The 72,089-nt window shown below is 35.8% G+C and overlaps 2 protein-coding genes across 2 annotated transcripts; both read left to right on the forward strand.

The window, feature by feature from the left end:
* The first annotated feature begins 15,895 nt into the window (after nt 1-15,895).
* Nucleotides 15,896-16,426, forward strand: LOC123327458. Its single transcript, XM_044923878.1, has one exon. The coding sequence runs from the start codon at nt 15,896-15,898 to the stop codon at nt 16,424-16,426; it is 531 nt and encodes a 176-aa protein (XP_044779813.1).
* Nucleotides 16,426-29,461, forward strand: LOC123327459. The gene is made up of 2 exons (XM_044923879.1): nt 16,426-17,323; nt 29,283-29,461. The coding sequence occupies exons 1-2, from the start codon at nt 16,426-16,428 to the stop codon at nt 29,459-29,461; spliced, it is 1,077 nt and encodes a 358-aa protein (XP_044779814.1).
* The last annotated feature ends 42,628 nt before the right edge of the window (nt 29,462-72,089 follow it).

Raw genomic sequence — 72,089 nt, forward strand, 5'->3', positions numbered from 1 at the left:
TATTCGCAAAATAAAAACTGTCGTTATAAAAGCAAACTTTCTTCGGTTTTATTATTCGCAACAGCTATTGAAAAAGCTCAATAGCTAAACATTTGGTGACCCCGACGTGATTTTGTTAATTTGCATGCATTAATTAATGCACTTATCCCGTTAATAAATAAATATAAATATATTAAATCGCAATCGGTTGGACAAGTGAGTGGAGATTTCGGTGATAGTGGCTGTGTTTAAGCGAGCTAGAATTGCATATATAGTGACGTATTTGGGTGGTCCAAACCAGCCACTTCCATTATTTCAAAGAAATCAGTAATGCACTCTAGTAATTTTCCATAACGTATCCCAGCTGCGCAGCATTCGTTTATCTTTGGCAGCGCAGCCGTTCTTGTAAACATCCTAAAGCCTGACCTAAGCAGATTTGACTGCCCTCTTTCAACGCTACCTAATCTTAAGAACCCAAGAGCGAGGCTCTCCCGAAATACAAATATTGTTCAAATACTGAGGCTTCTCCTCAATCCAATTTGCATTTGATTTTTAGTCTTAAGCTGAGATCCAAAGAATAAAGTCGTGAAACTATTTCTCCTAAAAACTATTTTTTATTTCTTGGCGTTGTCCTTAGTCAACTGACGGGACATTAGTTCGACTCAAAAAAATAAAACAACAATTTTACTGGCGCAGTCGGTAGGATACAAAAGTATCCGAAAAAAGAACCTTCGAGTGGAAAATAAGTTAAATTTTATAGTCCAGTGCTCGAAACATCTCCCAAAATAAATTCGTGAAAACTCTTCAACTTGGATTATAATTCCAATTCGGTTATCCAATAATAAGTGGAAGTGAAATACGAAACAAAAATATTAAGTCCAAAGGCAACTAAGTTTTAAAACCAACATATAAAAATAAAAAAATAAAAACAATATAGAATTTTAATAATACAACACAAAAATTTACAAAAAAATAAAACAAGTGAAACTAGAAAGCTTAAAAATAATAATAACATTGAATCCGAAACAAAACAAAAAAATAAAACTCAAAATTTAAAAATTTTACAATAAAAATGTCACAACCAATTATTGCCGCACCCCAAATTGTTGCGCTGAGCGACATCAACCTTGCCGAAGCCCGTCGGCAGCTTAAAGACATTATGCCATTCAAGGGTGATCCAGAAACCCTTCACACCTTTATCAGCAGAGTGGATTACGTAATTTCGCTCTACCAAACAAATGATGTCCGACAACAGAGGATTCTACTGGGAGCCATCGAAAGGAACTTGGACGGACAGATTACACGATCTTTGGGACTTCCGAACATCGAAGATTGGCCTACCCTTAAAGCAAGACTCATCGCGGAATTTAAAATTCAAACACCAAACTACAAACTTCTGGAGAACTTCAGGGAGACACCATACAGAGGAAGCCTAAGAGCATTCTGCGAAGAAGCGGAGAGACGACGTCAATTACTAATTTCGAAACTACACCTGGAAGGTAACCAATCGGATTTTCTTATTTATATTCAGGGTATTAAAGAATCTATTAAGATACTGATAAGGAAACTACCAATACAATTATTCACTATTTTAGCCCATCACGATATTACAGACTTAAGATCCTTAATTACCATTGCACAAAATGAGGGAATTTATGAAGAACACATTAATTTTGAATTTTATGAAAAACCAGAATATCGTAACAAAAATTCAAATTCTAACCAGAATTCGAAAGCACAAAAATTCAATACAAATGTTCAAACTCAAAATCGACCAAGTTACTCACAATATTCCCAACCCTTCCAACCTAATTTTAATCAATACATTCAACCATTTAGACCTAGCTATACACAGCAGATGACTAACAACCCACCTATGTGGCACGCACCTAATTATTTCAGACCCAACCAATACATAAACCCACAACCCATTATTCAAAAAAATCATTTCCAACAATATCCCAACAAAGCCCAAAATCCCCAAACAACGTATTTTAGAGGAAATACATACCCTCGACTACAACAACCCTCTACATATAAAAATACTAACTTCCCGATTACTAAACGACTAAGACCATCGGACAGTGAACAAACTAAAATGTCTATTGACGAAATTAGATTCCAAGACGCGCATGAATTCGAACAAGTCCAACCTAATTATTACGAGCAACAGTATTTTAACCAAAATCAATACAATCCGTATCAAAATCATAGCTTCATTAATGAAGGGCAACAACAAGTCCAATCTGTACAAATTAATAACAAACAAAACCAAAATAATTCTGAACTAAACGAAAATTTTCGGTTAACAGCCCCGGAAAATACGAATACATAAAAATAGTATACAAAGGGCGCTCATACAAATGCCTTCTAGACACAGGATCAACAATTAATATGATCAATGAAAATATATTTTGTCTTCCCATTCAAAATAGTAGATGTGAAGTTTTAACATCAAATGGCCCTATTACCTTGAACGACTTGATTATGTTACCCAGAAATAGTATTTTCAAAAAAACCGAACCATTTTATGTGCACAGATTTTCTAATAATTACGATATGCTAATTGGCAGAAAATTGTTGAAAAATGCTCAATCAGTTATTAATTACAAAAATGATACAGTTACCCTTTTTGATCAAACATACAAATTAATTACTTCAGAATCCGAAAGAAACCAAAATTTGTATATCCAAAGGACACCAGAATCAATTGCAAGCTCAGATCAGGAATCAATAAAAAAATTAGATTTTTCACAGTTTCGATTAGATCACCTAAATCAGGAGGAAACTTTTAAGTTAAAAGGCTTATTAAATAAATTTAGAAATCTTGAATATAAGGAGGGAGAGAAATTAACATTTACAAATACAATTAAACACGTACTAAATACAACACATAACTCCCCAATTTATTCGAAACAATACCCACTTGCGCAAACACACGAAATCGAAGTAGAAAACCAAGTACAGGAAATGCTGAATCAGGGATTAATTAGGGAAAGTAATTCTCCATACAATAGTCCTACTTGGGTCGTACCTAAGAAACCGGATGCTTCTGGCGTAAATAAGTACAGGGTAGTAATTGATTATAGAAAGCTAAATGAAATAACCATACCTGACAGATATCCAATTCCAAATATGGACGAAATTCTTGGCAAACTGGGTAAATGCCAATATTTTACAACGATCGATCTGGCAAAGGGATTTCATCAAATAGAAATGGACGAAGAATCAATTTCTAAAACTGCATTCTCCACAAAAAGCGGTCATTACGAATACCTTCGAATGCCATTTGGCCTTAGGAATGCACCCGCTACTTTTCAAAGGTGCATGAATAATATCCTTCGACCGTTGCTTAACAAACACTGTTTGGTGTATCTGGATGATATTATAATTTTTTCAACATCCCTTACAGAACATTTAAATTCAATACAATTAGTTTTTACAAAGCTTGCAGATGCAAATTTAAAATTGCAACTAGACAAATGTGAGTTCTTAAAAAAGGAAGCTAACTTCCTTGGTCACATAGTTACCCCTGATGGTATTAAACCAAATCCTATTAAAGTTAAAGCCATAGTTTCATACCCAATTCCGACAAAAGTAAAGGAGATAAGAGCTTTCCTTGGATTAACAGGTTATTATCGCAAATTTATTCCAAATTACGCAGACATAGCAAAACCCATGACCAGCTGCTTAAAAAAAGGAGCAAAGATAGATACACAAAAACTTGAGTACATAGAGGCATTCGAAAAACTTAAGGCTTTGATAATTCGTGACCCAATTTTACAATTACCTGATTTTGAAAAGAACTTTGTTTTAACCACAGATGCAAGTAACTTGGCCCTCGGGGCTGTCCTTTCTCAAAACGGTCATCCTATATCTTTTATTAGTAGAACACTTAACGATCACGAATTAAATTACAGTGCTATCGAAAAAGAATTACTTGCCATAGTTTGGGCCACAAAAACTTTTCGACATTATTTACTAGGACGACAATTTCTCATTGCCAGTGACCATCAACCTCTTAGATGGCTTCATAACTTAAAGGAACCGAATGCTAAGTTAGAAAGATGGAGAGTTAGATTAAGCGAATACCAATTTAAAATAGATTATATTAAAGGGAAAGAAAATTCAGTTGCCGATGCATTATCAAGAATTAAAATTGAAGAAAATCATCATAGTGAAGCTACTCAACATAGTGCAGAAGAGGACAATAGCAACCTTATTCATTTAACAGAAAAACCAATAAATTATTTCAAAAAACAAATAATCTTTATTAAATCCGATAAAAATAAAGTAGAGCATTCAAAAATATTCGGTAACTCCATTACCACAATTCAATATGATGTAATGACACTTGAAAAGGCCAAACAAATTTTACTCGATCACTTTATCCATAGAAACATTACCATTTATATTGAGAGCGATGTAGATTTTGAAATTATTCAAAGAGCACACATAGAAATTGTTAATACCACCTACACAAAAGTAATTCGCAGTCTTTTCCTATTAAAGAACGTTGGTTCATACGCCGAATTCAAAGAAATCATACTTCAATCACATGAAAAACTTTTACACCCTGGTATACAGAAAATGACAAAATTATTTAAAGAAAATCACTTCTTTCCAAATAGCCAACTATTAATTCAGAATATAATAATCGAATGCAACATATGCAATTTGGCCAAAACAGAACATAGAAACACAAAAATGCCTTTAAAAATCACACCCAACCCGGAACATTGCCGAGAAAAATTTGTAGTAGATATTTATTCATCTGAGGGAAAACATTACATCAGTTGCATTGATATTTATTCTAAATTCGCTACACTTGAGCAAATTAAAACTAAGGATTGGATAGAATGCAGAAACGCATTAATGCGCATTTTTAATCAACTAGGTAAACCCAAATTACTAAAGGCAGACAGAGACGGCGCTTTCTCCAGTTTAGCTTTGAAGCGATGGCTTGAAGAAGAAGAAGTCGAATTACAGCTCAATACAGCAAAAAACGGGGTAGCAGACGTCGAAAGATTACACAAAACAATAAATGAAAAAATTCGTATAATCAATTCATCTGATGATGAAGAAGTAAAATTAAGCAAGATAGAAACAATCCTCTACACATACAACCATAAAATTAAACATGACACTACTGGACAGACACCTGCTCAAATTTTCTTATACGCTGGGCATCCCATATTAGACACTCAAAAAATTAAAGAGAAGAAAATAGACAAAATAAATGAAGACAGACAGGAATTTAATATTGACACTAATTACAGAAAAGGTCCACTACAGAAAGGCAAATTAGAAAACCCATTTAAACCAACCAAAAATGTAGAACAGACAGACCCTGACCATTACAAAATCACTAATAGAAATAGAGTTACGCACTACTACAAAACACAATTCAAAAAACAAAAGAAAATTAATAAACTCTCAATTTCACAGGCACCTGGTACCCGATAACCAAGTATTAATCATATCCCACATACCCATTTACCATTCACTAATAAGCACAGTTAAAATAATTCCTTACCCAGACTCCAACGGCTATCAGCTAGATTACACAGACACACAATCATATTTTGAAAAAGAAAATAAAGTTTATAATACCGAAAATAAAGAAGTAAAAAATGAATGTGTCACCAATATGATTGTAATTTTAAGCCAGTACACACGAACGAAATAATAAAATACATAGAACCAAACACAATTGTAACCTGGAACTTAACCCAAACAATTCTTAACCAAAATTGCCAAAATTCAATTAATAAAATAAAAATAGAAGGAAACAAAATGATAAGAGCAACGCAATGCAAAATAGAAATCAATAGTATAGTTTTAAGTGAAAATCTGTTAGAACCAGAAATAGATTTGACACCACTATACACACCACTTAATATAACAAAAATAAAAATTGTAAAACACAACGACATTGTTGAGATGATTTCAGAGAACAATATTACACTTTACATACAAATGATCATTGTAATAATCGCACTAATTTTGTTGTACTCATATTTAAGATATGTATCATTTAAACCATTTATGATGCTGTATGCAAAACTTAAAATAAGAAAAAATCAAAATCAAAACACACCACAACAAACAGAAATAGAAGAAACTCCATTTCCCACACTATATCCATCAATCCCAGCCTAAGTATAGGCTTCTCTTTAAGGGAAGGGGAGTGACGTATTTGGGTGGTCCAAACCAGCCACTTCCATTATTTCAAAGAAATCAGTAATGCACTCTAGTAATTTTCCATAACGTATCCCAGCTGCGCAGCATTCGTTTATCTTTGGCAGCGCAGCCGTTCTAGTAAACATCCTAAAGCCTGACCTAAGCAGATTTGACTGCCCTCTTTCAACGCTACCTAATCTTAAGAACCCAAGAGCGAGGCTCTCCCGAAAAACAAATATTGTTCAAATACTGAGGCTTCTCCTCAATCCAATTTGCATTTGATTTTTAGTCTTAAGCTGAGATCCAAAGAATAAAGTCGTGAAACTATTTCTCCTAAAAACTATTTTTTATTTCTTGGCGTTGTCCTTAGTCAACTGACGGGACATTAGTTCGACTCAAAAAAATAAAACAACAATTTTACTATATACATACATTGCTACATATATCGTTGCGTGCATTGACCCCGCTTGCATTTTCGGCATCTATTTTGTGCTCATCTTCCCGCTGAACCGAATCAAAGGCGATTTGTTGCTATGCAAATGTATGCTATGCACTATGCTATGGTGAAAAAAACAGGGTGACCTTTTTAAAGCGCAAAGCCAATGCGCTGTTCAGCAGGTTGCAGAGGCTACAAACGTCGCTGTCTAATGAGACGCTTAGCGGATACGACGAACCCACTCTCACGGTGAGGCTGGAGCAGATTGATGAGCTGCAAAGTGCCTTCAATGTTCTGCATACAGAACTGGAGGAATTGGATTTCGACGAAATTGGCAGTGAAATGAGCGAGTCTTTTGATGAATTCATCGTTGAATTCAAGGCTAGTGTGCGCGCGGAAATAGCCAAACGCAATGTGCATTTCGCGCCGCACTCAACGCTTGCGGAAGGTGTTGTGCCCCACCAGTGTAGTGGTCCTCAAACGCAGCCGCGGCCGAGGCCGATGCCGTTGCCGCCTGTGCAGCTGCCAACGTTTGGCGGAGGCTACGCAAACTGGGCGGATTTTTACTCCGTGTTCACGAGCATAATCGACAGCCATCCGGACCTCTCCAACATTGAGAAATTTCAACATCTGCGGTCATGTTTGAGGGATTCAGCGCTGGAAACTATCCGATCGTTGGAGATTTCAAACAGCAATTACGAAGCGGATTTAGAGTTGCTTCAAAAAAGGTTTGATAATCGGCGTCTCGTTTTTCAGGCGCACATCACCGAGATTCTGGGTTTAAGGGTAGTACGGAATGGTTCAGTGGCATCGCTTCGGGAATTGTCGGACAAATTTAACGCTCACATTCGCGCGTTGAAGGGTTTGGGCACCACTGAGCAAATCGCTGGCTGCATCATAGTTCAAGTGCTGCTGCAAAAGCTGGATGCGGCGAGCCAAGCTAAGTGGGAGGAGCGCTTGGAGGATCCGGTCATTGCCAACCTTATTCCGTCGTGGGAATCGATGGCTGCATTCCTGGAACAGCGATGTAGGACTTTGGAGGCCGTGGATTGCGCCATGGCAACCTATGCGCCAGGCGTTCAGGTGGACAGAAATCGTTCGACGCTAGTTGCTACCACCCAAAATTCTCTTGGTTGCATGCTGTGCCATAGTGCAGAGCATGCCATATATCATTGCCAGCAATTTAGAGACTTAGCGCCAGTAGATCGTCTGCGCGAGGCAAAGAGACTAGCACTATGCCTAAATTGCCTAAAGGCTGGTCATCAGCTACGGCAATGCAGCTCGAGCCGCTGCCGCACCTGTGGAATCAGGCATCATACGCTGCTCCATCTGGATGGTCGGCCTTCCTCGCAGCCACGTGTTCCGGTGTCTTCAAGCTACCACACTGAGCCTTCTGCCCCGCTTTCGAATTCGTCTACTCTAATTGCCCAGGATCTCGGTAGTGACCTTGTGCTGCTAGCCACTGCAACCGTTCTAGTGCAGAATCGATCGGGACTGTTCGTTCCCTGCAGGGCCTTGTTAGATTCTGGCTCTCAACTGCACTTGGTCACCTCTCGGTTTGCAAATCAATTGCAACTTAAGAGGTCGAGGTCGTCCGGCTCCGTCACTGGAATCGGGCATTCCAATTTCGCGACTGATGGATTCTCGGTAGAAATTGCGGTTCGGTCTGTCACTTCGGACTTCTCAACGAGCATAACAGCAGTTATCGCTCCCAATATCACGGATCGCCAGCCAAGTGCTAATGTGGACATTGGGGACTGGAAGATTCCAGAAAACCTGCAGCTCGCCGACCCGGAATTTCATAAAGCTCAGCGTGTTGACATGTTAATAGGAGCTAGCCTGTTTTATGAGCTGCTGTGCGTGGGTCAGATAAAGTTGTTGCCAGGACTGCCCCTGCTTCAAAAAACTCGTCTGGGCTGGGTTGTGTCTGGAGGCTGCGCGCGCCCTTGCGGTAGCGCCTTAATAGCTTCACGCGTTCCTTCTTCAGCCAGCAAGGAAAACATATTTGTGGAAAATAGGGTTGCTGCCATTCAGGAGCTGACAGATGTCACGGCTTGGCGTTACGTTCCAACAGCTTTAAATCCTTTAAATCGGCTGACATCTTATCCAGAGGATCCCTGCCGTCTGAGCCTAGCGAATCGTCATTCTGGGCGCATGGACCCGCCTATCTTACGGAGCCTGCAAGAGATTGGCCAACAGCTGTTTGTCCTGACAAAACAATTATTTCGCATTACCATGAAAGCGATCTTCATGCCGAACCTCGAGCGCTTCTGGATGCAAGTCGATCCCAATATTGGCCTATTGGGGGGAGGAAGACGGTTACCAAGGCAGTGAACTAGCTGTGTCTGCTTCCCCTTGAGGACTCTGTTGGAAGCCAAGCTTCCAATGGGGGGAGGATGTTGGGTCATGCAGCCGCCAAAACTGTGCAGTAGACTAATCACATTCTTTAATATTATAAGTCAAATTAATCAGTGGTAGCAGTTGCGATGCCCATAGTGCAAACCGCTGCTCTCGCACGCATTTATCTGTACGGCGCTCATTCCTTGTTTGTTGTTGTTAGCCACCTACGTTAAGCTTGGGCGCTGCATTTCGACTGCCTGCCCGCCAGTTGCCAATTCTTCGTGTTTCGGAAAAGACTAAACTTACGCATTCGATTATCGCTCTCGTAAAATAATAACTATTCGCAAAATAAAAACTGTCGTTATAAAAGCAAACTTTCTTCGGTTTTATTATTCGCAACAGCTATTGAAAAAGCTCAATAGCTAAACAATCGAATTTAATATAAAATTCCAATTCGTAGGAAATCTACGTCCTAGAGACGGTATTCATATATTGATGACGTGGTCCTTTTGATATTAAGTCAGTTCTATTTTATTTGTTTTAATTTCATGTACCCTCTGGGAGCCAATAAGCTAGATGACTTGCGATGTAGTTTCAGGAGCTGCGCGGATGTAAAATTGGCACAAAGGATGTCGTAAATCAAGGACCAAAGAATAAGAGGTTCGTATCTAAATAATTCGTTATATTTTTAAAATAAGTTCTTATATGGTTTTGATAATCGACAATCAAAATTAAAAATGTTTCATATTAATTAGCGGTAATTAACTAGCAACATAAAATTTAAAATAATAACTAATAGATATACATGACTAAATATGCTAAGGTGAACACAAAATTTACTTCATAAAAATATTGACAATATCGTATTTAATAAAAAATTCCAATTCGTAGGAAATCTACGTCCCAGAGACGGTATTCATGAATTGATGACGTGGTCCATTTGATATTAAGTCAGTTCCATTCTTGGCCACGTCATCGTTAATGCTAATTAAAACTTATGCCCATTGTGTTTACAAATAACATGTTGTTTTGATAATCGACGATCAAAATCAAAAAATATTTAATATTAATTAGGGGTAATTAACTAGCAACATGAAATTTAAAACACTTGCTAATACATGATAAACGATGCTGAGGTGAACACAAAATGTACTTCATAAAAATATTAGCAATATCGAATTTTTTAAATAAAATTCCAATTCATAGGAAATCTACGTACCAGAGATGGTATTAATAATTGATGTTTGATATTAAGTCAGTTCTATTCTGGGCCACGTCATCGTTAATGCTAATTAAAACTTATGCCCATTGTGTTTACAAATAAAACTAAACTTGTAATGGTTTTGTTTTAATTACATGTACCCTCTGGGAGCCAATAAGCTAGATGACCTGCGATGTAGTTTCAGGAGCTGCGCGGATGTAAAATTGGCACAAAGGATGTCGTAAATCAAGGACCAAAGAATAAGAGGTTCGTATCTAAATAATTCGTTATATTTTTAAAATAAGTTCTTATATGGTTTTGATAATCGACAATCAAAAGCAAAAATGTTTCATATTAATTAGCGGTAATTACCTAGCAACATGAAATTTAAAATAATTACTAATAGATATACATGACTAAATATGCTAAGGTGAACACAAAATTTACTTCATAAAAATATTGACAATATCGAACTCGCGAACTCGATGTGGCATAAAATAAATAAATGACAAGCTACACTCACACACATGCAAACAGCAGACTCCACACACACACATACAGACACACACTTCAGGGAGACAAAAGATTATCCCAAAGGCTGCAAACTGGAGATGGCACACACACACACAATGAGAGAATAAGTAATTAAATTAGAAATTAAACTAAGCAAATGGAAAATTTTGCAAGTACAAATTTTGAGCCCTCCTCCTCGCTTCTCATTAGTGGCACGTAAGCTACACGGCACAGTGCAAATTTAGTTTTTGTTTCTAGTGTTTGTCAACTTAATATTTTTAAAATATATTTACCGAATATTTTTAGAATATTTTTTTTGCGCCGTCCTCCTTGATTCTCATTAGTGGCACGTAAGCTACACGGCTCAGTGCAAATATAGTTTTTGTTTATGGTATATATTTCTAGTGTTTGTCAACTTAGTATTTTTCAAATATATATACCGAATATTTTTAGAATATTTTTTAAATATTACTAATTTAAATTAAACTAAGCAAATGGAAAATTTTGCAAATAAAAATTTTGCGCCCTTCGCTTCGATTCTCATTAGTGGCTAGTGGCTAGTGGCTAAGCTACACGGCACAGTGCAAATAGAGTTTTTGTTTCTAGTATATATTTCTAGTGTTTGTCAACTTAATATTTTTAACATATATTTACCGAATATTTTTAGAATATTTTTAAGTAAACTTAATCTTTCTAGTATATTTTTAATTTATAATATTTGATAATTTTATATATAATGTTTTTTGAAATTAAGTCAGTTCTAATCTGCGATGTAGTTTCAGGAGCTGCGCGCATGTAAAATTAGAACAAAGGATGTCGTAAATCAAGGACCAAAGAATAAGAGGTTCGTATCTAAATAATTCGTTATATTTTTAAAATAAGTTCTTATATGGTTTTGATAATCGACAATCAAAATTAAAAATGTTTCATATTAATTAGCGGTAATTAACTAGCAACATAAAATTTAAAATAATAACTAATAGATATACATGACTAAATATGCTAAGGTGAACAAAAAATTTACTTCATAAAAATATTGACAATATCGTATTTAACACAAAATTCCAATTCGTAGGAAATCTACGTCCCAGAGACGATATTCATGAATTGATGACGTGGTCCATTTTATATTAAGTCAGTTCCATTCTTGGCCACGTCATCGTTAATGCTAATTAAAACTTATGCCCATTGTGTTAACAAATAACATGTTGTTTTGATAATCGACGATCAAAATCAAAAAATATTTAATATTAATTAGGGGTAATTAACTAGCAACATGAAATTTAAAACACTTGCTAATACATGACTAACGATGCTGAGGTGAACACAAAATTTACTTCATAAAAATATTAACAATATCGAATTTTTTAAATAAAATTCCAATTCATAGGAAATCTACGTACCAGAGATGGTATTAATAATTGATGTTTGATATTAAGTCAGTTCTATTCTGGGCCACGTCATCGTTAATGCTAATTAAAACTTATGCCCATTGTGTTTACAAATAAAACTAAACTTGTAATGGTTTTGTTTTAATTACATGTACCCTCTGGGAGCCAATAAGCTAGATGACCTGCGATGTAGTTTCAGGAGCTGCGCGGATGTAAAATTGGCACAAAGGATGTCGTAAATCAAGGACCAAAGAATAAGAGGTTCGTATCTAAATAATTCGTTATAATTTTAAAATAAGTTCTTATATGGTTTTGATAATCGACAATCAAAATCAAAAATATTTAATATTAATTAGCGGTAATTAACTAGCAACATGAAATTTAAAACACTTGCTAATACATGACTAACGATTCTGAGGTGAATACAAAATTTACTTCATAAAATATTGACAATGTCGAATTTAATATAAAATTCCAATTCGTAGGAAATCTACGTCCTAGAGACGGTATTCATATATTGATGACGTGGTCCTTTTGATATTATGTCAGTTCTATTTTATTTGTTTTAATTTCATGTACCCTCTGGGAGCCAATAAGCTAGATGACTTGCGATGTAGTTTCAGGAGCTGCGCGGATGTAAAATTAGAACAAAGGATGTCGTAAATCAAGGACCAAAGAATAAGAGGTTCGTATCTAAATAATTCGTTATATTTTTAAAATAAGTTCTTATATGGTTTTGATAATCGACAATCAAAAGCAAAAATGTTTCATATTAATGAGCGGTAATTAACTAGCAACATGAAATTTAAAATAATTACTAATAGATATACATGACTAAATATGCTAAGGTGAACACAAAATTTACTTCATAAAAATATTAACAATATCGAATTTTTTAAATAAAATTCCAATTCATAGGAAATCTACGTACCAGAGATGGTATTAATAATTGATGTTTGATATTAAGTCAGTTCTATTCTTGGCCACGTCATCGTTAATGCTAATTAAAACTTATGCCCATTGTGTTTACAAATAACACTAAACTTGTAATGGGTTTGTTTTAATTTCATGTACCCTCTGGGAGCCAATAAGCTAGATGACCTGCGATGTAGTTTCAGGAGCTGCGCGGATGTAAAAGTAGAACAAAGGATGTCGTAAATCAAGGACCAAAGAATAAGAGGTTCGTATCTAAATAATTCGTTATATTTTTAAAATAAGTTCTTATATGGTTTTGATAATCGACAATCAAAAGCAAAAATGTTTCATATTAATTAGCGGTAATTACCTAGCAACATGAAATTTAAAATAATTACTAATAGATATACATGACTTAATATGCTAAGGTGAACACAAAATTTACTTCATAAAAATATTGACAATATCGAACTCGCGAACTCGATGTGGCATAAAATAAATAAATGACAAGCTACACTCACACACATGCAAACAGCAGACTCCACACACACACATACAGACACACACTTCAGGGAGACAAAAGATTATCCCAAAGGCTGCAAACTGGAGATGGCACACACACACACAATGAGAGAATAAGTAATTAAATTAGAAATTAAACTAAGCAAATGGAAAATTTTGCAAGTACAAATTTTGAGCCCTCCTCCTCGCTTCTCATTAGTGGCACGTAAGCTACAAGGCACAGTGCAAATTTAGTTTTTGTTTCTAGTGTTTGTCAACTTAATATTTTTAAAATATATTTACCGAATATTTTTAGAATATTTTTTTTGCGCCGTCCTCCTCGATTCTCATTAGTGGCACGTAAGCTACACGGCTCAGTGCAAATATAGTTTTTGTTTATGGTATATATTTCTAGTGTTTGTCAACTTAGTATTTTTCAAATATATATACCGAATATTTTTAGAATATTTTTTAAATATTACTAATTTAAATTAAACTAAGCAAATGGAAAATTTTGCAAATAAAAATTTTGCGCCCTTCGCTTCGATTCTCATTAGTGGCTAGTGGCTAATGGCTAAGCTACACGGCACAGTGCAAATAAAGTTTTTGTTTCTAGTATATATTTCTAGTGTTTGTCAACTTAATATTTTTAACATATATTTTCCGAATATTTTTAGAATATTTTTAAGTAAACTTAATCTTTCTAGTATATTTTTAATTTATAATATTTGATAATTTTATATATAATGTTTTTTGAAATTAAGTCAGTTCTAATCTGCGATGTAGTTTCAGGAGCTGCGCGGATGTAAAATTGGCACAAAGGATGTCGTAAATCAAGGACCAAAGAATAAGAGGTCCGTATCTAAATAATTCGTTATATTTTTGAAATAAGTTCTTATGTTGTTTTGATAATCGAGCTGCGCGGATGTAAAATTAGAACAAAGGATGTCGTAAATCAAGGACCAAAGAATAAGAGGTTCGTATCTAAATAATTCGTTATATTTTTAAAATAAGTTCTTATATGGTTTTGATAATCGACAATCAAAATTAAAAATGTTTCATATTAATTAGCGGTAATTAACTAGCAACATAAAATTTAAAATAATAACTAATAGATATACATGACTAAATATGCTAAGGTGAACACAAAATTTACTTCATAAAAATATTGACAATATCGTATTTAATATAAAATTCCAATTCGTAGGAAATCTACGTCCCAGAGACGGTATTCATGAATTGATGACGTGGTCCATTTGATATTAAGTCAGTTCCATTCTTGGCCACGTCATCGTTAATGCTAATTAAAACTTATGCCCATTGTGTTTACAAATAACATGTTGTTTTGATAATCGAGCTGCGCGGATGTAAAATTAGAACAAAGGATGTCGTAAATCAAGGACCAAAGAATAAGAGGTTCGTATCTAAATAATTCGTTATATTTTTGAAATAAGGTCTTATGTTGTTTTGATAATCGACAATCAAAATCAAAAATGTTTCATATTAATTAGCGGTAACTAACTAGCAACGTGAAATTTAAAATAATTACTAATAGATATACATGACTAAATATGCTAAGGTGAACACAAAATTTACTTCATAAAAATATTGACAATATCGTATTTAATATAAAATTCCAATTCGTAGGAAATCTACGTCCCACAGACGGTATTCATGAATTGATGACGTGGTCCATTTGATATTAGGTCAGTTCCATTCTTGGCCACGTCATCGTTAATGCTAATTTAAACTTATGCCCATTGTGTTTACAAATAACACTAAACTTGTAATGGTTTTGTTTTAATTACATGTACCCTCTGGGAGCCAATAAGCTGGATGACCTGCGATATAGTTTCAGGAGCTGCTTGGATGTAAAATTAGCACAAATGATGTCGTTAATCAAGGACCAAAGAATAGGAGGTTCGTATCTAAATAATTCGTTATATTTTTAAAATAAGTTCTTATTTTGTTTTGATAATCGACAATCAAAATCAAAAATATTTTATATTAATTAGCGGTTATTAACTATCAACATGAAATTTAAAATAATTGCTAATAGATATATGATGATGATATGATATAAATGATAATAAATATAAATATGCTAAGGTGAACACAAAATTTACTTCATAAAAATATTGACAATATCGAACTCGCGAACTCGATGTGGCATAAAATAAATAAATGACAAGCTACACTCACACACATGCAAACAGCAGACTCCACACACACACATACAGACACACACTTCAGGCGCTGGTTATCACCCCCACAGCTGGCTTACCTTACAGCGAAGTGCTGTCCCTGGTCACAAGAGGGCAGGACGCTAGGCTCAGGGCCATCGGGGAAAACGTAGCAAGGGTGAAGAGGACGGCCAAAGGCGAACTACTCCTCGAACTACGTGCCTCAGCCCAAGACCTGACGCAGAAGCTCAAGATGGACATGGGAGCGGTGCTAGGTGACCGCGCCAGCCTTCGCGCGTTAACACAAACTAAGGTATTTGTGATTCGCGACCTCGACGAGCTCACCACGGAAGACGAGCTGAAGAGTGCCTTGGAGGCCCAGGCAGAGATCCCTCCAGCAGTCGTGGCTATCAAAAGCCTTCGGCAATCGCAGTACGGAGGGAAGACTGCGGTGATAGCAGTCCCAGCCAATCTGACGGACCCGCTGATCAAACGTGGCAAGCTGAGGGTAGGATGGTCCCAATGCTTGATCAAGGAGCTGGAGCCACGCCAAAGATGCTTCAGATGCCTGGAAGAAGGCCACATAGCGGCCCACTGTAGAAGCACCGTGGACAGAAGCCAGTGCTGCTTCAGATGCGGGACCGCGGGACACAAAGCCGCCGAGTGCCCTAACGAAGCTAAGTGCTTCTTGTGCGCAAACAGAGGTAGCCAAGCGACCAACCACCAAATGGGCACCCGGAAGTGCCCATTGGCGGGTAAAGGAGCACCAAAGGCACTGCAATGATGCGGCTGATTCAGCTAAACCTGAATCACTGCACGGCAGCCCAAGACCTGCTAGTGCAGACGGTGCGTGAACGCAGAGTGGAGCTCGCGCTACTTAGCGAGCCCTACCGAACGCCGGCTAGCCCAGACTGGGCCTTCGACCGCACCAAGAAAGCAGCGATCTGGAGGTGCAGCAGAGAAACCCAGCAAATAACCGATGTTCTTTCGGACATCGGATTTGTTAGGGCCAGGGTAGGCAGATGGTGGGTGTACAGCGTATACCTAGCCCCCAGCCTGACCCTAATCGCATTCAGCCGGGCACTGGACAGACTGGCAGCGGATGCTAGAGGCCGCACCCAGGTCCTAATAGCGGGCGACTTCAACGCATGGTCAGAGAGCTGGGGCAGCTCAACCACCAATGCGAGAGGCAGGATGGTGCTGGAGGCTTTCGCGACGTTGGACCTGGCTCTTCTTAACCATGGAAACCGGCACACGTTCAGGCGCGCCGGACTGGGCTCTGTGGTGGACCTCACCTTCACTAGCGGCTCGTCGTACAGGCTAGCGAGGTGGAGACTCAGCGAGGACTACACTGGCAGCGACCATCTGGCCATCATCTGCGACCTGGGAAGCCCACCCTCGTCCCAAGCCCAGACACCAGCCCAGGCCAGGATTAAATACAAGACGGACTCTCTGGACACGCAGGTGTTTCGAGAGCAGTTCCTACCCATGGCGAGCAGACAAGGAGCCGAGCTGACGGCAGTGGAGCTGATGAGACGGCTGAAGGCCGCGTGCGACGCCAGCATGCAATCGAGCAGGCCGCACAGCCGACAAAGAGCCCCTGTCTACTGGTGGAACCAGGAGATAGCGACGGCTCGTCGTGAGTGCCTCTCCGCCAGACGTCGCTACCAACGCGCGAGAGGTGCGGAGTCCTTTGCCGAACGCCAATCCGAATACAGAGCCCGCAGAAAAACGCTTAAGTTAGCCATAAGGGAGAGCAAGTGCAAATGCTTCCTCGACCTATGCGACTCTGCCGACAGCGACCCATGGGGAAGTGCCTACAAGGTGGTGGTTAAGAAGGCGTACACCAGGACTCCTAAGCTACTGGACCTAGCGATGCTCCGCAGTGTAGCGGAACACCTGTTCCCTGTGATGGATGGGTTACGCCCAGCCGACCCAGCCACAGGGGACCACGTCGATTCCGACGCCACGGTCAGCAGTGACGAGATCCTGGAGCTGGCAAAACTGCTGAAGGACGGCAAGGCCCCCGGACCCGACGGCATTCCGAACAGGGCGCTTCGGCTTGCTCTCCACCTCCAGCCAGACTCGTTTGCGAAGGCATTCACCAAATGCCTGGAGGAAGGAGTTTTCCCGAGTTGCTGGAAAATCCAAAAGCTGCTTCTCCTCCCAAAACCAGGGAAACCACCCGAGGAGCCTTCATCGTTCCGGCCAATATGCCTCATCGATGGAACTGGCAAGCTCCTGGAGAAACTGGTGTGTATTCGGCTTGAGAGGGCTATCGCCGACGCGGGTGACCTCTCACGGTCTCAGTTCGGATTCAGGAAAGCGCGGTCCACCGTCGACGCTGTCAACAGAGTGGTCGAAGTAGCGGCCCAAGCAATCGACGGCACCAGATGGAAGGGTGGCAGCAAAGAGTACTGCCTCATGGTCACTCTAGACATCAGGAACGCCTTCAACACAGCGAGATGGGACCGGATCCTAGAAGCACTAATTGGCTTCAGCGTCCCAGCCTACCTAGTCAGGATCATACGCAGCTATTTTTCTGATCGGGTCTTACTGTGCGAGTCGTCGGAAGGCGTCTTCAGGCACCAGGTCACCGGTGGAGTCCCACAAGGCTCGGTCCTCGGCCCGCTTCTGTGGAACACCATGTACGACGGGATACTTCGTCTACCGCTGGTCGGGAGGAGCGAGATCGTAGGCTTCGCGGACGACGTGGCCTTGCTCGTTGTTGACAAGTATCCCGGCAAGGCCGAAGAAAGCTGCAACCAAAACATCAGGGCCATCGAACATTGGCTCAGTTCAATGGGGCTAGAGCTGGCGCCGGAGAAGACTGAGGCTGTCCTGATTAGCTCAAGGAAAGCGGTGGAGACGGCCACCGTCGAAGTAGGCTGTACCAAGGTGTCCTCCTCTCGGGCAATCAAGTATCTGGGAGTCATGATAGACACCAGGCTTTCGTTCCGGGAACACCTTGCCTACGCTAACTCTAAAGCAGCAGGAGTAAATCGGGCGCTTTCAAACATAATGTTGAACTCCCGAGGCCCAAAACAGGCGAGCAGAAGGCTACTGACGAGCGTCACCCGAGCGACCATGCTATATGCCGCCCCGGTGTGGGCAAAAGCGCTTGGTACCGAAAGCTACGCCCAGGGCCTAAATGCTACCCACAGACTTTCGGCCTTACGAGTCTGCTGCGCCTTCAGAACAGTGTCCAACGCGGCGGCCTTGGTGATCGCAGGCATACCGCCTCTGGACCTGTTAGCGAAGGAAAACGAAGTGGTCTTCAACCAAACCCACGGTCGAAGACTCCCCCCCGGCGTCAAGAAGGCAATTCGAGCTGAAGCAAGGCAGCACACCCTGGAGTCATGGCAGCACAGGTGGACCAACGAGCCCAAGGGTCGCTGGACGCAGCAGCTGATACCCAACCTCAAGCCGTGGCTAGAGCGGAAGCACGGCGACATTACGTTCCACCTAACGCAGCTGATCAGCGGGCACGGTTGCTTTCGCAGCTACCTGATGCGCTTTGGACACGAGGATGCGGATGACTGTCCATGGTGTGGAGGTGGTCGGAGCGAAACAGCTGAGCACGTTCTCTTCTCGTGCGTTAAATACACTAGGGAACGGAGCTCCCTGGAAACCGTACTTGGCGGCAGACTGAATGCGGACAACCTAGTCCCATTCATGCTGCAGGGGGAGGCGGAATGGCAAGCGGTCAACAGCTTCGCCGCAGCGATAACCACCGAGCTCAGAAGAGCCGAGAGAGCCAGGAGGGTCCACGAGTGAGCAAATCCTGATCGTCCTCGCGAAGCAATGCTTCACGGCCATACCGCGGGGAGTCCTGGATTTGCCCTCATAAATGTTATTATGTTGTATAGTATATAGTTTAGAATAAGGATTCAATAAACGAATTAAAAAAAAAAAAAAAAAAACACTTCAGGGAGACAAAAGATTATCCCAAAGGCTGCAAACTGGAGATGGCACACACACACACAATGAGAGAATAAGTAATTAAATTAGAAATTAAACTAAGCAAATGGAAAATTTTGCAAGTACAAATTTTGAGCCCTCCTCCTCGCTTCTCATTAGTGGCACGTAAGCTACAAGGCACAGTGCAAATTTAGTTTTTGTTTCTAGTGTTTGTCAACTTAATATTTTTAAAATATATTTACCGAATATTTTTAGAATATTTTTTTTGCGCCGTCCTCCTCGATTCTCATTAGTGGCACGTAAGCTACACGGCTCAGTGCAAATATAGTTTTTGTTTATGGTATATATTTCTAGTGTTTGTCAACTTAGTATTTTTCAAATATATATACCGAATATTTTTAGAATATTTTTTAAATATTACTAATTTAAATTAAACTAAGCAAATGGAAAATTTTGCAAATAAAAATTTTGCGCCCTTCGCTTCGATTCTCATTAGTGGCTAGTGGCTAATGGCTAAGCTACACGGCACAGTGCAAATAAAGTTTTTGTTTCTAGTATATATTTCTAGTGTTTGTCAACTTAATATTTTTAACATATATTTTCCGAATATTTTTAGAATATTTTTAAGTAAACTTAATCTTTCTAGTATATTTTTAATTTATAATATTTGATAATTTTATATATAATGTTTTTTGAAATTAAGTCAGTTCTAATCTGCGATGTAGTTTCAGGAGCTGCGCGGATGTAAAATTGGCACAAAGGATGTCGTAAATCAAGGACCAAAGAATAAGAGGTCCGTATCTAAATAATTCGTTATATTTTTGAAATAAGTTCTTATGTTGTTTTGATAATCGAGCTGCGCGGATGTAAAATTAGAACAAAGGATGTCGTAAATCAAGGACCAAAGAATAAGAGGTTCGTATCTAAATAATTCGTTGTATTTTTAAAATAAGTTCTTATATGGTTTTGATAATCGACAATCAAATTTAAAAATGTTTCATATTAATTAGCGGTAATTAACTAGCAACATAAAATTTAAAATAATAACTAATAGATATACATGACTAAATATGCTAAGGTGAACACAAAATTTACTTCATAAAAATATTGACAATATCGTATTTAATATAAAATTCCAATTCGTAGGAAATCTACGTCCCAGAGACGGTATTCATGAATTGATGACGTGGTCCATTTGATATTAAGTCAGTTCCATTCTTGGCCACGTCATCGTTAATGCTAATTAAAACTTATGCCCATTGTGTTTACAAATAACACTAAACTTGTAATGGTTTTGTTTTAATTACATGTACCCTCTGGGAGCCAATAAGCTGGATGACCTGCGATATAGTTTCAGGAGCTGCTTGGATGTAAAATTAGCACAAATGATGTCGTTAATCAAGGACCAAAGAATAGGAGGTTCGTATCTAAATAATTCGTTATATTTTTAAAATAAGTTCTTATTTTGTTTTGATAATCGACAATCAAAATCAAAAATATTTTATATTAATTAGCGGTTATTAACTATCAACATGAAATTTAAAATAATTGCTAATAGATATATGATGATGATATGATATAAATGATAATATATATAAATATGCTAAGGTGAACACAAAATTTACTTCATAAAAATATTGACAATATCGAACTCGCGAACTCGATGTGGCATAAAATAAATAAATGACAAGCTTCACTCACACACATGCAAACAGCAGACTCCACAAACACACATACAGACACACACTTCAAGGAGACAAAAGATTATCCCAAAGGCTGCAAACTGGAGATGGCACACACACACACACAATGAGAGAATAAGTAATTAAATTAGAAATTAAACTAAGCAAATGGAAAATTTTGCAAGTACAAATTTTGAGCCCTCCTCCTCGCTTCTCATTAGTGGCACGTAAGCTACACGGCACAGTGAAAATTTAGTTTTTGTTTCTAGTGTTATATATATTTACCGAATATTTTTAGAATATGTTTTTTGCGCCGTCCTCCTCGATTCTCATTAGTGGCACGTAAGCTACACGGCTCAGTGCAAATATAGTTTTTGTTTATGGTATATATTCTAGTGTTTGTCAACTTAGTATTTTTCAAATATATATACCGAATATTTTTAGAATATTTTTTAAATATTACTAATTTAAATTAAACTAAGCAAATGGAAAATTTTGCAAATAAAAATTTGGCGCCATTCGCTTCGATTCTCATTAGTAGCTACTAGTGGGTAGTGGCTAAGCTACACGTCACAGTGCAAATATAGTTTTTGTTTCTAGTATATATTTCTAGTGTTTGTCAACTTAATATTTTTAACATATATTTACCGAATATTTTTAAGTAAACTTAATCCTTCTAGTATATTTTTAATTTATAATATTTGATAATTTTATATATAATGTTTTTTGAAATTAAGTCAGTTCTAATCTGCGATGTAGTTTCAGGAGCTGCGTGGATGTAAAATTGGCACAAAGGATGTCGTAAATCAAGGACCAAAGAATAAGAGGTTCGTATCTAAATAATTCGTTATATTTTTGAAATAAGTTCTTATGTTGTTTTGATAATTGAGCTGCGCGGATGTAAAATTAGAACAAAGGATGTCGTAAATCAAGGACCAAAGAATAAGAGGTTCGTATCTAAATAATTCGTTATATTTTTAAAATAAGTTCTTATATGGTTTTGATAATCGACAATCAAAATTAAAAATGTTTCATATTAATTAGCGGTAATTAACTAGCAACATGAAATTTAAAATAATTACTAATAGATATACATGACTAAATATGCTAAGGTGAACACAAAATTTACTTCATAAAAATATTGACAATATCGTATTTAACACAAAATTCCAATTCGTAGGAAATCTACGTCCCAGAGACGGTATTCATGAATTGATGACGTGGTCCATTTTATATTAAGTCAGTTCCATTCTTGGCCGCGTCATGCTAATTAAAACTTATGCCCATTGTGTTTACAAATAACACTAAACTTGTAATGGTTTTGTTTTATTTACATGTACCCTCTGGGAGCCAATAAGCTAGATGACCTGCGATGTAGTTTCAGGAGCTGCGCGGATGTAAAATTAGAACAAAGGATGTCGTAAATCAAGGACCAAAGAATAAGAGGTTCGTATCTAAATAATTCGTTATATTTTTAAAATAAGTTCTTATATTGTTTTGATAATCGACAATCAAAATCAAAAATATTTCATATTAATTAGCCGTAATTAACTATCAACATGAAATTTAAAATAATTGCTAATAGATATACATGACTAAATATGCTAAGGTGAACACAAAATTTACTTCATAAAAATATTGATAATATCGAACTCGCGAACTCGATGTGGCATAAAATAAATAAATGACAAGCTACACTCACACACATGCAAACAGCAGACTCCACACACACACATACAGACACACACTTCAGGGAGACAAAAGATTATCCCAAAGGTTGCAAACTTGAGATGGCACACACACACACAATGAGAGAATAAGTAATTAAATTAGAAATTAAACTAAGCAAATGGAAAATTTTGCAAGTACAAATTTTGAGCCCTCCTCCTCGCTTCTCATTAGTGGCACGTAAGCTACACGGCACAGTGCAAATTTAGTTTTTGTTTCTAGTGTTTGTCAACTTAATATTTTTAAAATATATTTACCGAATATTTTTTTTGCGCCGTCCTCCTCGATTCTCATTAGTGGCACGTAAGCTACACGGCTCAGTGCAAATATAGTTTTTGTTTATGGTATATATTTCTAGTGTTTGTCAACTTAGTATTTTTCAAATATATATACCGAATATTTTTAGAATATTTTTTAAATATTACTAATTTAAATTAAATTAAGCAAATGGAAAATTTTGCAAATAAAAATTTTGCACCCTTCGCTTCGATTCTCATTAGTGGCTAGTGGCTAAGCTACACGGCACAGTGCAAATAGAGTTTTTGTTTCTAGTATATATTTCTAGTGTTTGTCAACTTAATATTTTTAACATATATTTACCGAATATTTTTAGAATATTTTTAAGTAAACTTAATCTTTCTAGTATATTTTTAATTTATAATATTTGATAATTTTATATATAATGTTTTTTGAAATTAAGTCAGTTCTAATCTGCGATGTAGTTTCAGGAGCTTCGCGGATGTAAAATTTGCACAAAGGATGTCGTAAATCAAGGACCAAAGAATAAGAGGTTCGAATCTAAATAATTCTTTATATTTTTGAAATAAGTTCTTATGTTGTTTTGATAATCGACAATCAAAAGCAAAAATGTTTCATATTAATTAGCGGTAATTAACTAGCAACATGAAATTTAAAATAATTACTAATAGATATACATGACTAAATATGCTAAGGTGAACACAAAATATACTTCATAAAAATATTAACAATATCGAATTTTTTAAATAAAATTCCAATTCATAGGAAATCTACGTACCAGAGATGGTATTAATAATTGATGTTTGATATTAAGTCAGTTCTATTCTTGGCCACGTCATCGTTAATGCTAATTAAAACTTATGCCCATTGTGTTTAAAAATAACACTAAACTTGTAATGGGTTTGTTTTAATTTCATGTACCCTCTGGGAGCCAATAAGCTAGATGACCTGCGATGTAGTTTCAGGAGCTGCGCGGATGTAAAATTAGAACAAAGGATGTCGTAAATCAAGGACCAAAGAATAAGAGGTTCGTATCTAAATAATTCGTTATATTTTTAAAATAAGTTCTTATATGGTTTTGATAATCGACAATCAAAAGCAAAAATGTTTCATATTAATTAGCGGTAATTAACTAGCAACATGAAATTTAAAATAATTACTAATAGATATACATGACTAAATATGCTAAGGTGAACACAAAATTTACTTCATAAAAATATTGACAATATCGTATTTAATATAAAATTCCAATTCGTAGGAAATCTACGTACCAGAGATGGTATTCATAATTGATGTTTATATTAAGTCAGTTCTATTTTTGGCCACGTCATCGTTAATGCTAATTAAAACTTATGCCCATTGTGTTTACAAATAACACTAAACTTGTAATGGTTTTATTTAAATTTCATGTACCCTCTGGGAGCCAATAAGCTAGATGACCTGCGATATAGTTTCAGGAGCTGCTTGGATGTAAAATTAGCACAAATGATGTCGTTAATCAAGGACCAAGGAATAAGAGGTTCGTATCTAAATAATTCGTTATATTTTTAAAATAAGTAAGTACTTATGCTTTTTTGATAATAGACATCAAATCAAAAAATATTTAAGATTAATTAGCGGTTATTAAATACAACATGGAATTTATAACAATTGCTAATAGATATACATAACAAAATATGCTATTGTGAAAGTTATAATGGTTTAGTTTCAATTAAAAGTTCCCTCTGAAAGCCAATACGCTAGATAACCTACGATGTAATTTTAGGAGCTGTACGAATGTACAATCAGCGAATAGGATATCATAAATTAAGGACAATAGTATAAGAGGTTTGTATCTAAATAATTCGATATATTTTTAAAATAAGTTCTTATGTTGTTTTGATAATCGACGATCAAAATCAAAAAATATTTAATATTAATAAGCGGTAATTAACTAGCAACATGAAATTTAAAACACTTGCTAATACATGACTAACGATTCTGAGGTGAACACAAAATTTACTTCATAAAAATATTAACAATATCGAATTTTTTAAATAAAATTCCAATTCATAGGAAATCTACGTACCAGAGATGGTATTAATAATTGATGTTTGATATTAAGTCAGTTCCATTCTTGGCCACGTCATCGTTAATGCTAATTAAAACTTATGCCCATTGTGTTTACAAATAACACTAAACTTGTAATAGTTTTGTTTTAATTACATGTACCCTCTGGGAGCCAATAAGCTAGATGACCTGCGGTGTAGTTTCAGGTGCTGCGCGGATGTAAAATTAGCACAAAGGATGTCGTAAATCAAGGACCATAGAATAAGAGGTTCGTATCTAGATAATTCGTTATATTTTTAAAAAAAATTCTTATATTGTTTTGATAATCGACAATCAAAATCAAAAATATTTCATATTAATTTGCGGTAATTAACTATCAACATGAAATTTAAAATAATTGCTAATAGATATACATGACTAAATATGCTAAGGTGAACACAAAATTTACTTCATAAAAATATTGACAATATCGAATTTAACACAAAAATCCAATTCGTAGGAAATCTACGTACCAGAGATGGTTTTCATATACTGATGACGTGGTCCATTTGATATTAAGTCAGTTCCATTCTTGGCCACGTCATCGTTAATGCTAAATAAAACATATGCCCAATGTGTTTACAAATAACACTAAACTTGTAATGGTTTTGTTTTAATTACATGTACCCTCTGGGAGCCAATAAGCTAGATGACCTGCGATGAAGTTTCAGGAGCTGCTTGGATGTAAAATTAGAACAAAGGATGTCGTAAATCAAGGACCAAAGAATAAGAGGTTCGTATCTAAATAATTCGTTATATTTCTAAAATAAGTTCTTATATTGTTTTGATAATCGACAATCAAAATCAAAAATATTTCATATTAATTAGCGGTAATTAACTAGCAACATGAAATTTAAAATAATTGCTAATAGATATACATGACTAAATATGCTAAGGTGAACACAAAATTTACTTCATAAAAATATTGACAATATCGAACTCGCGAACTCGATGTGGCATAAAATAAATAAATGACAAGCTACACTCACACACATGCAAACAGCAGACTCCACACACACACATACAGACACACACTTCAGGGAGACAAAAGATTATCCCAAAGGCTGCAAACTGGAGATGGCACACACACACACACAATGAGAGAATAAGTAATTAAATTAGAAATTAAACTAAGCAAATAGAAAATTGTGCAAGTACAAATTTTGAGCCCTCCTCCTCGCTTCTCATTAGTGGCACGTAAGCTACACGGCTCAGTGCAAATATAGTTTTTGTTTATGGTATATATTTCTAGTGTTTGTCAACTTAGTATTTTTCAAATATATATACCGAATATTTTTAGAATATTTTTTAAATATTACTAATTTAAATTAAACTAAGCAAATGGAAAATTTTGCAAATAAAAATTTGGCGCCCTTCGCTTCGATTCTCATTAGTGGCTACTAGTGGGTAGTGGCTAAGCTACACGTCACAGTGCAAATATAGTTTTTGTTTCTAGTATATATTTCTAGTGTTTGTCAACTTAATATTTTTAACATATATTTACCGAATATTTTTAGAATATTTTTAAGTAAACTTAATCTTTCTAGTATATTTTTAATTTATAATATTTGATAATTTTATATATAATGTTTTTTGAAATTAAGTCAGTTCTAATCTGCGATGTAGTTTCAGGAGCTGCGCGGATGTAAAATTGGCACAAAGGATGTCGTAAATCAAGGACCAAAGAATAAGAGGTTCGTATCTAAATAATTCGTTATATTTTTGAAATAAGTTCTTATGTTGTTGTGATAATCGAGCTGCGCGGATGTAAAATTAGAACAAAGGATGTCGTAAATCAAGGACCAAAGAATAAAGGTTCGTATCTAAATAATTCGTTATATTTTTAAAATAAGTTCTTATATGGTTTTGATAATCGACAATCAAAATCAAAGATGTTTCATATTAATTAGCGGTAATTAACTAGCAACATGAAATTTAAAATAATTACTAATAGATATACATGACTAAATATGCTAAGGTGAACACAAAATTTACTTCATAAAAATATTGACAATATCGTATTTAATATAAAATTCCAATTCGTAGGAAATCTACGTCCCAGAGACGGTATTCATGAATTGATGACGTGGTCCATTTGATATTAAGTCAGTTCCATTCTTGGCCACGTCATCGTTAATGCTAATTAAAACTTATGCCCATTGTGTTTACAAATAACACTAAACTTGTAATAGTTTTGTTTTAATTACATGTACCCTCTGGGAGCCAATAAGCTAGATGACCTGCGGTGTAGTTTCAGGTGCTGCGCGGATGTAAAATTAGCACAAAGGATGTCGTAAATCAAAGACCATAGAATAAGAGGTTCGTATCTAGATAATTCGTTATATTTTTAAAATAAATTCTTTTTTTTTTTTTTAATTAATTTATTTATTAAGGCATACGGGGAAGTCTTGAAGCCCCATTGTGTCCTTCTTATATATTAATTCAGCCCATTTGGGCTCGCCCGCTAACTATAGTTAGCTTTTTCAAATTTACAGTAATTTAACTACAATTACATAACAATCACATATAACAAATAGGATTTAAGATAAGCGTCAGCTTCTGCGGACCCTTGTCAAAGGTCGGGTAATGAGATCCCTCGGTTGCCTTCTATTGAGCCTCCTTGGTGGGCGAGATCTGTTTAAAGCGCTGGCCAGCCGATTTCTGTGGCGCTCCAGCCTGTCATGGTATCTGCTCGAGTGCTTGTTTATTTCGTCAAATACCGTTGCGAGTTTCAGGTCTCTGTGCAGGGTGGTGTTTCGAACAATCCACTCGCAGCCGGTGATGAGTCTTGCTACCTTATTTTGAATAGCCTGGATCCTTTTGATGTGGCTGTCGCAGGCTAAGCCCCAGATTTGGCACCCATACTTCCAGTTTGGTGCTAGGATCTGTTTGTAAATTGTCAGCTTGTTGGATAGCGACAATTTACTGCGCGAAGAAAGTAGCCAGTAGTGCTTCGCCACCTTAGCACGTGGGCGCGTTCTGATGTCGGTCACATGCTTGGAAAATGTGAGTCTGCGATCCAGAAGCACTCCAAGGTACTTTGCTGCGTTCGGCTGTGGTACGGGGACTTCCTCGATGTAGACGGGCGGTGGCGTTCTCCGCTTTAAAGTGAAGCAGACGTTGTTGGATTTACTGCTATTGATGCCAATATTCCATCGTCTTGCCCATTCCGAGAACCGGTATGCAAAGTCCTGGATACCATCGGCTGCGTCGTGCTCGCATCGGGACCTGTAGGTGACGCACACGTCATCGGCAAATGTGGCCAACATAGATTTCCCGTAAAGGCTTACATCTGGCTGCGGCATGTCGTGGCTATACAGGCAGTAGATCAGGGGGCCGAGGACACTACCTTGTGGAACACCAGCTGCCACGTTGTGCTCGGTGGAAATTGCTGAATGAAAGCGCACAGCGAACCTCCTTCCTTCCAGGTACGATTTCAGCAACCCAAAATATGGAGCAGGCAGCGTCTGCTTGATTTTCAGTTGGAGTCCAATGTGCCACACTCGATCAAACGCTTCTCGAATGTCCAAGAAGAGGCTGTTACAATATTCCTTACTGTCGTAGGCAGTCAGAATTTGCTCGACGACTCGATGGAGCTGCTCGACAGTACAGTGGCCAGCACGGAAACCGAACTGGTGCTGAGGGGTAATCCCCTGGGCTTCCATAATCCTTACAATCCGGACAGCAATCAGTCTCTCAAACACCTTCGAAATTGAAGGGAGGAGACTGATCGGCCGGTAGGAGGCGGGCTCCCTTTCCGGCTTGCCAGGTTTGTGGATCATGGAGATTATCCCGAGCTTCCACTGATAAGGGAAGTATTGCAACCTCACAATAGCGTTGAAAACCAACGTTATGTAGAGGATCGCTTGTCTGGGCAGGGCCTTCAATGTGGCGTTGCAGATGACGTCATGTCCAGGTGCTTTGTTGTTACTCTGGCGCACAATGACTTCGGCTACCTCGCAGGGTTCAAACGGCGTGATTGGCATATCCATTTGAAGCGCTTGGTTCAGCTGGTCCTGAGTTTCTTCAACCTGTTGCAGGCTGGCAAGCTTGAATGGTTGAAATCGCTCGGCGAGGTGCGCAGCGAATACCTCCGCTTGTCCCAAGTCGGTCCGACACCATGTCCCGTTGCTATCGACTAGAGGCGCCTTCCTCGTGCAACGCCTTTTGATTGCACGCGTGGCCTTCCACAGCGAATGCGTCGCTTCGCTTTCGACTCCGGTATTGGCAAGCCTTTCGTCGAACCATGCGGCTTTGTGCAGCACCAACGCGCGTCGGAGCCTACTCAGAGCTCGATTCCATTCCGTTTTGTCCAACGGGTGCCGAGACCTCATCCACCTAGTGCGTAAGCGCCTCTTCTCAGCTATAAGCAGCAGGATCTCCCTGGGTATTGGGATTCGATCTGCCGCGGGCTGCCGAGATATTCTGCGAGTTGCCAATCTAGCTGCTGACTTGATATTGTTGGTGAGCAGTTCGATAGCATCATCAACGTCCTGTCCAGAGTTTATGGCAGTGTTGAGGGGCAGTGTGGACTCCAGTTGCGATTGGAATACCTCCAGGTTAGTACGCCTAGTGATAAGCCGCTCCATCTTAGGGTAGGATAGTGCCCCCGCATCCAGCGTAATTACCAGAGGCAGGTGGTCGGAGCTAAGCTCAACAACCGCACTTATGTTAGCGTGGATGCCCAGCACACCCTTTGTCAGTGCAAAATCGATGTACCCTGGTGAGCCTCTACTGCCGTACGGGTATCTTGTTGGTCCTCCTGTTGCTAGCGAGTCCACCTCCGAATTTAGGACGAGATTCGCTAATGCAATGCCTCTTTGGTTGCTCCTTCCCGCACCCCAGAGCCAGTGGGACGCGTTCCAATCGCCTGCAACAATGAACTTCGTCTGGAACTCTTCCAAAATGTCCTTAAACTCGTCCGTAGTCCATGCAAATCTCGGTGGGCAGTAGACCGCTCCAAAGCTTATAGGACCAAGTGCCGTTTCAATAACCGTCGGCGCAAGTTGCACCTTGGCAGTGGCTATTGGTGTTAGCGGAAAGTGGGCAAGGCTATTTTTGATTAAGATAGCTGCTCCGCCTTTGGCGTTGCCACCACTCGGATCATTGGCAGTGTAGGCTACAAATCCGAATAGCTTAGGCGTCTCTGCCCCCTTGCAGTGTGTCTCGCTGAGCAGTAATACATCGATTTCGTGACGTCGCACGAAGCACTCTACTTCAGGCAACTTCGTGGATACGCCGTCGGCGTTCCACACTAGGATGCGCAGCGGCATCATTATGGCGCTTGACGCGCTTGGAGAGCAGTGAGCAGATTGATAATCTGCCCCTGCTGATGTGACTGTTGTTGCTGTTGCTTCATCATCATCATCATTAATTCCATTTGCTTCTCTTGAATCGAGCGCAAAGAATTAATGTTCTCATTAAGCGTCTGCAGGATGGCTTCAATGCTGCTGCTAGCATCCGTCAAGCGCTGGAGTGTACCCCTAGACGCCCTTGTCCGGCTGCGGCTCCTATGACGACTGGGGCTTCCATCATAGGGCTGTTGCTGTTGCTTCTGTTGCTGGTGCGTCAGGCTCATTGGTTGCTTGTGGTGAATGGACCCTCTAGCCACATCTGCATAAGATATTCCGCCTCGAGAAGAGGGGATCTCCTTACCTCCAGCTAAGCCCCGTGGAGTTGGTCGCTCGCTTACTTCTGTTCTTCCAGTCACTCCACTTCTGGGTCTGGATCGCCGCAGGAACGCTTGTAGCTTGCTGCAACCTTTATAGTTTGCAGGATGCTGACCGCCACAGTTGTAGCAAGTGCACAGCTCGATGCGTGGCCTGGTACAGTCCTTGGCTGGGTGTTCGCCTGCACATTTCACACAAATGTGGGCCTTACGGCAGTATTTGGCTGTGTGGCCAAACTGCTGACAACGATGGCACTGGACAATAGCGTTACGCTTGCGGAGAGGCTCAATAACTACTCTCATATGGCATAGTGCCTTTACCGCCAGGATCTCCTTATTGTTTGCCGCAGCAGCAATATTTAGGAAGAACATATTGACTGGCGACGCTTTTGAGGTACCCGGTTCGTTTCGCCTAAGCGGTGTGTGAATATCGAGAACCTTGTGCCCGATCTTTTCCAGCTCATCCTTGATTTGGTGATGTAGCGTACTGTGGTGCAGGCCTTTCACGCATACCCTGTAAGGCCTGTCCTCTTTAAGCTGGTAGCAGTGGAACTCATACTCTTCGATCTCGAGCCAGTTCACTATGGTGCGAAATGTATTAGCGTCAGCCGCGTAAAGCCTTAGGACACCGCTCATTGACGCCCTAGCCTCAACCTTTTCTAGGTCCACTATATTTTCGATGCTCTGCATCATCAGGCATACGTCGTCCACTCCCTCCATTACTATAGGAGGTGGTTTGGACTGCGCCTTTTTGGCTGAGCTAGTGGTACCAGCGGAGGCTGCATCCCGCTTAGCGGCAGCAATTGCAGCTTGATGACTGGTACTGGGCTGGTCATACAGATCGCCAATTTCATTGCCTACTTGTTTGTCAGCTGTGAGATGCGCAAGTAAACCAAATCGGTTTGAATTGCCGCCATATCTAGGCTCTGTAGCCGAAGGGTTTTCCCCTTGTTTGCCGATAGTTGATTTGGGTTTTTTCCTTTCAGTCTCCGGAGAAGCACGAGACTTTCGCTTTATTTTTTGAAAGCGCTGCGGGGCAGCACATTGGGGGCTCGAGAGAAACGCAGTATCCAACGATTCATCAGCCGCAGCGGTTTCATTTAAAGTGTTCATATTGAAGTGTGCACCAAATCACCAGGGTTCTAGCCAAAACTTGAACCCTGGGATAGAAAGCTTTAAGCTCGCAAACAGCTGTTTGTGCGATCGCGTGGCAGCTGGGCAGCGGAGCCCCAGTTCGAGAAACTTAACTTTGTATTTTTGAATGAAAATGTTTTCGTTTCACTATTATTTCACTGTTAGTGACTTGGGGGGTCACTATTTGCTATGTGTGCCAGTATTCTGGTCTTGTCCATAAGTTTATTACCGCGAAAACTAATTTCACTTAATCCACTTTGTCAGGTGCGTATTGTTAGACACGAACCTTTTTCACCGCTTTAATAAATTCTTATATTGTTTTGATAATCGACAATCAAAATCAAAAATATTTCATATTAATTAGCGGTAATTAACTAGCAACATGAAATTTAAAATAATTGCTAATAGATATACATGACTAAATATGCTAAGGTGAACACAAAATTTACTTCATAAAAATATTGACAATATCGAATTTAACACAAAAATCCAATTCGTAGGAAATCTACGTACCAGAGATGGTTTTCATATACTGATGACGTGGTCCATTTGATATTAAGTCAGTTCCATTCTTGGCCACGTCATCGTTAATGTTAAATAAAACATATGCCCAATGTGTTTACAAATAACACTAAACTTGTAATGGTTTTGTTTTAATTACATGTACCCTCTGGGAGCCAATAAGCTAGATGACCTGCGATGTAGTTTCAGGAGCTGCGCGGATGTAAAATTAGAACAACGGATGTCGTAAATCAAGGACCAAAGAATAAGAGGTTCGTATCTAAATAATTCGTTATATTTCTAAAATAAGTTCTTATATTGTTTTGATAATCGACAATCAAAATCAAAAATATTTCATATTAATTAGCGGTAATTAACTAGCAACATGAAATTTAAAATAATTGCTAATAGATATACATGACTAAATATGCTAAGGTGAACACAAAATTTACTTCATAAAAATATTGACAATATCGAACTCGCGAACTCGATGTGGCATAAAATAAATAAATGACAAGCTACACTCACACACATGCAAACAGCAGACTCCACACACACACATACAGACACACACTTCAGGGAGACAAAAGATTATCCCAAAGGCTGCAAACTGGAGATGGCACACACACACACAATGAGAGAATAAGTAATTAAATTAGAAATTAAACTAAGCAAATGGAAAATTGTGCAAGTACAAATTTTGAGCCCTCCTCCTCGCTTCTCATTAGTGGCACGTAAGCTACACGGCACAGTGAAAATTTAGTTTTTGTTTCTAGTGTTTGTCAACTTAATATTTTTAAAATATATTTACCGAATATTTTTAGAATATTTTTAAGTAAACTTAATCTTTCTAGTATATTTTTAATTTATAATATTTGATAATTTTATATATAATGTTTTTGAAATTAAGTCAGTTCTAATCTGCGATGTAGTTTCAGGAGCTGCGCGGATGTAAAATTGGCACAAAGGATGTCGTAAATCAAGGACCAAAGAATAAGAGGTTCGTATCTAAATAATTCGTTATATTTTTGAAATAAGTTCTTATGTTGTTTTGATAATCGAGCTGCGCGGATGTAAAATTAGAACAAAGGATGTCGTAAATCAAGGACCAAAGAATAAAGGTTCGTATCTAAATAATTGGTTATATTTTTAAAATAAGTTCTTATATGGTTTTGATAATCGACAATCAAAATCAAAAATGTTTCATATTAATTAGCGGTAATTAACTAGCAACATGAAATTTAAAATAATTACTAATAGATATACATGACTAAATATGCTAAGGTGAACACAAAATTTACTTCATAAAAATATTGACAATATCGTATTTAATATAAAATTCCAATTCGTAGGAAATCTACGTCCCAGAGACGGTATTCATGAATTGATGACGTGGTCCATTTGATATTAAGTCAGTTCCATTCTTGGCCACGTCATCGTTAATGCTAATTAAAACTTATGCCCATTGTGTTTACAAATAACACTAAACTTGTAATAGTTTTGTTTTAATTACATGTACCCTCTGGGAGCCAATAAGCTAGATGACCTGCGGTGTAGTTTCAGGTGCTGCGCGGATGTAAAATTAGCACAAAGGATGTCGTAAATCAAGGACCATAGAATAAGAGGTTCGTATCTAGATAATTCGTTATATTTTTAAAATAAATTCTTATATTGTTTTGATAATCGACAATCAAAATCAGAAATATTTCATATTAATTTGCGGTAATTAACTATCAACATGAAATTTAAAATAATTGCTAATAGATATACATGACTAAATATGCTAAGGTGAACACAAAATTTACTTCATAAAAATATTGACAATATCGAATTTAACACAAAAATCCAATTCGTAGGAAATCTACGTACCAGAGATGGTTTTCATATACTGATGACGTGGTCCATTTGATATTAAGTCAGTTCCATTCTTGGCCACGTCATCGTTAATGCTAAATAAAACATATGCCCAATGTGTTTACAAATAACACTAAACTTGTAATGGTTTTGTTTTAATTACATGTACCCTCTGGGAGCCAATAAGCTAGATGACCTGCGATGTAGTTTCAGGAGCTGCGCGGATGTAAAATTAGAACATAGGATGTCGTAAATCAAGGACCAAAGAATAAGAGGTTCGTATCTAAATAATTCGTTATATTTCTAAAATAAGTTCTTATATTGTTTTGATAATCGACAATCAAAATCAAAAATATTTCATATTAATTAGCGGTAATTAACTAGCAACATGAAATTTAAAATAATTGCTAATAGATATACATGACTAAATATGCTAAGGTGAACACAAAATTTACTTCATAAAAATATTGACAATATCGAACTCGCGAACTCGATGTGGCATAAAATAAATAAATGACAAGCTACACTCACACACAAACACACAAACAGCAGACTCCACACACACACATACAGACACACACTTCAGGGAGACAAAAGATTATCCCAAAGGCTGCAAACTGGAGATGGCACACACACACACAATGAGAGAATAAGTAATTAAATTAGAAATTAAACTAAGCAAATGGAAAATTTTGCAAGTACAAATTTTGAGCCCTCCTCCTCGCTTCTCATTAGTGGCACGTAAGCTACACGGCACAGTGCAAATTTAGTTTTTGTTTCTAGTGTTTGTCAACTTAATATTTTTAAAATATATTTACCGAATATTTTTAGAATATTTTTTTTGCGCCGTCCTCCTCGATTCTCATTAGTGGCACGTAAACTACACGGCTCAGTGCAAATATAGTTTTTGTTTATGGTATATATTTCTAGTGTTTGTCAACTTAGTATTTTTCAAATAAAAATACCGAATATTTTTAGAATATTTTTTAAATATTACTAATTTAAATTAAACTAAGCAAATGGAAAATTTTGCAAATAAAAATGTGGCGCCCTTCGCTTCGATTCTCATTAGTGGCTACTAGTGGGTAGTGGCTAAGCTACACGTCACAGTGCAAATATAGTTTTTGTTTCTAGTATATATTTCTAGTGTTTGTCAACTTAATATTTTTAACATATATATACCGAATATTTTTAGAATATTTTTAAGTACACTTAATCTTTCTAGTATATTTTTAATTTATAATATTTGATAATTTTATATATAATGTTTTTTGAAATTAAGTCAGTTCTAATCTGCGATGTAGTTTCAGGAGCTGCGCGGATGTAAAATTGGCACAAAGGATGTCGTAAATCAAGGACCAAAGAATAAGAGGTTCGTATCTAAATAATTCGTTATATTTTTGAAATAAGTTCTTATGTTGTTTTGATAATCGAGCTGCGCGGATGTAAAATTAGAACAAAGGATGTCGTAAATCAAGGACCAAAGAATAAAGGTTCGTATCTAAATAATTCGTTATATTTTAAAAATAAGTTCTTATATGGTTTTAATAATCGACAATCAAAATCAAAAATGTTTCATATTAATTAGCGGTAATTAACTAGCAACATGAAATTTAAAATAATTACTAATAGATATAAAAGACTAAATATGCTAAGGTGAACACAAAATTTACTTCATAAAAATATTGACAATATCGTATTTAATATAAAATTCCAATTCGTAGGAAATCTACGTCCCAGAGACGGTATTCATGAATTGATGACGTGGTCCATTTGATATTAAGTCAGTTCCATTCTTGGCCACGTCATCGTTACTGCTAATTAATACTTATGCCCATTGTGTTTACAAATAACATTAAACTTGTAATGGTTTAGTTTTAATTACATGTACCCTCTGGGAGCCAATAAGCTAGATGACCTACGATATAGTTTCAGGAGCTGCTTGGATGTAAAATTAGCACAAATGATGTCGTTAATCAAGGACCAAAGAATAGGAGGTTCGTATCTAAATAATTCGTTATATTTTTAAAATAAGTTCTTATATTGTTTTGATAATCGACAATCAAAATCAAAATCAAAAATATTTCATATTAATTAGCGGTAATTAACTATCAACATGAAATTTAAAATAATTGCTAATAGATATACATGACTAAATATGCTAAGGTGAACACAAAATTTACTTCATAAAAATATTGACAATATCGTATTTAATATAAAATTCGAATTCGTAGGAAATCTACGTCCCAGAGACGGTATTCATGAATTGATGACGTGGTCCATTTGATATTAAGTCAGTTCCATTCTTGGCCACGTCATCGTTAATGCTAATTAAAACTTATGCCCATTGTGTTTACAAATAACATGTTGTTTTGATAATCGAGCTGCGCGGATGTAAAATTAGAACAAAGGATGTCGTAAATCAAGGACCAAAGAATAAGAGGTTCGTATCTAAATAATTCGTTATATTTTTAAAATAAGTTCTTATATTGTTTTGATAATCGACAATCAAAATCAAAAATATTTCATATTAATTAGCGGTAATTAACTAGCAACATGAAATTTAAAATAATTGCTAATAGATATACATGACTAAATATGCTAAGGTGAACACAAAATTTACTTCATAAAAATATTGACAATATCGAACTCGCGAACTCGATGTGGCATAAAATAAATAAATGACAAGCTAGACTCACACACATGCAAACAGCAGACTCCACACACACACATACAGACACACACTTCAGGGAGACAAAAGATTATCCCAAAGGCTGCAAACTGGAGATGGCACACACACACACAATGAGAGAATAAGTAATTAAATTAGAAATTAAACTAAGCAAATGGAAAATTGTGCAAGTACAAATTTTGAGCCCTCCTCCTCGCTTCTCATTAGTGGCACGTAAGCTACACGTACAGTGAAAATTTAGTTTTTGTTTCTAGTGTTTGTCAACTTAATATTTTTAAAATATATTTACCGAATATTTTTAGAATATTTTTTTTGCGCCGTCCTCCTCGATTCTCATTAGTGGCACGTAAGCTACACGGCTCAGTGCAAATATAGTTTTTGTTTATGGTATATATTTCTAGTGTTTGTCAACTTAGTATTTTTCAAATATATATACCGAATATTTTTAGAATATTTTTTAAATATTACTAATTTAAATTAAACTAAGCAAATGGAAAATTTTGCAAATAAAAATTTGGCGCCCTTCGCTTCGATTCTCATTAGTGGCTACTAGTGGGTAGTGGCTAAGCTACACGTCACAGTGCAAATATAGTTTTTGTTTCTAGTATATATTTCTAGTGTTTGTCAACTTAATATTTTTAACATATATTTACCGAATATTTTTAAGTAAACTTAATCTTTCTAGTATATTTTTAATTTATAATATTTGATAATTTTATATATAATGTTTTTTGAAATTAAGTCAGTTCTAATCTGCGATGTAGTTTCAGGAGCTGCGCGGATGTAAAATTGGCACAAAGGATGTCGTAAATCAAGGACCAAAGAATAAGAGGTTCGTATCTAAATAATTCGTTATATTTTTGAAATAAGTTCTTATGTTGTTTTGATAATCGACAATCAAAATCAAAATCAAAAATATTTCATATTAATTGGCGGTAATTAACTAGCAACATGAAATTTGAAATAATTGCTAATAGATATACATGACTAAATATGCTAAGGTGAACACAAAATTTACTTCATAAAAATATTGACAATATCGAACTCGCGAACTCGATGTGGCATAAAATAAATAAATGACAAGCTACACTCACACACATGCAAACAGCAGACTCCACACACACACATACAGACACACACTTCAGGGAGACAAAAGATTATCCCAAAGGCTGCAAACTGGAGATGGCACACACACACACAATGAGAGAATAAGTAATTAAATTAGAAATTAAACTAAGCAAATGGAAAATTTTGCAAGTACAAATTTTGAGCCCTCCTCCTCGCTTCTCATTAGTGGCACGTAAGCTACACGGCACAGTGCAAATTTAGTTTTTGTTTCTAGTGTTTGTCAACTTAATATTTTTAAAATATATTTACCGAATATTTTTAGAATATTTTTTTTGCGCCGTCCTCCTCGATTCTCATTAGTGGCACGTAAGCTACATGGCTCAGTGCAAATATAGTTTTTGTTTATGGTATATATTTCTAGTGTTTGTCAACTTAGTATTTTTCAAATATATATACCGAATATTTTTAGAATATTTTTTAAATATTACTAATTTAAATTAAACTAAGCAAATGGAAAATTTTGCAAATAAAAATTTGGCGCCCTTCGCTTCGATTCTCATTAGTGGCTACTAGTGGGTAGTGGCTAAGCTACACGTCACAGTGCAAATATAGTTTTTGTTTCTAGTATATATTTCTAGTGTTTGTCAACTTAATATTTTTAACATATATTTACCGAATATTTTTAAGTAAACTTAATCTTTCTAGTATATTTTTAATTTATAATATTTGATAATTTTATATATAATGTTTTTTGAAATTAAGTCAGTTCTAATCTGCGATGTAGTTTCAGGAGCTGCGCGGATGTAAAATTGGCACAAAGGATGTCGTAAATCAAGGACCAAAGAATAAGAGGTTCGTATCTAAATAATTCGTTATATTTTTAAAATAAGTTCTTATGTTGTTTTGATAATCGACAATCAAAATCAAAATCAAAAATATTTCATATTAATTGGCGGTAATTAACTAGCAACATGAAATTTGAAATAATTGCTAATAGATATACATGACTAAATATGCTAAGGTGAACACAAAATTTACTTCATAAAAATATTGACAATATCGAACTCGCGAACTCGATGTGGCATAAAATAAATAAATGACAAGCTACACTCACACACATGCAAACAGCAGACTCCACACACACACATACAGACACACACTTCAGGGAGACAAAAGATTATCCCAAAGGCTGCAAACTGGAGATGGCACACACACACACAATGAGAGAATAAGTAATTAAATTAGAAATTAAACTAAGCAAATGGAAAATTTTGCAAATAAAAATTTGGCGCCCTTCGCTTCGATTCTCATTAGTGGCTACTAGTGGGTAGTGGCTAAGCTACACGTCACAGTGCAAATATAGTTTTTGTTTCTAGTATATATTTCTAGTGTTTGTCAACTTAATATTTTTAACATATATATACCGAATATTTTTAGAATATTTTTAAGTACACTTAATCTTTCTAGTATATTTTTAATTTATAATATTTGATAATTTTATATATAATGTTTTTTGAAATTAAGTCAGTTCTAATCTGCGATGTAGTTTCAGGAGCTGCGGGGATGTAAAATTGGCACAAAGGATGTCGTAAATCAAGGACCAAAGAATAAGAGGTTCGTATCTAAATAATTCGTTATATTTTTGAAATAAGTTCTTATGTTGTTTTGATAATCGAGCTGCGCGGATGTAAAATTAGAACAAAGGATGTCGTAAATCAAGGACCAAAGAATAAAAGTTCGTATCTAAATAATTCGTTATATTTTAAAAATAAGTTCTTATATGGTTTTGATAATCGATAATCAAAATCAAAAATGTTTCATATTAATTAGCGTTAATTAACTAGCAACATGAAATTTAAAATAATTACTAATAGATATACATGACTAAATATGCTAAGGTGAACACAAAATTTACTTCATAAAAATATTGACAATATCGAACTCGCGAACTCGATGTGGCATAAAATAAATAAATGACAAGCTACACTCACACACATGCAAACAGCAGACTCCACACACACACATACAGACACACACTTCAGGGAGACAGAAGATTATCCCAAAGGCTGCAAACTGGAGATGGCACACACACAGACAATGAGAGAATAAGTAATTAAATTAGAAATTAAACTAAGCAAATGGAAAATTTTGCAAGTACAAATTTTGAGCCCTCCTCCTCGCTTCTCATTAGTGGCACGTAAGCTACACGGCACAGTGCAAATTTAGTTTTTGTTTCTAGTGTTTGTCAACTTAATATTTTTAAAATATATTTACCGAATATTTTTTTTGCCCCCTTCTCCTCAGTGCAAATACACGGCTCAGTGCAAATATAGTTTTTGTTTCTAGTATATATTTCTAGTGTTTGTCAACTTAATATTTTTAACATATATTTACCGAATATTTTTAAGTAAACTTAATCTTTCTAGTATATTTTTAATTTATAATATTTGATAATTTTATATATAATGTTTTTTGAAATTAAGTCAGTTCTAATCTGCGATGTAGTTTCAGGAGCTGCGCGGATGTAAAATTGGCACAAAGGATGTCGTAAATCAAGGACCAAAGAATAAGAGGTTCGTATCTAAATAATTCGTTATATTTTTGAAATAAGTTCTTATGTTGTTTTGATAATCGAGCTGCGCGGATGTAAAATTAGAACAAAGGATGTCGTAAATCAAGGACCAAAGAATAAAAGTTCGTATCTAAATAATTCGTTATATTTTAAAAATAAGTTCTTATATGGTTTTGATAATCGATAATCAAAATCAAAAATGTTTCATATTAATTAGCGTTAATTAACTAGCAACATGAAATTTAAAATAATTACTAATAGATATACATGACTAAATATGCTAAGGTGAACACAAAATTTACTTCATAAAAATATTGACAATATCGTATTTAATATAAAATTCCAATTCATAGGAAATCTACGTCCCAGAGACGGTATTCATGAATTGATGACGTGGTCCATTTGATATTAAGTCAGTTCCATTCTTGGCCACGTCATCGTTAATGCTAATTAATACTTATGCCCATTGTGTTTACAAATAACATTAAACTTGTAATGGTTTTGTTTTAATTACATGTACCCTCTGGGAGCCAATAAGCTAGATGACCTACGATATAGTTTCAGGAGCTGCTTGGATGTAAAATTAGCACAAATGATGTCGTTAATCAAGGACCAAAGAATAGGAGGTTCGTATCTAAATAATTCGTTATATTTTTAAAATAAGTTCTTATATTGTTTTGATAATCGACAATCAAAATCAAAATCAAAAATATTTCATATTAATTAGCGGTAATTAACTATCAACATGAAATTTAAAATAATTGCTAATAGATATACATGACTAAATATGCTAAGGTGAACACAAAATTTACTTCATAAAAATATTGACAATATCGAACTCGCGAACTCGATGTGGCATAAAATAAATAAATGACAAGCTACACTCACACATATGCAAACAGCAGACTCCACACACACACATACAGACACACACTTTAGGGAGACAGAAGATTATCCCAAAGGCTGCAAACTGGAGATGGCACACACACAGACAATGAGAGAATAAGTAATTAAATTAGAAATTAAACTAAGCAAATGGAAAATTTTGCAAGTACAAATTTTGAGCCCTCCTCCTCGCTTCTCATTAGTGGCACGTAAGCTACACGGCACAGTGCAAATTTAGTTTTTGTTTCTAGTGTTTGTCAACTTAATATTTTTAAAATATATTTACCGAATATTTTTTTTGCCCCCTTCTCCTCAGTGCAAATACACGGCTCAGTGCAAATATAGTTTTTGTTTATGGTATATATTCTAGTGTTTGTCAACTTAGTATTTTTCAAATATATATACCGAATATTTTTAGAATATTTTTTAAATATTACTAATTTAAATTAAACTAAGCAAATGGAAAATTTTGCAAATAAAAATTTGGCGCCATTCGCTTCGATTCTCGTTAGTGGCTACTAGTGGGTAGTGGCTAAGCTACACGTCACAGTGCAAATATAGTTTTTGTTTCTAGTATATATTTCTAGTGTTTGTCAACTTAATATTTTTAACATATATTTACCGAATATTTTTAGAATATTTTTAAGTAAACTTAATCTTTCTAGTATATTTTTAATTTATAATATTTGATAATTTTATATATAATGTTTTTTGAAATTAAGTCAGTTCTAATCTGCGATGTAGTTTCAGGAGCTGCGCGGATGTAAAATTGGCACAAAGGATGTCGTAAATCAAGGACCAAAGAATAAGAGGTTCGTATCTAAATAATTCGTTATATTTTTGAAATAAGTTCTTATGTTGTTTTGATAATCAAGCTGCGCGGATGTAAAATTAGAACAAAGGATGTCGTAAATCAAGGACCAAAGAATAAAGGTTCGTATCTAAATAATTCGTTATATTTTTGAAATAAGTTCTTATGTTGTTTTGATAATCGACAATCAAAATCAAAAATATTTAATATTAATTAGCGGTAATTAACTAGCAACATGAAATTTAAAACAATTGCTAATAGATATACATGACTAAATATGCTGAGGTGTACACAAAATTTACTTCATAAAAATATTGACAATATCGAACTCGCGGAATCGATGTGGCATAAAATAAATAAATGACAAGCTACACTCACACACATGCAAACAGCAGACTCCACACACACACATACAGACACACACTTCAGGGAGACGAAAGATTATCCCAAAGGCTGCAAACTGAAGATGGCACACACACACAATGAGAGAATAAGTAATTAAATTAGAAATTAAACTAAGCAAATGGAAAATTTTGCAAGTACAAATTTTGTGCCCTCCTCCTCGATTCTCATTGGTGGCACGTAAGCTACACGGCACAGTGCAAATATAGTTTCTGTTTCTAGTATATATTTCTAGTGTTTGTCAACTTAATATTTTTAACATATATTTACCAAATATTTTTAGAATTTTTTTTTTGCGCCCTCCTCCTCGATTCTCATTAGTGGCACGTAAGCTACACGGCACAGTGCAAATTTAGTTTTTGTTTCTAGTGTTTGTCAACTTAATATTTTTAAAATATATTTACCGAATATTTTTAGAATATTTTTTTTGCGCCGTCCTCCTCGATTCTCATTAGTGGCACGTAAGCTACACGGCTCAGTGCAAATATAGTTTTTGTTTATGGTATATATTTCTAGTGTTTGTCAACTTAGTATTTTTCAAATATATAGACCGAATATTTTTAGAATATTTTTTAAATATTACTAATTTAAATTAAACTAAGCAAATGGAAAATTTAGCAAATAAAAATTTGGCGCCCTTCGCTTCGATTCTCATTAGTGGCTACTAGTGGGTAGTGGCTAAGCTACACGTCACAGTGCAAATATAGTTTTTGTTTCTAGTATATATTTCTAGTGTTTGTCAACTTAATATTTTTAACATATATTTATCGAATATTTTTAAGTAAACTTAATCTTTCTAGTATATTTTTAATTTATAATATTTTATAATTTTATATATAATGTTTTTTGAAATTAAGTCAGTTCTAATCTGCGATGTAGTTTCAGGAGCTGCGCGGATGTAAAATTGGCACAAAGGATGTCGTAAATCAAGGACCAAAGAATAAGAGGTTCGTATCTAAATAATTCGTTATATTTTTGAAATAAGGTCTTATGTTGTTTTGATAATCGACAATCAAAATCAAAATCAAAAATATTTCATATTAATTAGCGGTAATTAACTAGCAACATGAAATTTAAAATAATTGCTAATAGATATACATGACTAAATATGCTAAGGTGAACACAAAATTTACTTCATAAAAATATTGACAATATCGAACTCGCGAACTCGATGTGGCATAAAATAAATAAATGACAAGCTACACTCACACACATGCAAACAGCAGACTCCACACACACACATACAGACACACACTTCAGGGAGACAAAAGATTATCCCAAGGGCTGCAAACTGGAGATGGCACACACACACACAATGAGAAAATAAGTAATTAAATTAGAAATTAAACTAAGCAAATGGAAAATTGTGCAAGTACAAATTTTTAGCCCTCCTCCTCGCTTCTCATTAGTGGCACGTAAGCTACAGGGCACAGTGAAAATTTATTTTTTGTTTCTAGTGTTTGTCAACTTAATATTTTTAAAATATATTTACCGAATATTTTTAGAATATTTTTAAGTAAACTTAATCTTTCTAGTATATTTTTAATATATAATATTTGATAATTTTATATATAATGTTTTTTGAAATTAAGTCAGTTCTAATCTGCGATGTAGTTTCAGGAGCTGCGCGGATGTAAAATTGGCACAAAGGATGTCGTAAATCAAGGACCAAAGAATAAGAGGTTCGTATCTAAATAATTCGTTATATTTTTGAAATAAGTTCTTATGTTGTTTTGATAATCGAGCTGCGCGGATGTAAAATTAGAACAAAGGATGTCGTAAATCAAGGACCAAAGAATAAGAGGTTCGTATCTAAATAATTCGTTATATTTCTAAAATAAGTTCTTATATTGTTTTGATAATCGACAATCAAAATCAAAAATATTTCATATTAATTAGCGGTAATTAACTAGCAACATGAAATTTAAAATAATTGCTAATAGATATACATGACTAAATATGCTAAGGTGAACACAAAATTTACTTCATAAAAATATTGACAATATCGAACTCGCGAACTCGATGTGGCATAAAATAAATAAATGACAAGCTAGACTCACACACATGCAAACAGCAGACTCCACACACACACATACAGACACACACTTCAGGGAGACAAAAGATTATCCCAAAGGCTGCAAACTGGAGATGGCACACACACACACAATGAGAGAATAAGTAATTAAATTAGAAATTAAACTAAGCAAATGGAAAATTGTGCAAGTACAAATTTTGAGCCCTCCTCCTCGCTTCTCATTAGTGGCACGTAAGCTACACGTACAGTGAAAATTTAGTTTTTGTTTCTAGTGTTTGTCAACTTAATATTTTTAAAATATATTTACCGAATATTTTTAGAATATTTTTTTTGCGCCGTCCTCCTCGATTCTCATTAGTGGCACGTAAGCTACACGGCTCAGTGCAAATATAGTTTTTGTTTATGGTATATATTTCTAGTGTTTGTCAACTTAGTATTTTTCAAATATATATACCGAATATTTTTAGAATATTTTTTAAATATTACTAATTTAAATTAAACTAAGCAAATGGAAAATTTTGCAAATAAAAATTTGGCGCCCTTCGCTTCGATTCTCATTAGTGGCTACTAGTGGGTAGTGGCTAAGCTACACGTCACAGTGCAAATATAGTTTTTGTTTCTAGTATATATTTCTAGTGTTTGTCAACTTAATATTTTTAACATATATTTACCGAATATTTTTAAGTAAACTTAATCTTTCTAGTATATTTTTAATTTATAATATTTGATAATTTTATATATAATGTTTTTTGAAATTAAGTCAGTTCTAATCTGCGATGTAGTTTCAGGAGCTGCGCGGATGTAAAATTGGCACAAAGGATGTCGTAAATCAAGGACCAAAGAATAAGAGGTTCGTATCTAAATAATTCGTTATATTTTTGAAATAAGTTCTTATGTTGTTTTGATAATCGACAATCAAAATCAAAATCAAAAATATTTCATATTAATTGGCGGTAATTAACTAGCAACATGAAATTTGAAATAATTGCTAATAGATATACATGACTAAATATGCTAAGGTGAACACAAAATTTACTTCATAAAAATATTGACAATATCGAACTCGCGAACTCGATGTGGCATAAAATAAATAAATGACAAGCTACACTCACACACATGCAAACAGCAGACTCCACACACACACATACAGACACACACTTCAGGGAGACAAAAGATTATCCCAAAGGCTGCAAACTGGAGATGGCACACACACACACAATGAGAGAATAAGTAATTAAATTAGAAATTAAACTAAGCAAATGGAAAATTTTGCAAGTACAAATTTTGTGCCCTCCTCCTCGATTCTCATTGGTGGCACGTAAGCTACACGGCACAGTGCAAATATAGTTTCTGTTTCTAGTATATATTTCTAGTGTTTGTCAACTTAATATTTTTAACATATATTTACCAAATATTTTTAGAATTTTTTTTTTGCGCCCTCCTCCTCGATTCTCATTAGTGGCACGTAAGCTACACGGCACAGTGCAAATATAGTTTTTGTTTCTAGTATATATTTCTAGTGTTTGTCAACTTAATATTTTTAACATATATTTACCGAATATTTTTAGAATATTTTTTTTGCGCCCTCCTCCTCGATTCTCATTAGTGGCACGTAAGCTACACGGCACAGTGCAAATATAGTTTTTGTTTCTAGTATATATTTCTAGTGTTTGTCAACTTAATATTTTTAACATATATTTACCGAATATTTTCAGAATATTTTTAAGTAAACTTAATCTTTCTAGTATATTTTTAATTTATAATATTTGATAATTTTATATATAATGTTTTTTGAAATTAAGTCAGTTCTAGTCTTGGCCACGTCATCGTTAATGCTAATTAAAACGTATGCTGTTTACTAATAAAACTAAACTTGTAATGGTTTTGTTTTAATTACATGTACCCTCTAGGAGCCAATAAGCTAGATGACCTGCGATGTAGTTTCAGGATAAAACCAAAGACCAAAGAATAAGAGGTTCGTATCTAAATAACTCGTTATATTTTTAAAATAAGTTCTTATATTGTTTTGATAATCGACAATTTTTTTTTTTTTAACTTATTGCGTTATTTATTGGATCTTCTCTTTTTGTGAGACTAACAATAATTATTCAAGTCTTATTATATAACTTATATTAATTACAGTATGAAGTAATTGTATTAGTTAGAGACGGCCCTAGGATTTCTTTGCTGGGCTGGAGAATCTTTGCGCTTCAGTCGGCTCTGACTGTGGACTCGCGTAAGCGACTTCGCGAGAGGATTTTCCTGTGCGGCGAGCTTTGCTTGATGTTTACTTTTTTTATCTGAATTTCCTCATTGACAAGGTTTATGTGGAGGTCTCTATGGATGCTTTCGCTGCGTAGGTACCATGGTGCCCCAGTGATATTTCGCAGAATCGTGGACTGAGCTCGCTGTATGATTTCAATGTTGGTTTTTGAAGCGTTTCCCCATAGTTCACAGCCGTATGTCCAAATGGGTTTCAGCACGGTATTGTAGAGGAGTACTTTGTATTCCAGACTAAGGGGAGAGTTGTAATTAATAAGCCAGTGAAGATTGGCTGCTTTGAGCTTCATATGAGTCCTCTTAGATTCTATATGTCGCCGCCAGGTGAGGCGTCTATCTAGGTGAACGCCGAGATATGTTACAACGTCTGCTTGTGGGATAAATGTATTGTTCAGGATACAGGGTGGGCAGGTTTGTCTGTTCAGTGTGAAGGTTACATGTCTGCTTTTGGTCTCGTTTATCTTAATGCACCAGTCCGCAAACCATCTGTCCACTATTTTGAGATGGCAGGCAAGTTGCTCTGTTGCCTTTGCTGGGCATCTAGATCGGCTAAGTATTGCGGTATCGTCAGCAAACGTAGAGGTTGTGAGCTGATAGTTTGTAGGCATGTCTGCTGTGAATAGGGTGTAAAGAACGGGGCCCAGTACACTACCTTGGGGGACTCCAGAATTGATAACGCGGTCGTGTGAAGTCGAACTGTTGCACATGGTTGAGAACACTCTTTTGAAGAGATAAGATTCGAACACTTTGTGCGTGTTCTGGGGAAGCAGTTTTGTTATTTTGTACTTTAGTCCTTCCAGCCATACTCGGTCAAATGCTTGTGCAACATCTAAGAATATAGCTGAACAGCATTCCCGGTGCTCAAAAGCGGTACGAATTTTGTTTGTGATGCGATTGACCTGTTCGATCGTTCCGTGATTTTTGCGAAAGCCAAACTGATGCGATGGTATTGTATTTCGCCTTCTTAAGTAGGGAGTTAGTTGTTTTAAAAATGCCTTTTCGAACAGTTTCGAGAGACACGTTAGGAGACTGATTGGTCTGTAGGATGAGGGTTGCGTTTTGTCTTTGCCTGGCTTGGGAATCATTACTATAACCGCCTTTTCCACCTTTGGGGATAGTATCCAAGTTTCGTAATAGCGTTGAAGAGATGGCATAAGGTCAGAACCGCACACGGTGGGAGTTCTATGATCATTTTTGGTGCCACCAAGTCACGTCCAGGTGATTTTTTGGGATTAAGATCTTTTATGATAAATGCTATCTCACTTTGGCTGAATGTTACTGGATTTATAGGGGGCAAGCTTTTAGTTACTACAGGGAGGACAAATGAGTTGCTAGCAGGATTTGGTTGGAATACTTCCTGAAGGTGATCGGCGAACGCATTAGCTCTATCTTCGTCGCTGCGTATCCAGCTTCCAGAGGGACCTCGCAGTGGAACGACTGTTTCTGCCGGTGGCTGTATGCTTTTGTGTGCTTTCCACAAAGGGTTCCTTTTGCTGGTGGGCGATAGTTGTTTGATATATAGATGCTGGGCGTTGGCTTCCTCAAGCTTAAGTGCCCTGGTTAGTTTACGTGTTGCTATTTTTAGATGTTCTTTAACCGTTGGGGATCTATGATTCTGCCATTCTCTTCTTAGTCTTCGTTTTTCAAGTACTAGCTGTTCGATTTCACGATTTGTCTTGCTATGATTTGTCATTTTGTGTGTGTATGGAGGTGTAGAGGCCTTGGCTGCAGCAACAAGTGTTTCCTCTATCGATTTGACCAGGCGATCAACATCCTCGTCGGTGAATACTGTTTGAGTTGGTTCCATGTGAGTACAAACATATTTCGCGTACCTTGCCCAGTTGGTCCTGTTGCCTGTCAGCCTGTAGGGCCGCTCAGTTATATGTGGTCGGTGCCAGAGAGTAAGTAGAACTGGAGAGTGATCAGATGATAGTTCTGCAAGTGACTCGGCCGTAATATTATTTCTTGGAATCTTTCTTGTTATTGCGAAGTCAATGAGATCCGGTAGCTTATTTGGATCTGCTGGCCAGTATGTAGGCCTACCCGGAGTCGATAATCGACAATCAAAATCAAAAATATTTCATATTAATTAGCGGTAATTAACTAACAACATGAAATTTAAAATAATTGCTAATATATATACATGACTAAATATGCTAAGGTGAACACAAAATTTACTTCATAAGAATATTGACAATATCGTATTTAATATAAAATTCCAATTCGTAGGAAATCTACGTCCCAGAGACGGTATTCATGAATTGATGACGTGGTCCATTTGATATTAAGTCAGTTCCATTCTTGGCCACGTCATCGTTAATGCTAATTAAAACTTATGCCCATTGTGTTTACAAATAACACTAAACTTGTAATGGTTTTGTTTTAATTACATGTACCCTCTGGGAGCCAATAAGCTAGATGACCTGCGATATAGTTTCAGGAGCTGCTTGGATGTAAAATTAGCACAAATGATGTCGTTAATCAAGGACCAAGGAATAAGAGGTTCGTATCTAAATAATTCGTTATATTTTTAAAATAAGTAAGTACTTATGTTTTTTTGATAATAGACAATCAAATCAAAAAATATTTAATATTAATAAGCGGTTATTAACTACAACATAAAATTTATAACAATTGCTAATAGATATACATGACTAAATATGCTAAGGTGTACACAAAATTTACTTCATAAAAATATTGACAATATCGAATTTAACACAAAATTCCAATTCGTAGGAAATCTACGTACCAGAGATGGTATTCATATATTGATGACGTGGTCCATTTGATATTAAGTCAGTTCCATTCTTGGCCACGTCATCGCTAATCAAAACTTATGCCCATTGTGTTTACAAATAACACTAAACTTGTATTAGTTTTGTTTTAATTACATGTACCCTCTGGGAGCCAATAAGCTAGATGACCTGCGATGTAGTTTCAGGTGCTGCGCGGATGTAAAATTAGCACAAAGGATGTCGTAAATCAAGGACCATAGAATAAGAGGTTCGTATCTAGATAATTCGTTATATTTTTTAAAATAAGTTCTAATGTTGTTTTTATAATCGACAATCAAAATCAAAAAATATTTAATATTAATTAGCGGTAATTAACTAGCAACATGAAATTTAAAATAATTGCTAATAGATATATATGACAAAATATGCTAAGGTGAACACAAAATTTACTTCATAAAAATATTGACAATATCGTATTTAATATAAAATTCCAATTCCTAGGAAATCTACGTACCAGAGATGGTATTCATATATTGATGACGTGGTCCACTTGATATTAAGTCAGTTCCATTCTTGGCCACGTCATCGTTAATGCTAAATAAAACATATGCCCAATATGTTTACAAATAACACTAAACTTGTAATGGTTTTGTTTTAATTACATGTACCCTCTGGGAGCCAATAAGCTAGATGACCTGCGATGTAGTTTCAGGAGCTGCGCGGATGTAAAATTAGAACAAAGGATGTCGTAAATCAAGGACCAAAGAATAGGAGGTTCGTATCTAAATAATGCGTTATATTTTTAAAATAAGTTCTTATATTGTTTTGATAAATGACAATCAAAATCAAAAATATTTCATATTAATTAGCGGTAATTAACTATCAACATGAAATTTAAAATAATTGCTAATAGATATACATGACTAAATATGCTAAGGTGAACACAAAATTTACTTCATAAAAATATTGACAAAATCGAACTCGCAAACTCGATGTGGCATAAAATAAATAAATGACAAGCTACACTCACACACATGCAAACAGCAGACTCCACACACACACATACAGACACACACTTCAGGAAGACAAAAGATTATCCCAAAGGCTGCAAACTGGAGATGGCACACACACACACAATGAGAGAATAAGTAATTAAATTGGAAATTAAACTAAGCAAATGGAAAATTTTGCAAGTACAAATTTTGAGCCCTCCTCCTCGCTTCTCATTAGTGGCACGTAAGCTACAGGGCACAGTGCAAATTTAGTTTTTGTTTCTAGTGTTTGTCAACTTAATATTTTTAACATATATTTACCGAATATTTTTAGAATATTTTTTTTGCGCCCTCCTCCTCGATTCTCATTAGTGGCACGTAAGCTACACGGCACAGTGCAAATATAGTTTTTGTTTATTGTATATATTTCTAGTGTTTGTCAACTTAATATTTTTAACATATATAAACCGAATATTTTTAAGTAAACTTAATTTTTCTAGTATATTTTTAATTTATAATATTTGATAATTTTATATATAATGTTTTTTGAAATTAAGTCAGTTCTAGTCTTTTCCACGTCATCGTTAATGCTAATTAAAACGTATGCTGTTTACTAATAAAACTAAACTTGTAATGGTTTCGTTTTAATTTCATGTATCCTCTGGGAGCCAATAAGCTAGATGACCTGCGATGTAGTTTCAGGAGCTGCGCTGATGTAAAATCAGAACAAAGGATGTCGTAAATCAAGGACCAAAGAATAAGAGGTTTGTATCTAAATAATTCGTTATATATCTAAAATAAGTTCTTATGTTGTTTTGAAAATCGACAATCAAAATCAAAAAATATTTAATATTAATTAGCGGTTACTAACTACAAAATGAAATTTATAACAATACGCTAGATGACCTACGATGTAATATTAGGAGCTATCCGAATATACAATCAGCAAAAATGATGTCATAAATCAAGGACCATAGAATAAGTGGTTTATATATAAATAATTCGTTAAATTTTTAAAATAAGTTCTTATGTTTTTTTGATTATAGACAATCAAAATCAAAAATTTTTAATATTAATTAGCGGTTATGAACTACAACATAAAATTTATAACACTTGCTAATAGATATACGTGACTAAATATGCTAAGGTGTACACAAAATTTACTTCATAAAAATATTGACAATATCGAATTTAACACAAAATTCCAATTCGTAGGAAATCTACGTACCAGAGATGGTATTCATATATTGATGACGTGGTCCATTTGATATTAAGTCAGTTCCATTCTTGGCCACGTCATCGTTAATGCTAATTAAAACTTATGCCCATTGTGTTTACAAATAACACTAAACTTGTAATAGTTTTGTTTTAATTACATGTACCCTCTGGGAGCCAATAAGCTAGATGACCTGCGATATAGTTTCAGGTGCTGCGCGGGTGTAAAATTAGCACAAAGGATGTCGTAAATCAAGGACCATAGAATAAGAGGTTCGTATCTAGATAATTCGTTATATTTTTTAAAATAAGTTCTAATGTTGTTTTTATAATCGACAATCAAAATCAAAAAATATTTAATATTAATTAGCGGTAATTAACTAGCAACATGAAATTTAAAATAATTGCTAATAGATATATATGACAAAATATGCTAAGGTGAACACAAAATTTACTTCATAAAAATATTGACAATATCGTATTTAATATAAAATTCCAATTCGTAGGAAATCTACGTACCAGAGATGGTATTCATATATTGATGACGTGGTCCATTTGATATTAAGTCAGTTCCATTCTTGGCCACGTCATCGTTAATGCTAAATAAAACTTATGCCCAATATGTTTACAAATAACACTAAACTTGTAATGGTTTTGTTTTAATTACATGTACCCTCTGGGAGCCAATAAGCTAGATGACCTGCGATGTAGTTTCAGGAGCTGCGCGGATGTAAAATTAGAACAAAGGATGTCGTAAATCAAGGACCAAAGAATAGGAGGTTCGTATCTAAATAATTCGTTATATTTTTAAAATAAGTTCTTATATTGTTTTGATAATCGACAATCAAAATCAAAATCAAAAATATTTCATATTAATTAGCGGTAATTAACTATCAACATGAAATTTAAAATAATTGCTAATAGATATACATGACTAAATATGCTAAGGTGAACACAAAATTTACTTCATAAAAATATTGACAATATCGAACTCGCGAACTCGATGTGGCATAAAATAAATAAATGACAAGCTACACTCACACACATGCAAACAGCAGACTCCACACACACACATACAGACACACACTTCAGGAAGACAGAAGATTATCCCAAAGGCTGCAAACTGGAGATGGCACACACACACACAATGAGAGAATAAGTAATTAAATTAGAAATTAAACTAGGCAAATGGAAAATTTTGCAAGTACAAATTTTGAGCCCTCCTCCTCGCTTCTCATTAGTGGCACGTAAGCTACACGGCACAGTGCAAATTTAGTTTTTGTTTCTAGTGTTTGTCAACTTAATATTTTTAAAATATATTTACCGAATATTTTTAGAATATTTTTTTTGCGCCCTCCTCCTCGATTCTCATTAGTGGCACGTAAGCTACACGGCTCAGTGCAAATATAGTTTTTGTTTCTAGTATATATTTCTAGTGTTTGTCAACTTAATATTTTTAACATATATTTACCGAATATTTTTAAGTAAACTTAATCTTTCTAGTATATTTATAATTTATAATATTTGATAATTTTATATATAATGTTATTTGAAATTAAGTCAGTTCTAATCTGCGATGTAGTTTCAGGAGCTGCGCGGATGTAAAATTGGCACAAAGGATGTCGTAAATCAAGGACCAAAGAATAAGAGGTTCGTATCAAAATAATTCGTTATATTTTTGAAATAAGTTCTTATGTTATTTTGATAATCGAGCTGCGCGGATGTTAAATTAGAACAAAGGATGTCGTAAATCAAGGACCAAAGAATAAGAGGTTCGTATCTAAATAATTCGTTATATTTTTAAAATAAGTTCTTATATGGTTTTGATAATCGACAATCAAAATCAAAAATGTTTCATATTAATTAGCGGTAATTAACTAGGAACATGGAATTTAAAATAATTACTAATAGATATACATGACTAAATATGCTAAGGTGAACACAAAATTTACTTCATAAAAATATTGACAATATCGTATTTAATATAAAATTCGAATTCGTAGGAAATCTACGTCCCAGAGACGGTATTCATGAATTGATGACGTGGTCCATTTGATATTAAGTCAGTTCCATTCTTGGCCACGTCATCGTTAATGCTAATTAAAACTTATGCCCATTGTGTTTACAAATAACACTAAACTTGTAATGGTTTTGTTATAATTACATGTACCCTCTGGGAGCCAATAAGCTAGATGACCTGCGATATAGTTTCAGGAGCTGCTTGGATGTAAAATTAGCACAAATGATGTCGTTAATCAAGGACCAAAGAATAGGAGGTTCGTATCTAAATAATTCGTTATATTTTTAAAATAAGTTCTTATATTGTTTTGATAATCGACAATCAAAATCAAAATCAAAAATATTTCATATTAATTAGCGGTAATTAACTATCAACATGAAACTTAAAATAATTGCTACATGACTAAATATGCTAAGGTGAACATAAAATTTACTTCATAAAAATATTGACAATATCGAACTCGCGAACTCGATGTGGCATAAAATAAATAAATGACAAGCTACACTCACACACATGCAAACAGCAGACTCCACACACACACATACAGACACACACATACAGACACACACATACAGACACACACTTCAGGGAGACAAAAAATTATCCCAAAGGCTGCAAACTGGAGATGGCACACACACACACAATGAGAGAATAAGTAATTAAATTAAAAAATTAAACTAAGCAAATGGAAAATTTTGCAAGTACAAATTTTGAGCCCTCCTCCTCGCTTCTCATTAGTGGCACGTAAGCTACACGGCACAGTGCAAATTTAGTTTTTGTTTCTAGTGTTTGTCAACTTAATATTTTTAAAATATATTTACCGAATATTTTTAGAATATTTTTTTTGCGCCCTACTCCTCGATTCTCATTAGTGGCACGTAAGCTACACGGCTCAGTGCAAATATAGTTTTTGTTTATGGTATATATTTCTAGTATATTTTTAAAATAAGTTCTTATATGGTTTTGATAATCGACAATCAAAATCAAAAATGTTTCATATTAATTAGCGGTAATTAACTAGCAACATGGAATTTAAAATAATTACTAATAGATATACATGACTAAATATGCAAAGGTGAACACAAAATTTACTTCATAAAAATATTGACAATATCGTATTTAATATAAAATTCGAATTCGTAGGAAATCTACGTCCCAGAGACGGTATTCATGAATTGATGACGTGGTCCATTTGATATTAAGTCAGTTCCATTCTTGGCCACGTCATCGTTAATGCTAATTAAAACTTATGCCCATTGTGTTTACAAATAACACTAAACTTGTAATGGTTTTGTTATAATTACATGTACCCTCTGGGAGCCAATAAGCTAGATGACCTGCGATATAGTTTCAGGTGCTGCTTGGATGTAAAATTAGCACAAATGATGTCGTTAATCAAGGACCAAAGAATAGGAGGTTCGTATCTAAATAATTCGTTATATTTTTAAAATAAGTTCTTATATTGTTTTGATAATCGACAATCAAAATCAAAATCAAAAATATTTCATTTTAATTAGCGGTAATTAACTATCAACATGAAATTTAAAATAATTGCTAATAGATATACATGATAATAAATATAAATATGCTAAAGTGAATACAAAATTTACTTCATAAAAATATTGACAATATCGAACTCGCGAACTCGATGTGTCATAAAATAAATAAATGACAATCTACACTCACACACATGCAAGCAGCAGACTCCACACACACACATACAGACACACACTTCAGGGAGACAAAAGATTATCCCAAAGGCTGCAAACTGGAGATGGCACACACACACACAATGAGAGAATAAGTAATTAAATTAGAAATTAAACTAAGCAAATGGAAAATTTTGCAAGTACAAATTTTGAGCCCTCCTCCTCGCTCCTCATTAGTGGCACGTAAGCTACACGGCACAGTGCAAATTTAGTTTTTGTTTATGGTATATATTTCTAGTATATTTTTGAAATAAGTTCTTATGTTGTTTTGATAATCGACAATCAAAATCAAAATTATTTAATATTAATTAGCGGTAATTAACTAGCAACATGAAATTTAAAACACTTGCTAATACATGACTAACGATGCTAACGATGAAACGTTAACGACTAACGATGAAACAAAATTTACTTCATAAAAATATTGACAATATCGAATTTAATATAAAATTCCAATTCGTAGGAAATCTACGTCCCAGAGACGGTATTCATATATTGATGACGTGGTCCTTTTGATATTAAGTCAGTTCTATTCTTGGCCACGTCATCGTTAATGCTAATTAAAACTTATGCCCATTGTGTTTACAAGTAAAACTAAACTTGTAATGGTTTTGTTTTAATTACATGTACCCTCTGGGAGCCAATAAGCTAGATGACCTGCGATGTAGTTTCAGGAGCTTCGCGGATGTAAAATTAGCACAAAGGATGTCGTAAATCAAGGACCAAAGAATAAGAGGTTCGTATCTAAATAACTCGTTATATTTTTAAAATAAGTTCTTATATTGTTTTGATAATCGACAATTTTTTTTTTTTTTTTTAATTTATTGCGTTATTTATTGGATCTTCTCTTTTTGTGAGACTAACAATAATTATTCAAATCTTATTATATAACTTATATTAATTACAGTATGAAGTAATTGTATTAGTTAGAGACGGCCCTAGGATTTCTTTGCTGGGCTGGAGAATCTTTGCGCTTCAGTCGGCTCTGACTGTGGACTCGCGTAAGCGACTTCGCGAGAGGATTTTCCTGTGCGGCGAGCTTTGCTTGATGTTTACTTTTTTTATCTGAATTTCCTCATTGACAAGGTTTATGTGGAGGTCTCTATGGATGCTTTCGCTGCGTAGGTACCATGGTGCCCCAGTGATAGTTCGCAGAATCGTGGACTGAGCTCGCTGTATGATATCAATGTTGGTTTTTGAAGCGTTTCCCCATAGTTCACAGCCGTATGTCCAGATGGGTTTCAGCACGGTATTGTAGAGGAGTACTTTGTATTCCAGACTAAGGGGAGAGTTGTAATTAATAAGCCAGTGAAGATTGGCTGCTTTGAGCTTCATATGAGTCCTCTTAGATTCTATATGTCGCCGCCAGGTGAGGCGTCTATCTAGGTGAACGCCGAGATATGTTACAACGTCTGCTTGTGGGATAAATGTATTGTTCAGGATACAGGGTGGGCAGGTTTGTCTGTTCAGTGTGAAGGTTACATGTCTGCTTTTGGTCTCGTTTATCTTAATGCGCCAGTCCGCAAACCATCTTTCCATTATTTTAAGATGGCAGGCAAGTTGCTCTGTTGCCTTTGCTGGGCATCTAGATCGGCTAAGTATTGCGGTATCGTCAGCAAACGTAGAGGTTGTGAGCTGATAGTTTGTAGGCATGTCTGCTGTGAATAGGGTGTAAAGAACGGGGCCCAGTACACTACCTTGGGGGACTCCAGAATTCATACCGCGGTCGTGTGAAGTCGAACTGTTACACATGGTTGAGAACACTCTTTTGAAGAGATAAGATTAGATAAGATAAGATAAGAACACTTTGTGCGTGTTCTGGGGAAGCAGTTTTGTTATTTTGTACTTTAGTCCTTCCAGCCATACTCGGTCAAATGCTTGTGCAACATCTAAGAATATAGCTGAACAGCATTCCCGGTGCTCAAAAGCGGTACGAATTTTGTTTGTGATGCGATTGACCTGTTCGATCGTTCCGTGATTTTTGCGAAAGCCAAACTGATGCGATGGTATTGTATTTCGCCTTCTTAAGTAGGGAGTTAGTTGTTTTAAAAATGCCTTTTCGAACAGTTTCGAGAGACACGTTAGGAGACTGATTGGTCTGTAGGATGAGGGTTGCGTTTTGTCTTTGCCTGGCTTGGGAATCATTACTATAACCGCCTTTTTCCACCTTTGGGTATAGTATCCAAGTTTCGTAATAGCGTTGAAGAGATGGCATAAGGTCAGAACCGCACACGGTGGGAGTTCTATGATCATTTTTGGTGCCACCAAGTCACGTCCAGGTGATTTTTTGGGATTAAGATCTTTTATGATAGATGCTATGTCACTTTGGCAGAATGTTACTGGATTTATAGGGGGCAAGCTTTTAGTTACTACAGGGAGGACAAATGAGTTGCTAGCAGGATTTGGTTGGAATACTTCCTGAAGGTGATCGGCGAACGCATTAGCTCTATCTTCGTCGCTGCGTATCCAGCTTCCAGAGGGACCTCGCAGTGGAACGACTGTTTCTGCCGGTGGCTGTATGCTTTTGTGTGCTTTCCACAAAGGGTTCCTTTTGCTGGTGGGCGATAGTTGTTTGATATATAGATGCTGGGCGTTGGCTTCCTCAAGCTTAAGTGCCCTGGTTAGTTTACGTGTTGCTATTTTTAGATGTTCTTTAACCGTTGGGGATCTATGATTCTGCCATTCTCTTCTTAGTCTTCGTTTTTCAAGTACTAGCTGTTCGATTTCACGATTTGTCTTGCTATGTGTTCACACATGAACACGAATATATTTAAAGACTTACAATTTTGGGCTCCGTTCATATCTTATGTAAATGAATCGAGAGCGATAAATTATATTTAGGATTTTGTTATCTAAGGCGACATGGGTGCATTGCTCAAAAACATGTGCACACTACATGAGTCAGTCACTTGAGATCGTTCCCCGCCTCCTAAAATAGTCCCTTAGCGGGAGACCACAGATAAGGTCCTCGCCAGATGTGCCCGAGCGTGGGACCTCGATAAGGCGGGGACTATTTACTTAGGCCTCTGCGTAGGCCATTTACTTTAAGATGCGATTCTCATGTCACCTAGTTAAACCGAAGATATTTCCAAATAAAATCAGTTTCTTACAAAAACTCAACGAGTAAAGTCTTCTTATTTGGGATTTTACATTTGGTCAATCGAGCCTTTAATCGACTCTGCAGTTTCCCCCTACCAAAGGTAAGGAACTCAGAGAAAGGCCAGCTCCTTTAAGCATCTTACAGCTAAAGGTAGCAAAAATAAGTGACTCTTGTTTCCCCCTACCAAAGGTAAGGAACAGAGTATAAATATAAAAAGCAAAAAGATACAAAAGAATCTTTTATGTTTTAAAACAAGCACCTTATAGTCTATAGCTAAAGGTTGCTTTGTGTACCATTATAAATTGTGGTAAGGCGTGCTTGAGGCCATACATCAGCAATTGTGAAATTAAAAAGTGCATAACAAAAGTGCCTTATAAATGCTCTAATAGCATTAAATCAGCTCATAAATAGAGTGCAGTGTATATGCCATAAGAGCATAAATTAAATAAAAAGTGCCTGAAAACAGTGCCTTATAAATGCTCTAATAGCATTAAATCAGCTCATAAATAGAGTGTAGTGTATATGCCAAAAGAGCATAAATGCCGAAATAAATGGCTAAAAAACAAAAAATCTGACTGGACTACAAAAATAATAAAACGTGCCAAATAAAAAAAAAAAAAATCATCTTTAAACATCAAAGGAGCCTCTACCAGCAGCAGAAGCAGCAACAACAGCAGCAGCAGAAGCAGCAACAGCAGTAGCAACAGCAGCAACAACAGCAGCAACAGCAGCAGCAACAACAACGACATCAGCTAAGTCAAAACAAGAATTTTCTGTTTATCCAAACACACATATATATATAAATACATATAAAATACATATACACGTACTATATATATTAAGAAATTACAAAAAATTTTCAAAATGATGTCAGAAAAGACTATTCAATTCCTTAAGAAGCAGTCCGAAATTATTTTGGAAATTAGAAAGTTGGAAGTAAAACCAACATTAACAGATGTAGAAATTCTAAAATTAAATGAGCTTCAAAAATGTTTCATTGCTAATCATAGCAATTTGTTAAAGATCGGCGTTGTCGATCATGAATATTTTAACGCGAAGCAGTATGATTTAATAATGATGGTGTTAGAAAAAATTAAAAATAAAAATGAAAAAATTAAGGGCGAGTCGGTAGAAAACACTTTCCCTAAATCAAACACTGTCCCTAAATCAAACCCTCCCCCTACATTAAACCTTGAAATGTGTGGTCACCCTGAAAAAGAGGGTATAGCACAAAACAACGCTCTAAAAGTAGAGCAGGCATTTCGAAATAATGTTGGCCAATTTCGAGTATATCTAGAAGATACGTCTAAACTAATAGACAGTAGTCCAGATTTCCTTAAAATAAGGAAAAATAAAATTGAATTTTTATGGCATAAAATAGATAACCTGATTGAACAGGTGAATAGTCAATTTGAGAGCTCGCTATTCGAAGAAGAAATTAGCGAACTTGAATTTGACAAACAAAATATTCTTACAGCCATTAATAGTCGACTCAGTGGCACAATAAATAAAGCTGAAATGTCGACGGTTGTTAAGGCGGAGGAGTTACCAACCCTGCCTAAAATACAGATTCCCACTTTCTTTGGTGATTCCAAAGAATGGGATCTTTTTAATGAACTCTTTACAGAGCTCATACATGTGAGAGAGGATCTCAGTCCTTCTCTCAAATTTAATTATCTAAAGTCAGCATTAAAAGGAGAAGCCAGAAATGTGGTTACTCATTTACTGCTCGGCTCTGGAGAAAATTATGAAGCCACTTGGGAGTTTTTGACCAAGCGATATGAGAATAAAAGAAACATATTCTCAGATCATATGAATAGGCTTATGGATATGCCAAATTTAAATTTAGAATCCAATAAGCAAATAAAGACATTTATTGACACGATTAACGAGTCAATTTATATTATAAAATTAAAGGCACAATTACCAGAAGATGTGGATGCAATTTTCGCTCACATAATTCTTCGGAAATTCAATAAAGAATCACTCAATTTATATGAAAGCCATGTTAAAAAGACAAAAGAAATACAGGCACTTTCTGATGTCATGGACTTTTTAGAGCAAAGGCTCAATTCTATATCATCATTCTCACAGGAAGTAAAACCTGTAAAGAAAATGATTAATAATAACAAGAATAAAAATTATAGTGACAATTGTGCATATTGCAAACTACCAGGGCATTATTTAATTCAATGCCATAAATTTAAAATAATGAATCCAGCAGAACGGTCTGACTGGGTAAGAAAAAATGGGATTTGCCTAAGATGTCTGAGGCATCCGTTTGGTAAAAAATGTATAAGCGAGCAGCTTTGTTCGACTTGTCGTAAACCTCACCACACGTTACTTCACTTTGCAGGTCATAATCCAGAAAAAGTGAATACGTGTAGAACAACAGGTCAAGCCTTGTTGGCCACGGCCTTGATTCAAGTAAAGTCGAGGTATGGAGGCTTTGAACAATTAAGAGCATTGATTGATAGTGGCTCTCAAAGCACAATTATTTCAGAAGAGTCTGCACAGATTCTAAAATTGAAAAAATTTCGGTCTCATACTGAAATAAGTGGAGTATCTTCCACAGGAACGTGCATCTCCAAGCACAAAGCGGTTATTTCGATAAGAAATTCTCCGAAAAATTTAGAAATTGAAGCAATTATTCTCCCAAAACTTATGAAGGCACTTCCAGTCAACACGATTAATGTTGATCAGAAAAAATGGAAGAACTTTAAATTAGCCGACCCCGATTTTAATAAACCGGGTCGCATTGATCTAATCATTGGAGCAGACGTATATACTCACATTCTGCAAAATGGAGTTATAAAAATAGACGGTCTCCTTGGGCAAAAAACTGATTTCGGGTGGATAGTTTCTGGATGTAAAAAATCCAAAGGAAAAGAAACCATTGTAGCCACAACAATAGAAATAAAAGAGTTAGATCGCTACTGGGAAGTGGAAGAAGAAGAAAAAGATGATATCGAGTCTGAAATCTGTGAAAATAAATTTATCAAAACGACAAAAAAAGATTCAGATGGGCGATACATTGTGTCAATTCCATTCAAGGAGGATGTCACCTTAGGAGATTCAAAGAAACAAGCGATAGCTCGTTACATGAATCTGGAGAAAAAACTAAAAAGAAATGAAAAACTTAAGGTTGACTACACTAAATTCATGAATGAATACATGGATTTAGGACACATGATTGAAGTGAGTGATGAAGGCAAATATTTTTTACCGCACCAGGCAGTGATTAGAGATTCAAGCCTTACGACCAAATTGAGAGTAGTTTTTGATGCTTCAGCAAAAACTACGAATAACAAAAGTTTGAACGACATAATGTGGGTTGGGCCACGAGTTCAAAAAGATATTTTTGACATTATTATTAAATGGAGAAAATGGGAATTTGTTGTTTCGGCAGACATTGAAAAGATGTACCGACAAATTAAAATAGATAATAATGATCAAAAATATCAATATATTTTATGGAGAAATTCTCCAAAAGAAAAAATTAAAACATATAAATTAACCACAGTCACTTACGGAACTGCATCTGCACCATATTTGGCTACCAGGGTTCTGGTAGATATTGCAGATAAATGTAAAAACCAAGTTATTAGTGCAATAATTAGGAATGATTTCTATATGGATGACCTAATGACTGGAGCTGATTCGGTAGAAGAAGCTAATAAATTAATAACATTAATTCTCCATGAATTGCAGAAAGTTGGATTCAACTTAAGGAAATGGATTTCCAACAATTCCAAAATATTAACCACTGTGGAGGACACAGGGGACAATAAGGTTCTCAATATTATCGAAAATGAATGTGTTAAAACTTTAGGACTAAAATGGGAACCTCAAAATGATTTATTTAAGTTCAGCGTAAATTGTAATGATGAATCAAAAAATATAAATAAGCGCGTTGTGTTATCAACGCTAGCAAAAATATTTGATCCGTTAGGATGGTTGGCACCAGTCACGGTTTCAGGAAAACTTTTTATTCAAAAACTTTGGATAAATAAAAGTGAATGGGATCAGGAATTATCCATAGAAGATAAAAATTATTGGGAAAAATATAAAGAAAATTTATTATTGTTAGAGAATATTCGAATCCCAAGATGGATTAATTCAAACAGTTCTTCAGTCATTCAGATTCACGGATTTGCGGACGCCTCCGAAAAAGCATATGCTGCAGTAGTCTATGCTAAAGTAGGACCTCATGTTAATATAATAGCTAGCAAAAGTAGAGTCAACCCTATAAAAAATAGGAAGACAATTCCCAAACTCGAGCTGTGTGCAGCTCACCTGCTTAGTGAATTAATCCAAAGACTAAAAGGATCAATTGACAATATAATGGAGATCTATGCTTGGAGTGATTCCACGATTACCTTAGCATGGATTAACAGTGGTCAAAGTAAGATCAAATTTATAAAAAGAAGAACGGATGACATTCGGAAATTAAAAAATACTGAATGGAATCATGTTAAGTCAGAGGATAATCCAGCAGATTTAGCATCCAGGGGAGTGGATTCTAACCAGTTGATCAACTGTGATTTTTGGTGGAAAGGTCCGAAATGGCTAGCAGACCCAAAAGAACTTTGGCCTCGGCAGCAGTCTGTAGAAGAACCTGTCTTAATAAATACGGTATTAAATGACAAAATAGATGATCCTATTTACGAATTAATAGAAAGGTATTCCAGTATAGAAAAACTTATACGTATAATAGCATACATAAATAGATTCGTGCAGATGAAAACAAGAAATAAAGCCTATTCATCAATTATTTCAGTAAAGGAGATAAGAATAGCGGAAACAGTTGTTATTAAGAAACAACAAGAATACCAGTTTAGGCAAGAGATAAAGTGCCTTAAAATCAAAAAGGAAATCAAGACAAATAATAAAATATTGTCATTGAATCCATTTTTGGACAAGGATGGGGATCTAAGAGTTGGAGGAAGATTGCAAAATTCCAATGCAGAATTTAATGTTAAACATCCAATCATTTTAGAAAAATGCCACCTAACAAGCTTATTAATAAAAAATGCTCATAAGGAAACATTGCATGGAGGGATAAACCTAATGCGAAACTATATCCAAAGAAAGTATTGGATTTTCGGGTTGAAAAATTCGTTGAAAAAGTATTTAAGAGAATGTGTAACGTGTGCAAGGTATAAACAAAATACAGCTCAGCAAATAATGGGTAACTTGCCAAAATATAGAGTGACGATGACATTCCCGTTTCTTAATACTGGAATAGATTACGCAGGTCCTTATTATGTTAAATGTTCAAAAAATCGTGGCCAAAAAACATTTAAAGGATACGTTGCTGTATTCGTTTGCATGGCCACCAAAGCCATACACTTAGAAATGGTAAGCGATCTAACTTCAGACGCATTTTTAGCAGCACTCAGAAGATTTATTGCTAGACGGGGAAAATGTTCCAATATCTATTCAGACAACGGAACAAATTTTGTAGGAGCTGCAAGAAAATTAGATCAAGAGTTATTTAATGCAATACAAGAAAATATAACGATTGCAGCGCAGCTTGAAAAGGACAGGATTGATTGGCATTTTATTCCCCCGGCAGGACCTCACTTCGGAGGTATTTGGGAAGCTGGAGTTAAGTCAATGAAATACCATTTAAAGCGTATAATCGGCGACACTATTTTGACTTACGAAGAAATGTCAACTCTTTTATGTCAAATAGAAGCATGCTTAAATTCAAGGCCATTATACACTATAGTTAGTGAGAAGGACCAACAAGAAGTTTTAACACCAGGTCATTTTTTAATTGGAAGACCACCTTTAGAAATAGTCGAACCAATGGAAGATGAAAAAATCGGAAATTTGGATAGGTGGAGACTTATCCAAAAAATGAAGAAAGATTTCTGGGTTAAGTGGAAAAGTGAATATTTGCATACGCTCCAGCAAAGGAATAAATGGAAAAAGGAAATTCCTAATATAGAAGAAGGGCAAATAGTTTTATTAAAGGATGAGAATTGTCATCCTGCAAGATGGCCTTTAGGAAAGGTGGAAAAGGTGCATAAGGGGAATGATGATAAGGTCCGAGTGGCTAAAGTAAAGATGCAGGAAGGATATATCACTAGACCCATTACTAAAATTTGTCCCTTGGAAGGAATAAAGTCTGTTGACAAAAATGAGGCTGACCAAGAGCCAAAAAGACGAACTAGAGCGACATCGGGAATGTCCAAGATCGGAATCATTATGGCAATGTTGTTGTTTGTGTTAAGTTGTCAAGTTTCTAGCGCATTACCTAAAGATATAACACCAAGATATTCTATAGACAAAATAAATAAAACCTCAGCAATATATCTAGACCCGCTAGGAGATGTTGAGATTGTGAGTACTTCTTGGAATTTGGTTATCTATTATAAAATGGATCCATATTTTAAAATGTTAACAAAGGGTAATGCGCTTATACAAAGTATGAGGAAAGTTTGCGAAAGACTTCATAGCTTTGAAGAGCAATGTAGTCTAGTCTTAGATGATATGCAAAGGAAGTTGGCCCTGGAATTCAGCGAATGATAATGCATGTGAGATTCAGCCTCTAAAGCCAGATAAAGCGGCGAACTGCATCTATAAAACAGTAGTCGACTCTAAAAGTTACTGGGTAGAGTTAGAAAAGAAAAGTAGTTGGTTGTTTAAGGTTCCTGCGAATTCAAAAGTCCGTCTGCAATGTACTGGCTCTCAAATTGAATTGTTTGATTTGCCTCAGCAAGGAGTTTTAAGCATTGCGCCATATTGCACGGCAAGAACCGACGATAAAATTCTAGTTGCCCACCATAACATTCAGTCCGAAAGTGAAGAATTATTATCAACACCTTATATAGGAGAAGTTAGTGAAGTGCCGAAGATTATTTGGGATCCGCTGAAACTATCAATATTAAATCATACTGAGGAATTTGAACGATTGAATAATGAAATTAAATTTATGAAAGAGAACCATCAAAAATTGAAAGATTTACATTTCCATCATATTTCCGGACATGCTGGATTAATTATTGCTTTAATACTAATGATAGTATTAATAATATATTTCATACGGAAATGTGCTGTGCAACAAAGAATGCAAGCAATAACCTTTGCAGGTCCGTTGCCAGTACTATAAATATCAATAGTAAATAAACAATAAAATAATATAACAAATAAAAATATACAGTCCACTATATCGTTGTTTAATAGAAAATGTACTTCTACATAGAAAAAGCAAAATGTTTAAAATAAGTTAATTGAGTACAAATTGTTGAATTAAAAATAATATAAACCATAATTGTAATCCAATAAAATTAAAAGCCAGAAAAACTAGGCCCATTGAAATCTTAGTTGCAAAATAAATGAACATATATCAAATAAATACAGTCCACTGCTGTTATAAATGCAACTAATATACTAATGTACATCTCAGCTTTGCTGGCCCTTTGGCAGAATGTTCACACATGAACACGAATATATTTAAAGACTTACAATTTTGGGCTCCGTTCATATCTTATGTAAATGAATCGAGAGCGATAAATTATATTTAGGATTTTGTTATCTAAGGCGACATGGGTGCATTGCTCAAAAACATGTGCACACTACATGAGTCAGTCACTTGAGATCGTTCCCCGCCTCCTAAAATAGTCCCTTAGCGGGAGACCACAGATAAGGTCCTCGCCAGATGTGCCCGAGCGTGGGACCTCGATAAGGCGGGGACTATTTACTTAGGCCTCTGCGTAGGCCATTTACTTTAAGATGCGATTCTCATGTCACCTAGTTAAACCGAAGATATTTCCAAATAAAATCAGTTTCTTACAAAAACTCAACGAGTAAAGTCTTCTTATTTGGGATTTTACACTATGATTTGTCATTTTGTGTGTGTCTGGAGGCCTTGGTAGAGGCCTTGGCTGCAGCAACAATTTTTTTGTTCTATCGATTTGACCAGGCGATCAACATCCTCGTCGGTGAATACTGTTTGAGTTGGTTCCATGTGAGTACAAACATATTTCGCGTACCTTGCCCAGTTGGTCCTGTTGCCTGTCAGCCTGTAGGGCCGCTCAGTTATATGTGGTCGGTGCCAGAGAGTAAGTAGAACTGGAGAGTGATCAGATGATAGTTCTGCAAGTGACTCGGCCGTAATATTATTTCTTGGAATCTTTCTTGTTATTGCGAAGTCAATGAGATCCCGTAGCTTATTTGGATCTGCTGGCCAGTTGTAGGCCTACCCGGAGTCGATAATCGACAATCAAAATGAAAAATATTTCATATTAATTAGCGGTAATTAACTAGCAACATGAAATTTAAAATAATTGCTAATATATATACATGACTAAATATGCTAAGGTGATTGTATTGTGTTTACAAATAAAACTAAACTTGTAATGGTTTTGTTTTAATTACATGTACCCTCTGGGAGCCAATAAGCTAGATGACCTGCGATGTAGTTTCAGGAGCTTCGCGGATGTAAAATTAGCACAAATGATGTCGTTAATCAAGGACCAAGGAATAAAAGGTTTGTATCTAAATAATTCGTTATATTTTTAAAATAAGTAAGTACTTATGTTGTTTTGATAATCGACGATCAAAATCAAAAAATATTTAATATTAATTAGCGGTAATTAACTAGCAACATGAAATTTAAAACAGTTGCTAATAGATATACATAACAAAATATGCTACTGTGAAAGTTTTAATGGTTTAGTTTCAATTATAAGTTCCCTCTGAAAACCAATACGCTAGATGACCTACGATGTAATATTAGGAGCTATCCGAATATACAATCAGCGAAAAGGATGTCATAAATCAAGGACCAAAGAATAAGAGGTTCGTAATAATAAATTCTAAATAATTCGTTATATTTTTAAAATAAGTTCTTATGTTGTTTTGATAATCGACAATCAAAATCAAAAAATATTTAATATTAATTAGCGGTTATAACTAGCAACATGAAATTTAAAACAATTGCTAATAGATATACATGACTAAATATGCTAAGGTGTACACAAAATTTACTTCATAAAAATATTGACAATATCGAACTCGCGGACTCGATGTGGCATAAAATAAATAAATGACAAGCTACACTCACACACATGCAAACAGCAGACTCCACACACACACATACAGACACACACTTCAGGGAGACAAAAGATTATCCCAAAGGCTGCAAGCTGAAGATGGCACACACACACAATGAGAGAATAAGTAATTAAATTAGAAATTAAACTAAGCAAATGGAAAATTTTGCAAGTAAAAATTTTGCGCCCTCCTCCTAGATTCTCATTAGTGGCACGTAAGCTACACGGCACAGTGCAAATATAGATTTTGTTTCTAGTATATACTTCTAGTGTTTGTCAACTTAATATTTTTAACATATATTTACCGAATATTTTTAGAATATTTTTTTTGCGCCCTCCTCCTCGATTCTCATTAGTGGCACGTAAGCTACACGGCACAGTGCAAATATAGTTTTTGTTTATGGTATATATTTCTAGTGTTTGTCAACTTAGTATTTTTAACATATATATACCGAATATTTTTAGAATATTTTTTAAATATTAGTAATTTAAATTAAACTAAGCAAATGGAAAATTTTGCAAATAAAAGTTTATTAGTAAGTCATTAGTGGCACGTAAGCTACACGGCACAGTACAAATATTGTTTTTCATTCTAGTATATAATTCTAGTGTTTGTCAACTTAATATTTTTAACATATATTTACCGAATATTTTTAAGTAAACTTAATCTTTCTAGTATATTTTTAATTTATAATATTTGATAATTTTATATATAATGTTTTTTGAAATTAAGTCAGTTCTAGTTTTGGCCACGTCATCGTTGTTGCTAATTAAAACGTATGCTGTTTACTAATAAAACTAAACTTGTAATGGTTTTGTTTTAATTTCATGTACCCTCTGGGAGCCAATAAGCTAGATGACCTGCGATGTAGTTTCAGGAGCTGCGCTGATGTAAAATCAGAATAAAGGATGTCGTAAATCAAGGACCAAAGAATAAGAGGTTCGTATCTAAATAATTCGTTATATTTTTTAAATAAGTCTTATGTTGTTTTGAAAATCGACAATCAAAATCAAAAAATAATTAATATTAATTAGCGGTAATTAACTAACAACATGAAATTTAAAACACTTGCTAATACATTACTAACGATGCTGAGGTGAACACAAAATTTACTTCATAAAAATATTGACAATGTCGAATTTAATATAAAATTCCAATTCGTAGGAAATCTACGTCGCAGAGACGGTATTCATATATTGATGACGTGGTCCATTTTTTTTTTTTTTTTTTTTTTTTACTTTGCTTTTTTTTATTTATTGAATCTTCTTGTATAAGAACTAACAATAAGTTTAAAAATCTTAACTATAACAAGTATTTTTTGAACAGTTGTATTATTTTTCCAACTGTTCTATGATTAAACGGCCCTAATAATTTATTCGCTGGGTTGGTAGGTCCTTTCGCCGGAGACGGGAACGGCTGCTGAGCTGGATTAGACCTCGCGCTAGGTGGTTGGGGTGCGTGTAAAGCTTGCTATGGTATTTTTCCTTAAGTTCCGTGATTGCGTTTGTAACTGATGGGATATTTAAGTCTCTTTGGATGTTTTCACTCCGAACGTACCTCGGTGCCCCAGTGATGGTTCTCAGAATTTTTGATTGTGCTCGCTGTATGATGTCAATATTGCTGTTGCTGGCATTGCCCCATAACTGTGAGCCATAGGTCCAGATAGGTTTCAATATAGAATTGTAGAGCAAGACCTTGTGATCTAAGCTGAGCGGAGAACCAGAGTTGATGAGCTAGTGTAAGTTGTTGGCTTTGAGTTTAAGTTGGGTTTTTTTGGCTTCAATGTGTCTGCGCCATGTGAGTCTTCTGTCAAGGCGTACTCCTAGGTACGCTACCTCATCTGCTTTCGGGAGTGGTATGTTGTTCAACAAGAGCGGAGGACAGTCTTGTCTGTTTAGCGTAAACGTCACGTGCTTGCATTTTTGCTCGTTTACTTTTATTCGCCAGTCAGAGAGCCACTTCTCAATGTCGATGAGGTACAGTGCCAACTGTGCTGTAGCTTGGATAGGGGACCTTGAACGGCTAAGGATAGCTGTGTCGTCGGCAAATGTGGATACCGTTAAGCGACTATTTGTAGGGATGTCGGCTGTATAGACGAGGTATAAGGTTGGCCCAAGAACGCTGCCTTGGGGGACTCCAGCCTCAATTGTATGATCAGTGGAAGTGGCAGTGTTGCACCGCACTGCAAACTTTCTGTCATAGAGGTAAGACTTTAGAAGTTTGTGTGTGCTTTCGGGTAGGGATGTTTTAATTTTAAACATTAGGCCGTCGAGCCAGACTCTGTCGAATGCTTGGGATACGTCTAAAAATACTGCTGTACAGTATTCGCGATATTCAAATGCAGTTCTTATTTCCGTTGTAATAACATTCACCTGTTCAATGGTTCCATGGCTTTCGCGAAATCCAAATTGGTGGGCTGGGATTATATTGTGGTATATCAGATGTTGATTAAGTCGGATCAGCAGGCATTTTTCGAATAGTTTCGAAATACATGAGAGTAGACTTATTGGTCTGTAAGATGAAGCGACTGTGTGGTTCTTACCAGGCTTTGGAATCATTATGATAATCGACCTCTTCCATCGTTGTGGAAAGTAACCAAGTTTGGTGATGGCATTAAAGAGCTTGGTTATGTAGCGAACTGCAGAATGTGGCAGCTGGATGATCATTTCCGGTGTTATAAGGTCGCAGCCGGGGGATTTTTTCGGGCTGAGATTGTCTTTAATTATTTTAGTTAGTTAGCTTTAGGACGAAACACAATTGGGGTGCGTTGCTGGTGGCGGTTTACGGGATAGGACGGTAGCGCGAATGTGCTAGTAGCCTGGTTTGGCGTGAACACATTTTGTAGGTGAGCGGCAAATGTGGTGGCTCTGTCTTCATCACTACGGGCCCAGCCACCTGAGGAATTCCTTATCGGCAAAACGGTTTCAGTCGGTGGGCGAAGAGTTGAGTGGGCTCGCCACAGTGACTTTTGTTTTGTGCCTGTTGGTGTGAGTTGCTCTATGTATCGGCGCTGATCGTCGTCCTCTTCTTGTTTCAGAGCGTTGGCCAGTTTCCGTGTGGCTACTTTTAGCTTTTGTTTTGCAGTTGGTGATCTGGAAAATTGCCATTCTCTGCGTAAGCGTCGTTTTACGTGGACGAGTTGCTCGATTTGTACGTTGGTCTTTTTTGACTTAATTGTATTATTTGTTATTTTGGGTGTTGCAGTAAGAGCTGCTGCAGTAAGGATGGATTGCAATTCACACGTGCAGCTCTCTATATCAGATTCAGTATTGAGTTTTGGGCTTAGCTCAATATGTGAACTTATATATTTTTTATACCTGAGCCAGTTTGTTTTGTGAGAAGTCAATCTGAATGGTGGTTTCACGTTTTCTGCGTACCGGCGGAGGTGAATTAGTACAGGCGAGTGATCAGATGACAGATCCGGCAGACATTCAGCTTTAACCAAACTGCGGAAAATATTTTTCGTAACTGCGAATATACGGCCGCTAGTGTAAGGAGAGTGTTGACATCCAGCTGAATGTTGATGATTCGGGATGATTTGTACCGTAGAAATGGTAGTCTCTTATTTGAAAATTGTATTTGCTTGTGAGATGAGTTTCCGAAAGAAGCATTACGTCGATATGCTTCTCATGCAGGAATTGAGCTAGCTCAAGTTTGCGCTGTGAGACGCCATTGGCGTTCCACGTAGCTATGCGTAAGGTAACCATTATTTATTTGATTGTTGGGCTACAAGCATTTGTATCAAAAGGTTTTGATTACGCATCATGTCTTGAATGGTGGTCTTCATAAATGTCATAAATTCCATCATGCTCTGTTGTAAGGCTTGCATCAAAGCTTCAGTTTTTGTTTCCTGCTGCGCAGCTGGGTTATAGTTTCGTTGTGTGTCAAATTTTGTGAGCACTTGATGTGGACTTCGGGAATTTTGGGTTGGAGGCGTCATACCTGATTTTAAAACGTTTGCAAATGTTGTCTTGTTAGTGTTTGATGTAGGCCAGGGAGCGAAACTAGCTGCTTTCGAGAAAATTACTTCA

Source organism: Drosophila simulans, unplaced genomic scaffold (assembly GCF_016746395.2).
Source record: "Drosophila simulans strain w501 unplaced genomic scaffold, Prin_Dsim_3.1 Segkk8_quiver_pilon, whole genome shotgun sequence".
Lineage (NCBI taxonomy): Eukaryota > Metazoa > Arthropoda > Insecta > Diptera > Drosophilidae > Drosophila > Drosophila simulans.

Excerpts from the sequence above, each read along its gene's own strand:
- LOC123327458 (XM_044923878.1), top strand. The coding sequence starts at position 15,896 with ATGGACATGGGAGCGGTGCTAGGTGACCGCGCCAGCCTTCGCGCGTTA.
- LOC123327459 (XM_044923879.1), top strand. The coding sequence starts at position 16,426 with ATGCGGCTGATTCAGCTAAACCTGAATCACTGCACGGCAGCCCAAGAC. Across the intron at positions 17,324-29,282 it reads TCGCTACCAACGCGCGAGAG|GGTTCAAACGGCGTGATTGG; the intron begins GTGCGGAGTCCT and ends GCTACCTCGCAG.